This window comes from Propithecus coquereli, unplaced genomic scaffold (genome assembly GCF_000956105.1).
Source record: "Propithecus coquereli isolate 6110/MARCELLA unplaced genomic scaffold, Pcoq_1.0 Scaffold52, whole genome shotgun sequence".
Taxonomy (NCBI): Eukaryota; Metazoa; Chordata; class Mammalia; order Primates; family Indriidae; genus Propithecus; species Propithecus coquereli.
Window position 1 is genome coordinate 4,813,576 of NW_012151063.1, and position 72,089 is coordinate 4,885,664.

Genomic DNA, 72,089 nt, shown 5'->3' on the forward strand with positions numbered 1-72,089 from the left:
GGAACGATTTTCCTTTTCTCCTTGTTCAGTATTTTTTTAAAATACACTTTTCATTTTGGAATCATTTTCGAGTTACAGAAAAGTTATGAAGACAGCATAGAACCTTCTCATATATCTCAGTTTCCCCTACCGCTAACGTCTTCCACGACCAAGCACATTTGTCAAAACCACGGAACGGATATTGGCATATTACTATTAACTGCATTACAGACTACGTTAGGATTCTCCAATTTTTCCAATAATGAACTTTTTTCTATTCCAGGATTCAATCCAGGATATTGTTACAATTAGTCACCAGTACTCTCCTTTTCATTGTAAGTGTTTCTTGGAATTTCCTTCTTTTTTGTGACTTGATATTGCTGTGGTCTGAATGTGTCCCCCCTAAATTCACATGTTGAGACTTAGCCACAAGTGTGATGGTACTAGGAGGTGAGGCCTTTGGGAGATGATTGGGTCATGAGGGTAGAGCCCTTATGAAGGGGATTAATGATCTTATAAAACAGGTGCTACGGAGCTTTCCACCCCTTTTGCCCTTCTGCCATGAGAGGACACAGCTAGAAGCCACCATCTATGAACCAGGAAGCCTTCACTAGACACAGACTCTGCCACGCCGTGACCTTGGACCACCCAGCCTCCAGAACCATGAACAATACATTTCTGTTGATTCTAAATTACCCAGTTTCAGCTATTTTGTTACAGCAGCACAAATGGACTACGACAGATATTTTGTAGAATGTCCATCAGTCTGGGTTGGCCCATGCTTTTCTGATGTTTAAATCGGAGTTATGAGTTTTGGGGAAGAATATCTTGGAGGTGAGAAGCCCTTTTCATCACATCATATCAGGGGTCCTGATGTCCACAGGACCCATCACTGATGATCTTAACCACGATCACCCGGTAACAGCAGTGTCTTTCAAATTTCCCCACTGTTAGTTACTCCTTGTTTAGTTTTGACCAAGAGATTTTAAAAAATTAATAATTTTAAAAATACCTGATGTTGTATTTATTTCTTATTTCTATTGAGTTTCTTTTTTTTCTTGTTTTAAATTTGTTCCTAAATTCAATTTCATCTTTGTTGTTTTCTTTCTTCTAGAAAAGAAAATTCTTAAACATCACATTCCTCATAGAACTCTCCTGCTTAAACCTGGAGGCTGTTTAAGGTTAGGATGAAAGGAAACCCATATTTTGTACATCTCCAAAGTATGAAGAAATGTAATAAATATTTTATACACATTTCCTACTTACATTTCACGAGAAATGTAAGTTAAATATTAAGAGACTGCTTTTCTTTTATTTCTTTAAATAAGGAAACCAATTTCCGAAGACCATAGTGAAAGACAGGAAGTAACAAAACAGGTAGAATAAGAACACACATTGCATAGGTAGAGTTTCGAGATCAACCACAAACCTTTCAAATTTGATTCCTGGAGCTCTGCTATCGACCTACCCCCAGATGGACAAGTCGGTGCCCTGCAGCACGAACAGTCACTCCAGCAGCCCCCATTCTCCAAGTGGCTTCTCCAAATTCTACTCACCCTCCAGGCTGAGCTGAAGCCCACCTCCCTCAGCGAGCTTTTGTCGGTATCTACACCCCACGACAACTTTTCCTCTCGCACTGAATGCACCATTTCTAACATTCTTTGGCACTTGATGATATTCTGTGCTTTCCTGCTCTCAGTTTGTTCAACAGAGTAGCCCATCTGTGCACCGTGCCATGGAGGGAGTACAAGCTCAGGTTCTGAGTAATGGCACGGTCTAGGAGCCCCCCAGGCCAGCCCCTGGCATCCGAGCTTGGATCACACGCAGTGTCTTCTCAGCATGTCCCCACCCCTCCTGGCTCCCGGCCCTCCTGTGCCTGCCCCCTGCACTTGGCTACATGCCCGTTCAAGTCCGCCAACCGCAAAGTCAGAGGGAGCAGTCCTCAAGACTGACACCACTCTGCTAGGACCCATTCCGAGTTCAACTGGGCTCACAAAACCACCTGTAGTTTCAATAACTTGCTAGAAGGACTCGTGGAACTCACCAGAGGCTGCCACGCTCTCATTTAATCCTAGCAGACAGGGAAGAAGGGAGGACATGCGCAGACGCTGAGCTTCCCAGTGGGCTGTGCCCGTGGAGTTGCGGATGCTGCTGCTGTCCCAGCACTGACATGTGACTGTCTGCACAGAGTGTTTCCAACCAGAAAGGCCACCCAGGAATAGAGTCCAGAGTTTTGACTGGGCTCTGTCACCTAAGTGAGGTTGACCACGTGGCAGAGCTCAGTCTCCAGCCCTCAGGAGGTCGAGCGGATGCTGTGTGACCCACGGCCCCTGCCCTACGCCACGCCGTTAGACCCTCTGGCATGGCTGGCCCCCACCCTACATCACATTGCTAAACCAACGGGTGACCACGGCCACCAGGCAAATGAAGACAATCCTCCCAGGCACAACATTCCAAAGGCTTGGGGTCTCCTCTCAGGGCCAGACATCTTTCGAATAAGAATAAATTCTTCGCCGCACAATGCGGGACCTCTGACTAACTTGGGGACCGTCATCTGCTTTCGCCTTTCACCTCTTGGTACGCACTCTTAACATAAGCAGGATATGTGCGTGTCAGCAGACATCGAGACGTTTACCATGAGGTTTCCCTCAGTGCTGGCATCACGAAAAAATTTTTTTTCTCAGTTTCTCATTTGTACTATTCCATTACATCCATATGTTCTGTAAAAATTGTTGCTTTTTATAATTAGGATGGGAAAGCAGATTTTAATGAGGCTCTTTAAAAATATATTACGTAACCAGGTTTGCTCACTTTTAGCACCAGAATGTGTCCGCTCAGTGCATTATCTATAGAAAGTAATAATTGGAGGACTGTGTGCTTTTTCTCCCCAGAATGATGTGAAATATGACTTAAAAATATTAAGGATAATTCAAACTCCAACCATTAATTAGAGCCACATACAGTTTAAACTATAGTGATCTAAATATACACACCTAAACAATATAAACACATACAAAGTGTATACATATTTAATACATAAAAACAATTAGGTATATGCATATTCTGAGGATCATGTTACTCAGGACTGTAGAAGACTCTATAGCTCGTATGATAATGAGGACAGTCTCCTCTGTGTCTCATCTAAGTTCCGTTTCTGCCCATCCAAAGCCACTACAGCATGCCTTTTCAATGGGGGCAAAACTGCCCCCTAAGAGGCAAAAGTAGGTTCGTAGTGGGAAAAAAAATCATACAGTTTCTATCTATAGAGTACAGATAAGCACAGAGTACCCAGGCAGATATGCAATATATCTGTGGTATTAAAATTTCATGCGGAGGAGAGAGTGGGTGCATTTAGGGGAGAAACTGCCCAAAACATAGGGGGGAAGAGTTGAGAAATGCTAGGTGGAACTATCTGGGCTGGAGGTGGTGACCTTTCTTGCAGAAAGTTTTCAGCTTCTGTCTGCAACTGAGCAGTATTCATTTTCAGCATATTCTTTATAAATGTTTTTCCAGAGAGAAGCGTGGTTTGCTGCTATAGTATACAACATGCCTAAGGTTCATTACTTACTGACCAGGACTGGATTTTCTGCCTCTGACAATGGCCCAGCCTAGCTAGGTGCACCGCTCTGTTTGTACTGGAGTTTGCAACCAAAAGCCTCCATGGAAGGGGCTGATTCCATCCTCAATGGCAAGAGTCACTTCCTGGTGACTCTATGTAATACATATGTGTTATGTATTTTGTACAAGGAAATTCCTCCCAGATATTTTGGTGTTTGTAAAATCAGTTATGGAAGGAGTCAAAAAGACCAGGTGTCCCTTAAGAGGTTTCAGAGGTGGGGTCTGCCTTGAAAAGCCCCCTCCTGTCCACCACCTGGCGTCTTCCATGCACTATCACAGAATTTATTTCTGTATTTAAATACAGAATTTATAAGTAAAAGGGAAACAGAGCTTGAGGCTTGAAGGATTCTCAGCTGAGCCATGTGGTTGAGAATGAAAGAACATTTTCAAGAGCGGGAAGCCAAAGGCAATATATGTAACCTCAATGTTTGTACCCCCGTAATATCTTGAAATAAAAAAAAAATTAAATAAAAATAAACAGATTTTTAAAGAAAGCAGGAAACCAACGGCGTGGCCAAGTGACTCTCTAATAAGGAGATTAGTCTGGTCAGAACAAAGCCGGGGCTATTCATCAGGACTGGGGAGAAAGATCCAGAGGGCATTTGAGAGACAACCAGTGTTGCCCCTCCCATCTCAGGCCCAGAATGCCAAGGCCTGTGGAAGGCAGTGTGCCAAAAGAGAGGCCCAGGGCACCCAAGGGACTCAGTCTTCACAGGCTGGCACCACCTCGAGAGTCTGTGGCCCACATTCCAGCTCAGCACTGCCCAGGTGACCCGGCCGTGGCTCGGCGGGCCGAGGAGCAGCGAGCTGCTCGAGCCTGCTCCTGAGGTACAGCCATAAACCGTGGCAGCGTCCACGTGGCACTAGCTCTGCCAGTGTGCAGGAAGCAAGAGCTGTGCAAGCGTGGCGTCCTCCACCCGGATCTTACAGGACATCACAGACAGCCTGGGGGGCCAGGTAGAAACCCGCCATAGGGTGGAGCTGTGGCAGAGTCCCCACGAGGGCTGCCCCCAACACCCCAGAACTCTAGGGCTCCCAGAGTGCCATGCCAGCCTGCTGAGGTTGTGGGCAGCAGACTCCAACACACGAGAGCAGCCGTGTGGGCCGCGACCCGCAAAGCCATGGGACTGGGGAGCCCCAGAGCCTTGGAGGCCCAACCCCAACCTGGTGTGCCCAGGAGCTGGGGCGTGGAGTCAGGGAAGATTATTCTGGAGCCTTGAGACTTGAGGTTGTTTGCCCTATTGGGTTTTGACTTAGTTGGCACCAGTCACCCTCTATATCTCACCGATGTCTCCCGTTTGCAATGGGAACATCTCTCCTACGCCCGTCCCACCACTGCATTTTGGACGTAGGTAACCCGATTTGATTTCTCAGGCTCACGGCCAGAGGGGAACCTGCCCCAGGATGAACTGCGCCTTAAGTCTCACCCATATCTGACTTACGTGAGACTGTGGACTTTTGAGTTGATGCTGGAATGAGGTAAGACTTCTGGGGCAGTTGCAAGAGAATGAATGTATTGTGCACGTGAGAAGGACAGGATTTGGGGGGGCAGGGACAGACTGCTATCGTTTCAATGGGTTCCCCAAAGACCACGTGTTGGGAACTTAATCCCCAAGGCAACAGTGTTAAGAGGTGGGACCATTAAGAGGAGATTAGGCCGTGAGGGCTCCACCCTCCTGAACGTGTTCATGTTGCTACGGCTGGAGTGGGTACGCACACGAGGACGAGTTCAGCTGCTCTTGCTCTCTCTCACCCTCACTCTGCCCTTCCGCCTTCTGCCGTGGGATGATGCATAATGAATACGCTCACTGGATGCTGGCCTCCTGGTCTTGGACTTCCCAGCCTCCAGAATTGTGAGCCAATAAATTTCTGTTCATTATCAATAAACCAGTCTGTGGTATTTTGTTAGAGCAGCACACATTGGACCAAGACGAGATCTGATCAGATACACAGGAATCACACTAGCTATTTCAGCAGAGGAGATTTAATCTAGGGAATTGACTACACAGATATTAGATAGCAAAAAAAAAAAAAAAATACAAAAAGGAAACATTTAGGTAAAGTATGTTCAGAAATCAGTTGCCACCAGCAGAGTATAGAATGCAGGCTGGCAAACATTTTTTGTAATAGGCTGAATAGTAAATATTAAAGGCTTTGTGCACCACATGGTCCATGCATAGCTGCTCAAACGTTGCCACTGTAGAGCAAGAGCAGCCACAGGCAATGTAGAAAGAAATGTACATGGGTGCGTTGCAATAAAGTTTTATTTACGAAATCAGGATGTGGGCCGGATGTGGCCCATGGGCTGTAATTTTCCAACCGCTGATACACTTGTAGCTGTGAGTGTAGAACTTCTGGACGGGCAGAGAATTTTCTCCATGTACCTCTTTACAAAGGCCCAGTTCTGACATCATCCTCTGATGATCTGGTAGCAGCCCATCTTCAACATGGTCAGTTGGCAGAGCCAGCCTTCCCCTGCGTTCCACGGGACTCTTAGCCTGCTGTGATATTCGCTTTCCACATTGGGTAACAGACCATGGGTGGTAATGTATTCCCAACACTCTCCAGCAGCAGCAGCCTGAGTGTATGTCCTGTCTGAATTTTCTATGAATGCTGTTGTGCGGCCTTTGTAGATAAATCCCGTGGCTCTGACCAAATGCCTTGCCCTCTACAAAGCATGTAATGGACACGTAGTAGACACTCAAGCCTTTTTTTTTTTTTTTCCAAATTAATGACTTTGAACTTAGGCAGGTGTTTCAAGGCTTGACTTTTTGAAGATATTAATGAAAAGTGAGAGAAGGAAACAGTTTACTTTTATGGGCATTCTCAAGAGAAAAGGCACTCGCTGTCTATACTCTAGCCTGAATTACTTCTTAATATCTTGACATTCATCTAATGAGGGGGAGAGGATTCACACCACCCAGGTTTACACAGTGGTGCACTGAAGCACATCGGCTTAGATCCATAAGTGGGTTTGCCATGAATAAGAGCTAACATGATAGGACTGGAAAAGAGGCCCCCAGAGCGGCACAACCAGGGCTGAGAACTCATTAAGAATTGCAAGAAGGCCCCCAGAGGGAGGGAAGATTTTCCAGCAAAGAGAAGCATGCACTCCGCAAATGTTGATGTAAATGCTTCCTCTATGCTAGGAGAGGTCTGCGGTTGGGTTCCGGGATGCAAGAGTGACATGGGCCAGGAAGAGCTCAGCTTTTGAGGAGACCCCTTTAGCTTCTGGCCTTTGCTACTCACGAAGCCTTACTGGGGATGTGTGGCCAACACTCATTTTTCAGTACAGCTGCATCTCAAAAATACTGGCCAATTTTTATTTAATCAGTCATCTTGATTACAAAGTGCAGGTACTTGGTTTGGTACGCAGTGACCAGACACTCAGAACATTTCAGTGATCTTTTCCAGTAAAAGATGGATACTTAGCTCCACCATGCCTCACCCCCACCTATAAGAGAAAGACTTCGTTCCTTAGCATGTTCTGCACTTCTGCTCCCTGTCTACTGAACCGTCCATGTGTTCTGATTTTTTCCCAGCCAGAACCCTGGGTTCCAAACATTAAACATTTGTTTTATACCCTCCTTGTTTTTTCTTCTAATTACTGTTTTCTCTAATGAAATGCCACCTAGCAAACTCCTATTCATCCCTCAAGACCCAGCATGAGTAGCAACTGCTCTGTGAAGCCTTCCTGAAGCACTCTCTCTGAATCTTAAGTGAGAGCCATTTACTTTGTCACTCTCATCCTTTGAACTTACTACAGTCATAACCACAACAGTGTCTAATGATGACCATCCACATGTTGGTGTCTCCCCTCAAGCACGAAGCCCACCAAAGCTTGCTTGGATTTATCCCTATACTTGCAAGAAACCAGCATGGTTTCTAGTGCATGGGAGGTGCTAAATAGTTGTTTCATGAATAAATGAATGAACCAGAAAAGAAGCAAATCTTAACCATAAGAAAAACGCACAAGGATTAAGCATTTTCAAGAAGTCAAGAACCGCTTTGTTAATCTCCTTATCCCCCCCAGTAACAGGACGAGGGAGACACAGTGGTTATCACTTCCATTGTATAAATGAGGCCCAGAGACTTCACATCACATTGCCAAGTTTATGCAGCCAGAAAGTGCCTACTTACTGCGCTACTGCAGAACCCCACATCCGCGCGTGGTCGTTATCCCGAATCGCAGTACGGCTCTTGAGAGAAGTGTTCTTTATGTGAAGAACGAATAAACATACCCCTCATAAATAATACAAAACAAGTTAACTACTTCTACAGAGTGGAAATCTGCTTTCGAGCAGGCTGAAGTAGGGTAGGAATTAATAAAACATTTTAAGTGTATTGTACAATTTGAATATAAAAAGGGAAATCAATTAATGATTCCGAAAGAAATGACAAGTAGAAACAGTGACTGTAATTTTGCACGTATGGAGAATCTGTAACATTCTTGGCATGGCTGCGCTTACAAAATTCATCCCCTGTGCTCTGGAGGTGTAATTGTAACCGGTGGTAGAAACGTCAGTCACTGTTGTGGGATCACAGTTTTAATTTGGCAGGGTCGGCCTCTGAGAGGTTAAAAAAAAAAGTCAAATAAAGTAGCACACACATTCTCATTAAGTTGCCTAATTCCATCAGATTTGTTTGATTGAAATGGCCTACCCCAGTGTTTGAGTCTATAAGCACACTCACACGCAATACATTCAAGAAGCTCACAATTGCAGGTATTAATCTCTTACGTTTCTGCCTGGATTTCAATCAGCTCTTTCCTATAAAATAAAGGCAATTCCAGAAAGTCCCTTGTTTGCATTAGATTCTATTATTTCTGCAACACGAACTCATCTTCTGCATCACACAGACACTTTAGAGAGGCCTTATCTGGTTAAAGGCATCCCTGAGCATATGTCTAAGTAATTACAGTCCCTCGAAAATGCCAACTTTTATGCCAGGAAATGGAGTTACTGAAAAAGTTTCTTTTAATTTCTGCACATTCATGGCAAAGGAATGTTTTTATTATTTTATTTTTTGAGTTCCATACAATGCCAATGTATAGAGGGTTTAAAATTTGTTTCATGGGCCTATTTGTCGATCTCTTTGTTTACTCTCTAAAAACTACATGTCTGGCACCATTCCATGCAATTAAATCTAGAGTTCCAGCTATGACTGATGAGCAATGACTCCTCCCATCTCTCTTGATTCCAACAGTAGATGCTGGTTTAACAACGCATGGTTACAAAGCATTTTACAAGCCTCGTTTAAGTTATTGGGTGTACCAAAAGTCCCCATACAAAGAGAAAGTTTTGTGACATTTTGTAATGAATATTTTTTAAATAAAGGTACGTTTAGCTACAATTTCCCATTTTCCCCATGTATGGTGACTTTTGGGACACCCTGTATTTTTGGGAGGACACAGCTTGTTCTGCTGCCATTTTTTGCCAAGGCTTGAGCAAGGTGCGTGTGGAACCACGTCCCATGGAGGCTGTATTCCATTCCTTGTTTGCTCTCACCATCGAATCTGTGCCCGGAACGTCTTCTTCTCACTAAATGCAAGGATTTTGTTTTGCTTTGTTATGGCATTTTCTTGAAATACTGAGTGTTTATCAAGGTATATCTAGCCAGCTTGGGATAAGAAAAACGTACATTTGGTCTCTGTTCCCAGTTCCTGGCACAGAGTCCCTAAAATCCTGTAATTTCCTGAGCAATCAAAGTGCCAGTAGAATCTTTTGTTCTGATATTTGGTCTTTGAACCCGGGTCCCGAACAAGAACCCCCAAACCCCTGGAAATTCCCGGGGGCCAAGAACAAATTCCCCCAAAAAAAAAAAAATTTTCCTTTGGTCCAAAGAAGCCAACCCCAACCGCCGCCAAGGGAAGGCCGGCAACCGAAAAAACAAAAAAGAAGAAAAACCTGGAAACTGCAACCGGAACAAACCCCAACCCCCGGGGAAAAGAAAACCGCCGGAACGTGAAATAAAAAATGAACAAGAACAAAAGAATAACAAAAAAAAAACCCAAAAACAAGGAACCGAAGGAACCTCCGGGGTGCCCAAAAAAAAAAACCCCAAGCCCCAAAAAAAAAACGCAAAACCCAACCGGGGCCCCTCAACCGCAAGCCAAAACAAAACCCTTAATAACGGAAAAAAACGGTAAAAAAGAAGAAAGAACTCCCCAAACCCCGGGAACCCGCCCAACAAAATAAACAAAACCAAAAAAAAAGCCGGGGGAAACCCGAATTCCAACCGGGCAACAAGCAAAAACAGGGGGACCCTCCTCCTTGGGATTGGCATCTCAAGTCGGGGGTGGCCTTGTGGGACTGAGCCCTCAGGCTGTGGGCTCTGATGCTAACTGCAGGCAGACGGCTCAGACTGGAGTTGAACCGTAGGATGCCCAGTTGGGGCTCACTGCAGAATTGCTTGGTTTGGGGAAAAGACCCCTGGCACATGTGGTGTCAGGAGGGAGCAGTGACTGGTGTGGGAAAAGCAAACAGAGTTTGGTTTTGCATGCAACAAACATGCCAGCTGTGGCTGAGAGAGACAGCACGGCTCTGTTTGTGAACTTAGACCCTCTCTAAAGGGGGAACGAGGCGGCCTGAGGAGGAAGGATCGGAACCTCAATGCCGGGCACACGGTGGCAGAGGAGAAGTGATTTTCCACCACGGCCATCCTCCGTGTCACACACAGAAATGTCCCCCCACTCCCCACCCAGGAAGAGATTTGGGTCATGGGTTTTAACCCCTCGCATCCAACACTTTGTGGCTGTGTTAAAGAAACAGACGGGTTCTAAAGCCACCTCTCCAGTCTCCTGAAAACCGACTCCGTGAGAGGAACTGAGAATTCAGCGACTCTTTGCCACATTCTTCATTTCTCACATTTTTCCACCAAAAAAAAGAAAGAAAAGCAATTGTTCCAGTCACGCAGGGATAAGTGGCTGCAGTTAGAGTGCCTATTCCGGTACATTTTCAAGAACTGTTCTAGGAAGTGCCATGTGGGTCCGCATCTATATTATAGGCAACAGAGGGCTTTATTTGCAAAGTGCTTTAGACAAAGCCTTTTGCATAATACAAATGGCAAGTTATTATTTTCAAATGGCCATAATGCTCCTAGTCAAAAGCTCTTCCAATTGAAATGGCATTAGCGTAAGTCTTATTTTTCTGGAAGACGTATTGGAAGCTGTGAGAAACGCACACTCCATGTGCTTTCAGGAGAACTAAGCCACCGGACAACAAGGAAAACCAAGTAGGTATTAAGAGACCCTACGTGCAATGCTGGGGAGATGCGCCGACACGATTCCAGAAATAGGGATCGGGCACCTTTGTGTTTGTGGAACAAGGCACTGTTCCGACCGCCAGGGATAAAACCTTGAGTAAGATATGGTCCCTTCCCCCAAGAAATGTGTAATCTAGCTTTACAGGATTTCAGTCAAAACTCCCAATCATCATGCCAGATAATAACGCACTTCCGAGGTTTTTTTTTTTTTCCCTCTCCCTTAACACCATCCAAATTCAGTACCAGAACCAAGGAAACGGTGGTGTAGACTTAGGCCAGGATAACCATGCAAGGGATGGAGAGCTAAATCACTTCACCCTCTGTGTGATATCTGCTCGATTATTTTCGAAAAGCAGAAGTCAATGACTGTTTTTGCATGAAATAGTCACAAGCCAAGCCTCTTTTCTTTGATTTAAGGCTCTTTGGGGTCACTGAAGTGTCATTTGAAAAATTACTTCCTGATGCATAATATGAATGGTAATGATCCCCTGAAGCCCGGTGTAAATGCTCTGCCCTGAGAGCTGGAGATTTGTTTTCTTCCAAGTATTGTTTTAAAACAATAAGCAGCTGGAGGTCAGAAGAAAGGCTATGGGTTATGAAAATAGGCTTAATGCAGCCCTAGGGTTTTTTTTTTTTTTAACACATTTGAGAGGGGAAAGCTCATAAATGCACATTTAGAGAAAAAATTCAAGAGACACAGAAGAGGTACATTTCTCTTACACCTGAGCACGTGATTATAACCTACGTACATAATGATATAAATAAGGGGACATAACAGAAGGCTCTAGAATATCAGAGTTAAGTAAGGCTAGAGTCAGAGAGATTGGGATTTGAATCCCACCCATGCCACTCATTGATTATGCCCATTTGGTTTATAAATCAAAGCTTTTGAGCTCAATAACCTTGAGAATGCAAAACTTCCTGCCTCAGGATTGTGCGTGTTAAATCCAGGACTGCATACAAAGGCTAAAGAACCAAGGCTCGTACATAGTATATATTCAATAAACTGTACTGATGATTGCTAAGGTTATCGTTAAATAGGAATTATACTGGAAATAACTATGTGTACAGTGTACAAAAACCCAACCCCCCCTTCATTGATAGGATTATGTCGATCACATACCTAATATTATATCATTGGTTAAAGAATCATTTTTGCCAGTAGGTAAAATCAAAACCCAAACAGCTCTCAAAATAACCATGTTAAAGATTTTCATTAACTCATCATGAATGAGGAAACTGGTAAGATGTTACAACCAGTTCACAGTGGACTCCAAAGAACAGGCACGTTTAGAGATGAAGAGTGTTGACATGTCAGTGCATAAAACTACTTAATGTAAGTGCATAAAACTACTGTCCACAGTTCCAGAAGGAAATCAGTTGAAACCACAGGAGACAAGACAGAATTTGCATGTATATAAGCAGGAATTAGTTTGCATTCCATTCAGTTATCTATAACTTATTGAGTTGTAAATTTGGTCTCACAAAGTCAGAATCTGATAACCTGGAGGGTGTGCTCTAGGTAATGCATCATTTTCAACTAAAGCACACTTTTTCTGTGTAATTACAAATTATATATATGTTTTATATATAACATATAAAATAAAAATGTGTATCTTATGTAGATACGTTTGCACATAAGTATTTTTTTTTTTTTCAGACAGAGTCTTGCTTTGTTGCCCAGGCTAGAGTGAGTGCTGTGGCGTCAGCCTAGCTCACAGCAACCTCAAACTCCTGGGCTCCAGTGATCCTCTTGCCTCAGCCTCCCGAGTAGCTGGGACTACAGGCATGCGCCACCATGCCTGGCTGATTTTTTCTATATATTTTTATTTGTCCAGCTAATTTCTTTCTATTTTTAGTAGAGACGGGGTCTACTCTTGCTCAGGCTGGTCTTGAACTCCTGACCTTGAGTGATCCACCCGCCTCGGGCTCCCAGAGTGCTAGGATTACAGGCGTGAGCCACCACGCCCGGCCTGTACGTAAGTATTGTTCGATCTCATTTAGCATTTGATACATCTCATCTTTTCACGTAAACATGCACCCATAAAAGATTAGGTTTTCTATGATCGAATAAATCCTGGTTTTGTGTCTGCCATGGAGAGAACAAATAAATGACAGGGTGCATCAAGAATGGCACAATTCGAGTCAAAAAGGTGATTTCACCCTGCCATTTCTCTTAATCATTCCAACAACACTTTGTGTACTTTTTGAGTTAGAGGCAGTAACGTTCCAAATACTGAAGGTTTCACTTGTGCCTTTTAAACTGCCTCCAGATGTCTTGCTCATGGTTAGGAGGGGATGCTGGTTTTACCAAAGTTCCGCCTGACCTGTCTGTGGTGCCCACGGTGGGCTGAGGATGGATGTGGTTCCCAGCTGGGAGGAAGGCGAAGGGAAGACTGAGCCACGGGCTTCTCTCGGCACTACAACTCTGCCATGACCCTCCTCTTATCGGCATCGTCCCGCAGGACTCTTTCCCCGAGAGCCCAGCCCTGGCCCTCGCCCTGGGGCAGACCCACCGACCCTCTCCCGCATCGCCATGCCTGCCTGACTCCATGACCCTCCATGCCGCCCCTCACGCCTTGTCCCCTGTCCCCAGCACACTGTTCTTGTCTGAAGAAACGCTGCTACTTCTTTCTCCTCTCCTCCCTCCCACTCAGGCTGCATCCATGTGGGTCCTGGTCCTTGGAGCTCTGAGAAGATCCCCGAGAACACAGGGCTCTGTCCCCGATGTCTGCTGAGTGCCAGGCGCTCTCCTCCACCCAGACGTCCGCCCAGGTTGCGGCTCAGCTCCCACTCCCTGGAAAAGCCTCCATCATCATTAAAAAAGACCCAGAGCAGCCACCATGTTCCCCATCACCCTCACACGCATGTGCACACGTGTGCACACGCACACACACCTGTGCAGCGCACCGCGGAAAGAGATACGGTGGGATGCAGAGACAAAACTCCAAAATGCGGCAGTGGCTGGGGAGGTTCGTGTTTAACAAGGGCGTGTCTGTGCCTCTCCGAGTCTGATGACCCTGTGCGCCATCTGGGGATCTGCTGGACGTGAGGATTCTGACTGGTGTAGGTGTGTGAGCCCATCTGTGTGTGATAAAGGAAATACCTGGACAACGGTGCTGCCAACATTGCCTCCGGGCAGGCAGGTGTGGCGTCGCCCATCGACCCTTAAGGCTGGGCCGTGCCCGCTTGGCAGGGGGCACTGTCAAAAGTTGGGGGTCAGTAGTGATTAGGTTCCATGTTCATCATCTCTTATGCATGCAAGAGACTACCCCTCCCCATCACCGGTATCTTCCCTACACGTCTAGTGCCAGCCAACGCTGCTGACTCGGTTCCAGGATCCCCTGACACCTGTGCCCTCCCCACGTGCACTGAGTGCCTTTCTTACGCCTACAACGGGGCTCCCGCAGACCGTGGCCGTGCCTCTGTCCCTAAAGCATCTGCGAAAAGAAGGCAATAGAGCCCTTATAAGCAGAGTGGGTGTGGATGACTCTGAAACCACCCTAAGGCTGAGATGTCCTATGACAAAACTTGCTACCCACATCAATCCCCCCTACAAACGTCTCTCTAAATAGGCACGGGCACCGCATCGCATTGTCCCCGGACAGCAGGACGGCCTGGTGTTCCGCCTCCATCCAAGCCATATGCGTCCCGGTCTCTCGGCAGCTACATCGAGGCAGACTCCATCCCAGGGAGCAACCCAGGGGGCAGGATGTGAAGAAATGTTCCCATGTCAGGCCCCATTCTAGGAGTAAAGGCAGATCTCCTCCACTGCTGGGAACAGATCTCTTTGCACAAGCTAATCGTCCCCTAAACCCTAATAACTGCAGGACATGGTCTACTGTGTCTGACGACACTGAAGAGTTAATCACACTTTCTAAGCGCACAGTGCTTTCCTCTGTCTAAGCACATCTGAATGAAAAAGAAATCATTTGATGAATTTTCTACCAAATACCTGTAGCTTTAGACAATACACTTAGAATTAACACAAGTTAGCAACAGAGTTGACATTTATCAATCATTGAGCCATTTGTAAAATCAGTTTTTGGAAGGTACGCTCTTACCTAAAGCTAAAAGTTTATAGAATCATTACGTTGTGTTGTGAAACAGTGTACAATGCAATAACATACCTGCACAAGGCCCTTTAAATAAATTAAGCCTTTTGCCACACAAAGACAATTTCGTGGCCCTTCGTGGGTGGGGGAGTGGGGGGTTTGTGGTTGCTGGATGGATGATGGATTTGACCAAACCCAAGAGTAGCAGGACTCTATCCGGGGTGGGATGCAGCGGCATGCAGCAGAGACAGGACTCCCACTTGGCCACATGCATTCATACTCCTTGTTTTCATCCTCTAAAGTAAAACTGCCCCAGAGCATAATTATTCATCTCTTCAAAGAAGCGAGTGATGACTGCTCTCCAGGTGGCTCTAAACACACATTTTTCAGGATGTCCTTTAGACATACTAACTTAGCCAGCCATGCTTTTTATCCACAAAGTTAGATAAGAGGAGGGAAAGAGAGAAAAGCTCATATGACAGAAAAGCTCAACAGGTCTCAGAAAAACTTCTAGATCCGGTCCATGTGCTGCACCTGCAGGCCAAAGCTCCTGCTACCGACAACAAGACAGTCTGTTCATGGTGCCAGCCGCATCCATCCACTTACACAGACCGCTATGGGATGCCATCCCTAGGGCCGTGAACGGCAGCATCTGGAATAATCCTGGGCAACAACATGCTCACGGACACTTGAGAATATCCCTTTTAAGGCAGGGCTTAGCCTCATTATCCCAGCTCCTGCCTCAGAGAATTCTGAATGTGGGTTCCACAAAAGAACAACACAGCATCAAAGGGGCATCCTGCTCCTGCTCATTGGAGATTTCAACCTCACATTACACCCTGTGGCTGAAAATCAAAGCTTCTATTGTGCTGTTCTTGGAGCCAAAACCCGAGGTGGAATCTGTCCCCCCTGATTTTTTGAGCATGGAATGCAAACAAAATAATTAGTGACTCAAGAGGCATTTCAAACACTAACTAACATGTAGCCATGCAAAACAGGGAAGATTCCTATTTGTAAATGCCGGTCGCTACTCAGAAAGACTCCAAGGAGTTATATCCTAGGCAACAGAAAATTGCTCTGTAAAAGCAATCTTCCCACATGTTTTGCTAAATCTTCCATATTTGAGCTTGCATTTAAATAAATGAGGGGTTTCTTACCTCTCTATATCCAGTGGCCTTTCTGCAAATCAGTGCTCTTTCTCCAAGTAGCTCCATGAACGGACACGAAGAACCGGATCTCACCAGTGGACCACAGACTGCCCCGTCACCTAGGGGGAGCAGGCAATGTAGTATTAAGGACTCCTTCAGGATGTAGACACTAAGGTGCCTGCTGCAATCATCTAGGAGGAGAGAGTTTGAGCAAAACATCGTTGCCCTGCAGATATGAAAGATGACATCTTCAACATAGAATCGATAGTATAAACATTTGATGAATCTGTTCTCCGAAACAAAGACCATTTCTATGTTGACACATACCTCTTCTAGTTTAAAGACTAATCAATGGAAGAAATTTGAGATATCAGACTGTATTTTTGCAGCCATGGAACAAATTATTATTGTCTTCCATTGGGGTTTGAGTTTGTGAGTTTGGATACCTTGACTGGGAAAGGCAAGTGATATAAACCTAAAACCAAAGCTACTGAAGCCAGAACATCCCAGGGATCACTACCTGGGACCTCTGCTCAGGGCTCCATGTGTTAGTTCTACTTGGACAGTGACTCAGTGGACCAGAGGCAGGGACAAAGAGTCTCTACGAGCTAAAGCTACAATGCTGAGACCTGCATCTGGCCAGGCCACGAGAAGCTCCACCCTGGCACAGAAAGCCAGCACAACGAAGGAAGCAGGAGGCCCACGGTGAGAATCTGAGCCCATGTTCTCCATTTTGCAATATGGTGACCGTGGACTCGCTGGGAAGATGTTCAAGAATGTCATAAGAGCTCTGTGGGTTCCAGCCCTGGTGACCTCCTGTCCTGGACACGGGAGTTGGGGCTAGAGTCCCAGGCTGCTGTAAAGTGGTGCTTTGCACAGATAAGTCGCCTTGCAGTAGATGACAATTAAACAGTGCCTTAGACAATGCGTAGAATTCGAACAAATCTGTAAACTAAAAATAAAATCCTAAGCACCCCCCACCAACCAAATGGACCCCCTCTTGGCCAAGGGGACCCCAGAAAAATCCTAAAACTGAGTTCCTGGTCATGACCACAAAGGGAGGTCAGACGTATCTCATTATACCCCCTCCCTTTTGGAGTTTAGACACAAGAACTGACCAGCATTCCTGTTATTAATAAAATAAGGACCACAAGACTGACAGAACAGACTTTGTGGCAATAAGATACCCAATTATAAACAAGACCTGAGGCCATGCCAGGCAACGGTTAAATCACATTTACAATCCATAAAATCTAGCTTAATAGCTCCTTTTTTTGCTGGTATGGTATCACATGTCAGGTAACAGATTCCATCATTTAACTTAGGCATTCCTTCCGACTGATTCAAAATGTTTAGACAAAGCTCAACTCTCTAAACCAACTGGCAATTAAAGAATGTCTAACTCTACCTATGACGTGTGAACACCCACTTCAAGATGCCCTACCTTTTCAGGCCAAACCAATGTATACTTTCCATGTATGGATTTATGTCTTTGCCTGTAACTCCTGCCTTCCTGAAATGCATAAAACCAACCTGTAATCCCACTGCCTTGGTACCCCTTACTCAAGGCTTCTTAGGTTTGTGTATCACTCATTGGCTCAGAATAAACCTCTTTAAATTATTTTACAGCGTTTGTATTTTTTCTGTTAACAAATCCCATGGCTATGGATTCAAGAAGATTCTAATAAGATGGAAACTTACTATAAACTCCATCTGCCTTCTTTACTTTCCCAATCCCATTTGGTAGAGCACGCTGGAGAACTGTGCTCTACGCATCTTTGGAGACCTTTCGATACTTTAATGATCTCTTTGACGGAATCCACGATGGTCTTTATGTGAAATTCCATCCTCAGTAGGCAATACCATGTGAAGTTCTTTCTAAAAGAAAAGAGAGAACAACTTGAGTCCACAATGAAGATGCAATTTGTATTCTTTCTTTCCCTGTGTTGTTAACATTATTGGAATAAAGTAGGTATTAGTTTAATTTTAGTTTGTTTTTAATAAATTTGCATCATTGTCCAGACTGTACTCACCATTAAGGAATGCTGACCCAATTAATCGGTAAGCATTAAGTATTAATTGACTCAATTTAGGTCAAATGTTGGTAATACTGTTTAATAAAAGATTATTAACAAAGAATGAATGACAATCATTTCAGGGTTGTTTTTTTTTTTTTTAAACCACAAAAAAGGCATGACAAGACAAAGTAAAAAGAAAAAAATCTTCCAAGAATCAATTCTGGGCATCCTAGCCAATGAATATTTTTACAGCTTGGAATGGTCAGTTATCACAGTATTACGAAGATACCAAAGGCAAGAAGAGAAGACTTTTGGCACAGCAGAAAGCGTGAATAGTATCCTACAGTCTTGCTTTCTTGTGTCTTGTAAAACCGCCCTCATTTTCCATTCCCGACTCCATCCACCAACCTCACAACCTCTGAACTTCCCTTCAGACGTCCAGGTGTGGACCTCAAAGCAGCTGCAGGGCTCGCTTGTTAAGGAACTCGAGCAGCTCAAAGCTGACACTTTATACCCACGGATCAAGGAGCAGAGGATAAAGCAAGAAACAGGACTGGCAGCTAAGGTTTGCTTCTAGATTAAAATGACGTTACTTAATATCTAATGCTATATAATGTTGTCACACACTGTTATCATGTATAAAATGCAATGTTATAATAACCTGTGTTATATCACAGTATCCAAAGTGTGCCCCTTGCAGCTAAATTGGAGGCATTTGACAGCACAAGTTAACATATTATGATGGAAATATTTCAAAATAAATACCATGCAGGATCTTGGAAAGTGCCTTCTTTTATTTTGTTTAGTTCTTCTAATCACAGGTGGTCACTATCTGCTCCCCCTCCCCCACATCTGGATAACACTCAAAAAGATGCTCCCTGTGATTCAGCCCTTCTCAGACATATTGGTGGAGAAAATTGAGTGAAATTGCAAATTATAGTGTTCCAGATCCCCGGTAAGGTTGTTCCACAAAATCCTGGTAGATAAAAATTAAATTGATATATAAGCTGCTACCACTCTGGAAGTAAAGACAGTAGCATACAATCATAACGGATCGTTGCTCTGTAGCATAAAAGGCATATTTAAGGAATGGGATATGGGGGGAAATAGGTATTAATGAAAAACGAGGCTGCTGAATTAGTCACTGGTGAGGTACGCTCCTGCTTTAAACAAATGTTTGTACAGTGATGATCCTGCCTGTGCTGCCTCTATGTGATTGCTTACAGTGTGTTTGAAAGTGCACGTGCTCTTAGAATCCTTTTATTGGAAAATGAAACAGGGCACCTGGTTCCTATTCTTCAGCCTTCTTCAGAGACAGACTCAAGCACTTCCAGGTGAGGGATATGATTAAGCCCGTGGGTCTGAGGTCAGTGGTGGAAATGGATGCCAGGTCCCTGCAGAAAACCAATAGGGCATCGCCAACGCGCAAGGGCCAAGCACAGGCTGGCTCCTAGCAGCTCAGGCTGGCCCTCGCCAGCGGTTTTGGGGTGAAAGGCATTCTCTAACGCTGGAGTCCCTGTTATTGTAAGCTGGGGCAGGCTTTGTTCTCATTCATATCTTTCAATGTATCAGTATGCATATATAATAAAGCTGTGGGCGAGCTCCTTTTTTTACAGAAAAATGCTGCTATTTAAAACAATTCTTATTGATACAAATATTTGTACATATTATAGGGTACACGTGGATATCCTGTTTCACGCACAGACTGTGTAAGGATCAAGTCAGGGTATCTGGCGGGTCCATCCCCTAAGTATTTATCACATCTATGTGTTGGGAACACTTCAAGTGCTCTGTTCTCTGTTCTAGCTGTTTTGAAATATACAATACATTGTTGTTAACTATGTTCACCTTATTCTGCTATGGAAAAAATCCTGCTGCTTTTATTTCTAAAATTTATATTCTGATGGAGTGATTGGCAACTCTATGGCCCCAGAAAATTGATAAGAAAAAAGCTGGGATTAGAGATGTAATAACAGAGACAGGAAAGTGCAGTCCCTCAAACACCCCGAGATTGGTGGCATTTGCCCAGCACACTAACTGCCATGTGAGTTGTATGTAACTCACGCTAGTTTTGAGCCCGGGCCCTCGTGAAGCGTACGTAACTCACAGGTCTCTTCACCCTGGGAGCCGCGTGAACTACTTTTCAAGTTGCATATAACTCGCACATAGAAAACAATACAAAATCACAAATTTTTCATTACATTAGAAAGGATTGTTTCATTTTCAAAGTTTTTATTTTATTTTCGTAATAAAACACTATGGCCCCGAGGAAAAAAAAATTTTTTCCTAGTGTGGAAGTCAACGTGCCAGTAAGTGTCTCCAAAGCATCTGAGTGTCCCAGCCCCTTACCTGCCTCCGAGAGCCTCCAACGCAGCGCACACGACAGGTCTCCGCCTTCCCTCAACACTAGGGTGAAACCACCCCTGGTACGTGAAGGGCTTTTCCAGACAGGATGAGTTGGTATCCTCAGGAACAGCAAGAGGTAAAGTGGCTGAAACACAGGTTCTAGGCTTCATGCAGCTCACACGCACCGAAGAACACCACAGCCCACGATACTCTGAGAGGCGAGGTAGAATGGAAGTTTTTACAGGGTTTTTATAGCAGAAGGAAGGGGCGTGTGCCTAGAGCAGGCCGAGGTTGCAGATTTACCAGAATGCTGTGCACCTGTGCTTGGAACACTCGGTTGCCGATCGCTCCGGTTTTTCATGCCTCTTGCTCTGCGTGTTTGGAGCAATCTCACGCCTGCAGATGTCGGAATGGTCCTTGAGAACTGTTTTTAAAAAGCCTTGTAGTTTGTCCAAGGTTCAGGAAAAAGGGGAAGATCACAGAGAAGATGAGGGGAGGGGAGAGGAAATTTAGAAAACAAAGTAAAGGAGCAAGCGTTTGGTTTGACTTCTTTGACGGTATTAACTTCTCCCTTTGCTGTTGACCGTAGCACCTGAAGTAGCCGCTGTATTACTGTTGTATTATGAGTCTTGTAGCACTCAGTGTGCATCACAGCTGGCGCTCAGTATCCGTGGGTGCTGCACCCCAGGATTCAACCAACTGTGCACAAAAAGTGTTTATAAAAAAGGCGGTCGTGTCTGTACTCAATATGTACAGACTTTTTTTCCATGTTATTGTTCTCTAAATAACACAGTGTAACAACTATTGACACAGCATTAACACTGTAGCAGGTATCCAAGTAACCTAGAGATGATTTAAAATATACAGGAGGATGTGTGTAGATTATACGCAAATTCTGCACCATTTTGTATCAGGGACGTGAGCATCTGTGCATTTTCTTATCCGTGGGGATCCTGGAACCAACGCCCCAGGGATACCAAGGGAGGGCGGTGTTCCCTCCCTCACATGGGTCTACATGTCCCACCAGAGAAAGTCTGGAAAGCAGAAGCCAGGTGATGCTCATGTTCACATTCCCACAGCGTGAAGCACGTAAAAGCTCAAGGCTCCATAAATTGATGTTTAATTGGATTGAGGGTGAGCTTCAACATAAACCAAATTCAGATCTTAACCAAGCCCACAAGTTGCAGAAATCTCGATGGATAGGATGATGTGATGTCTGGGAGTCACTCCAAAATAACCCAGTTAGTGGGCAGTGGGTCATTGCCACAGGCTGGCCAGCACGTGGGAATCGTTGGAGCTGAGTTACTAGTACGAGGTGCTCATGGCCATTATTTCCTCTGTGTTGTAGGTTTTGGGCTTTTTCATCAGAAAAGATTAGAACAAAAAAACTCTAATGTTTTAAAATCGGCATGTGTGAAATAAAACCTTCTCTATACACGTATTGCTATTGCTTACCTGCTAAGAACTGCTTCTTACTCTGGTTATTCCCATATTCTTAAATTACCAGCAGGCATAGCATCTTTAGTGTCATTGTTAGCAAAGAAAATATATAAAAACTTTTTAGAAATATTAGCCAGGTGTGGTGGGATACACCCGCAGTCCCAGCTACTCAGGAGGCTGAAGTGGGAGGATTGCTTGAGCCCAGGAGTTTGAGGTTACAGTGAGCTATGATGATGCCACTGCACTCCTGCCTGGGTGACAGAATGAGATCCTGTCTGAAAAAAAAAAATCTATATACATACACATATATATATGTGTTTATAAAAGATACACACACACACACACACACACACACACACACACACATAAAGTTTCATCGGAGAGACTTGCTTGAAAAATACTTCCTGTTCCCAGAGCTAGAAATAATTACAAAGCCTTTCTTGTAACCCATGAATCCCAAATCCTATCAAAAATTATTGTTCATTTTCCCCTACCTTTTATGGGAAAACTATTCCTAGCCCCACCTCTTCATATATTTGGTTCCTGAGCTATCTCAGAAACCCTCCAGTCCAGGCCAAAGTTTTAGAGATGTGAACACTGAGGTTAGTGAATATTTTTGCCTTTCTCCAAATTGTAGAGTCAATCAGAAGAAAGCCAAGGGTTGGACACAGACCTTCAGATGAGGTTTTCTCATTCATGTATTCATTCTAGAAACATTTCCTTGTGCATTACACGAGGCAGTACCAACGATGCAGCCAGATGCCAGCCTCCGCTCTAGTGGAGGGTCTGAGATAGCGGGAAGGGGTTGAACCACAGGACTCAGAAATTCCATTCCTAGGTGCGCGCCCAAGAGAAAGGAAAACTCACGGAGACTCACATACTCACACCCACGTGCACAAAAGTTGTACATGTTTGTTCTAAGCAGTATTATTCACAACAGCCAAGGGGTGGAAACAACAAAAAATGTCCAGTGTCTGATGAACAGATAAAGGAGATATGGTCCATCCATATGATGCAATATGATTCAGCCACAGAAAGGACTGAAGTTCTGATACGTCTCCAACTCCATGAACCGTGAAAACACGAGGCTCAGTGAAAGGAGCCAGACACGAAAGTCGCATATTGCATGATTCCGTTTATTTGAAATGTCCAGGATGAGCAAATCTATGGAGACATAAATTAGACCCACGGCTGCGAGGGGCTGGAGCAGGGGAAGGAAAATTGGGAGCTAAGGAGAGTGGGGTTTCTTTTGGGGGCCGATGAAAATGATCTAAGTGGCTGTGGTGAGGGTGCCCAGCCCTGTGGATGTGCTCACAGCCATTCAACTGTACACCTGAAATGGGTGAATTATATTTCAACACAACTGCTACATTTTTTTAAAGAAATGTAAAATATAGGGTGTCATAAGTGCTGTACAGAAAAACTAAATGGAAAAGGATGAAAGAGTGCCAGTGGGGTTACATTTCAGTTCCGTGTCTTTCCAGCATTCCCTAAATTCCTGTAAACAAGTAAACCATAAAAGATTCCCTGAACCAAGGAGCCAACGCATGCCATATGCAGATCTAACCATCACCTTCCTGCGACATTAGCGACATTGTGTCACTGAAGGTTTAAGGAACCTCCAAATGCTTTGTGCACCTAGGAAATTTGGGGTGTATCCAATACTGCCTCTATATCCATGGAAAATCCTGCTTCCAGGGTCAGAATTTTATGTAAGGACTCACTGGGTTTCATACTGTTTGCACACCCAGGGGCTCAGTTTTCCAGGTATAATCCCAGAAACACCTGAACAAAAATTGGGTGATTTAGCACCAACTGGCTTACCAAATCCACAGAGTCAAAAAGTCAGTGCCTAACCCATTACAGGGCCAGTGTTTTTTAAAAATGAATGTGTTTGGCATTTTTGCAAGTTCTGTTATGGAAGCGCACTTTTGAGTTTGTCAAGAGCCTTCAGAAAGCGCTCCCCAGGCCGGCTACTCTGGGGCAGCCTCTTGCCCCAGAAGGATTCACTGAATGCCTGCCTTCCTGGAGGGGTGACTTGGTGGCTCTGTGAGCCAGCCTGGGCTGGCCTTTCCACATCCACTGAGATCCTCCACCCAGAGCACACCCATTGCCTCCGACTCTGGACAGCCCAGGTATGGCCAGGCATCCGGCACACGCCCTCCCAGTTACACTGTCGTTACAGCCGTTTACACTCACCCCCTGGGGCCAGAGAAGCCAGAAAGAGGAGGTATTTTAATAGAGATGTCATAAATTGTACCCAGAAAAAGGGACACATTTGAAAGCATTCTAAAGGCTGAACTTGACCACGAAGTAGAAAACTCAGGAAGTGGCCGAGGGCTCCGTTCTGACATTAACCTTCACTTTCTGCTATTTCTGTGGTTGCATTTGACTCTGAATTTAAAGTCTGCTGTCTCCCAGGCCTCCAGCGATTCGTGTGTGGAGGGCCGCCAGCTCTAGGCGTCCACACAGGCGACTGCTCAGAGACTGTGATAAAGACCAACAAGGATGAAATACAGATTTAGAGGTGTCAGAAGGGAATAAATTGGGTTCACGTTGTATTTTCTTCTGCATCCAAATGTCCCCAAAGCAGAATTTCATTGCCAGTCTCTGACCTGAGGCAGATACAGCTTCCTCAGCTGCTACGTGCAAATAACAAAAGTTTGCACACAATCTTCCCTCTGGCTATTACCAAGACTCTCCTTTCATCTGTTGTCCAAGAAAAATAAAATTAAGAGCTGAGAAGCCTGCTCTGGGGCAGTAACCACTTATGCGGAAAACTTGAAAAACTAGAAATCACCAACCAAGAGTAATAAAAGGTGTGCACATCATGCAGGTGGGAGGTGAGGGATTTGGACAGAACAGAGGAGAGAAACCCCAGGAAACAAGCACTAAAAAAGCCTGGGAAGAAAAATGCGAAATCTGGCATTCGTAGAGGTGGCCTGAGGAAAGAGTTTAGACTACAAGTATCTGCTCCATAAATATAGACATCTATTCTCCTCAAAGACCAGCGGCATCATCCAGGGGCACTAAGCACCTGGTTGGGAAGGAAACGCCATAAGGAAATCAGCTCTGGGTCGGGAAAATTGAAGACTTGGGGCTTGATTTCCCAGTAAGTGTTAAGCATGTGAATTTAAGTGGATTTCTCAACATCACTGGGCCTTTTAGTTGTAAAAAGAGAGGCGGTAATACCTACCTCTCAGGAACGTTGGATTGTTATGTTATATGTCTGAGAGCAACCAAGACAAACTGCTGAATAGCATCAACTGGATATCACAACTCACAGAAAATGTTCTAAATGGGGGTTGGCAAACTATGCCCGTGGGCCAAATGTGGCCCACTGCTTATGTTTGTAAATAAAGTTTTATTGAAACATGGTCATGCCCATTCATGAAGTATTGTCTGTAGGTGCTTTTCTGCTACAGCTCAAAATTGACCAGTTGAGTCAAATACCCAAAAAGCAGGATATATTTACTGTCCAGCCCTTTTCCGAAAAAATTTGCTGATTTCTGCTCTAGAAAATGAGTTTATCATCACTCATATGGGGACATCAGTAAGCTTCTACCAGTTGACCACCTGTTAAGTCTGGTCCTACACGATGTCATTGGATCTTATGAGATGGGTATGTATGATCTCCATTTTAAGTTGAGGACGGCGTTCGCCTTGAGGGGCTACTTCTTCAGGAGCCCCTCCCTAACCCCAGATTGCACCAAACGCTCAACCCTGAGCTCTCTGTGCACCCTGCTGTTTGTCATTTAACATCCCTACATTGAGCACCATCTGTCTATGTGCCCATATGTCACAATGACCTGGGGCACATCAAAGACAAGGACCGTGTCTTTTCTCAGCATGAGATGCCCAGAGCAGTCTCTAGTTCAGAATAATTCACTTATCTGAACCAACTTTCCCAGTTTCTACTCAAAGAACAGAAAGTTCTAAAAAAAGAGGAATCAACACAAAATTAAGTTCCTGTTTACTCATCGATCTCTCCTGTCCCAAAGGCACTCTTTTGGGCTGAACTCTTCCCCAATCTCCTTCCAACTGCCTTGCACACCTCCAGCCTACAAGAGAGGGGCTGTCCAGGCTGCAGAGAGGGGTGGCAGGCACAGGATCTCTCCCGGGCAGCTGGGGAGGGGGCAGGCAGAGGGGGAATACAACCCGCTGGCAATGCCAGCATCACACAGGCAGGGAACTGCAGAGGGACCTTTCTCTGCTGAAGGCACGAAGCCAGCACACTGGGAATTGGCACACCCCCACCCCTAAATGGAGAGAACTATCAAGTGGGAACAAGGGGGTGTGAGGCTGCGCCAGGCTGCTGGACGCTGAATCCAAAAGGTGTCAGAATATAAATCTCCTGTATCTGTTACTAAATGCTGGTTTGGGCAACTCCATATGGAAAGTGACAGGCTCCTTGTCACTTTGCGCCAGTAACGGCAGTGCTGGTGGTTGCTCCTGTCTCTTGTTTCACTCACACAGGAACAGGCCTGTACTTACCCTGTCAGATTTTCCCCAATACTTAGCTTGCCTGTGTTCTTGTCCCCAGAGAAACTCTTCTCTGCTGACTCCCATGGATGGGGTTGTTGGCGCCTTTGCTGCTGCTGCCCAGTGGACCACTCAACACACACCACCTGCGTTGGAGTCGGCCTTTAGGAATTGTTTTCTTGCCCACCCTGCAGGCAAGTACCTTGTGTGTGATCACCAAAATCAACTGTGTAGATAACCTGCTAAGGTCCATTACTTTGTCCATTTGATATATTGTTATATTTTTTATTTTATTCTATTATTATTATTTTGAGACAGAGTCTCACTCTATAGCCCTAGGTAGAGTACAGTGGTATCGTCACAGCACAGAGCAACCTCAAATTCTTGGGCTCAAGCAATCCTCCTGCCTCAGCGTCCCGAGTGGCTGGGACTATAGGCGCGCACCACCATGCCCGGCTAATTTTTCTATTTTTAGTAGAGACGGGGTCTCGCTATTGCTCAGGCTGGGTTTTTTTTTTTTTTTTTTTTTTTCTTGGACAGAGTATCACTCTATCTCCCAGGCTAGAGTGCTGTGGTGCCAGCTTAGCTCACAGCAACCTCAAACTCGTGGGCTCAAGCGATCCTCCTGCCTCAGCCTCCCAAGTAGCTGGGACTACAGGCATGCGCCATGTCATCATGTAAAGTACTGATGAGTGGGAAGGAACGCTAAGAGACAACAAAATAATGGTTTAGGGGGTCCAATGTATGTATAAGTGGTACTCTTATAAAAAGAAGGGGAAAATACAAAAAGGAAAAATCAAAATATGGAAAAGAAGAGGATTTGACAAGAAATGACAGGAAGAGCACATAAACTGGGAAGGAATCTGAAATCTTTGCATGGAATTGCAAAAATGTTGTGAGGAAATCTCAGTTTCAGAGAGAGGCATGGCTTTCTTCCAAAAAAAAAAAAAAAAAAACTTAACATAAGAAGTCTCTGGCCAGGCGCTGTGGCTTACACCTGTAATCCCAGCACTTTGGGAGGCTGAAGTGGGAGGACTACTTGAGGCCAGAAGTTTGAGACGAGCCTGGAGAATAGTGAGACACCATCTCTACAAACAGCAAAAGAAAAATTATCCAGGCATAGTAGTGCACACCTGCCATCCCAGCTACTCAGGAGGCTGAGGAAAGAGGATCGCTCGAGTCTGGAAGTTTGAGGTTGCAGTGAGCTATGATCACGCCACTGCATTCCAGCCTGGGCAAGAGTGAGACCCTGCCTCTACAAAAAATTTTAAAAAATAAAAAAGTTAGCAGGGTGTCATGGAGCACGCCTGTAGTCCCAGCTACTTGGGAGGCTGAGGATTGCTTGGGCCAAGGAGTTGGAGGCTGCAGTGAGCTATGATCATGCCACTGCACTCCAGCCTGGGTGACAGAGTGAGACCCTGTCTCAAAAACAACAACAACAACAACAACAACAAAGAAATTATGATGAACACAAAGAAGCCCTCTAAATGAATGCAAATAGCACACTGTACCACATAGGAAAGGAAGGACATAGCCCACCAAGGAATATAAAGTCTTTGCAGAAATTTATAGGAAGTCTTAAGGCCAGAATAAGGTAAGGCATCTAAAAATATGAAAGGCATCAAAAGGGGTTTTGAGTTAATATCACAGCCAGAAGAACAGGAGAGAAGACCTCATCACAGTCCCCATGCAGAGGATCTAACTACCTCTCCTCTGCATTGGAGCAGTCACATCTCCCCACCTTCTGCAGATAGTCATCTCTCTTAGGGGAAAGCTGACACTGTCTTTAATCCTTTTATGCAACAGAGAGTGAGGGATATGGATTTTACTGATTCTTTCCTTCAAAAAGACCACTAATCCCAGGGTAGAACAATAGGTAGGAACTAGTTCTACTCAGGTAAACAGCTTGTCTCAAGTAGTTGGACATTTTTAGGGCCCTCCCAACTTCCCGACACCCCACTTAGCAGGAGCCCTGTGTACTACCAAGGTTTCTTTGGATCCTTGCTTCCAAAGTTGTGTGACAGCCATGGTCTTTTCACAACTGGCTCAAATTAACTCGAATAATAAAGTAATGTCAATTTCAAATTTTTCTTCTAGTAATTCTTTTACCTAATTGTTTGGAATCCTCTGCCTTCTCTGGTTTTTAAGTACTAGCAATCAATCAATCAATCAGCAACAATTATTAGCAGAAAATCCCAGAATCAGATGAGTTGAATAACATGTGTTGGGGCAGGGGTGGGCTATGCATTTGTTTATGGCTATAAGTTTATATGTTATATAGAGTACTTGTCATACACGATAACTTTGGCTAGCCAAATTGATCATAAAATGAAAATAGCTATCAATAATCCTAGTCTTTCACTATATCAAGGTGTTCTGTAGGGAGTACCATAAATTATAGATGTTCCACCACCTAAAATATGATAAAAATTATTCACTAGTCCTTCTACAGCAAGATAAGCATATCTCCTGGACTTTTGTTCTGCTTCCTCTTCTCTGTCCTTGAGAATAACCCACAGAGAGGCAACTGTGAAGTTAAAATGTAGAAGAACATTAAAATCCTTAGACTGTGAAGAGGTTATGAGAAGAACCAGATCTTCTAGCCTCGGTAAGCTGGCTTCTCAAATTTTTGAAAAGCTTGCAGATCATCTGGACTAATCATTATTGGTAATGTTGAGAAATCATTTATGAAACAGTGGAGATTTCCATCCAGAAAATTGAAAATGAACAAATGTCCCGACTTTCTAAAGATGAAAAGAAGATGAGTCTCCCAAGCATGAGTAAGGAAGAGGGGTGGAGGGCAGTGTCCACCACCACGGAGAGGCCGGGCAGAGGGAGCTGAGACGTGCACCTGGCCTTGGAGATCGGAGGTCACTTGAGATTGCTGAGAAAGCAATTTGGCTTTGGGAGAGCATGCGCTTAACGTCCTCCTTGAGGACACTTTGGAAATGGATTGTTTGAAAGGATGGTTGGTGAGTCCTTAAATCAGAGGGTGGAGGTCACTGTGAGTCAGGATGGGCTCACTGGGAATAAGTCCTGCCAGACTAAACTCATTTCTCTGGACTGATAAGTACTAGAAATATAGCAGATGAGAAGGACAGCATCTCCATTTGAGCAAAAAAAAAAAAAGTTGACAAGATTTTTCATCACAGACTTGTGGACTGTGTGACGACACAGTTAAGATCAGCTTAACATTATTCTAACTGGTGATCATGAGAGGGAGGTTAACACGGAGGAGTGTTTCTTATGGCCCCTTCCTGCTCTCTCCTGTTGGCCATTTTAACTAACGACTGGGATGAGGAGAAGGGTGGTCCGGGAATCGGGCTGGCGATTCGGGAAAGCTGGGATGATGCGATAATGCCTCCTATGACACAAGTGAGACCAAACGGAACCAGGAAGGAAAAGAAAAGTGAAGAAACAAGCTCCAAAGGTGATCTGCTGGGCCAGATCAATGGCCTGCATCTAAGGAGATGGGGAAAGACAGCAGCGGAATTCTATCCTCGTCAAACACACCAGCTGCACAAGGACCAAGACAGGGAAAAGGGCTGTATGATAAAAACAACCGTGCATTCCAATTGACTGTCAGGGCAATGTTAGTCTTCAGTGTAAGTACTCTAATTAAAAAACAAAACATAGTTTAATAAACTACAAAGTCAAAAACCTCATGTAGCCTCCAACAATTGCAATAGAAAATGTGAGTGTTGAGCACAGTGAAAGTAACCTCAGTTTGGGCCTCACTTTGGGTAATTGTTTTCATTAGAACAACAGAGAGAGCATGCTGATGACTTCAACATATTTTTTGATAATTTATTCATACAAATTCACAATTAAGAACAAAAGTCACCTAGCCACGTAACTTCGGGATGGGAAAAGTGAATTTACACAGCGTGAGTGGCATCAAAGTCTCTCATGAGACCCACCCACAGAAGTGTGGGGTTTTGTCCTGGGCGCCCAGGATTATGTTTTCAGAGGAAGATGACTATGGTGATGAGAAACCAAAAAGCAGACAGAGGGATGAGTGGAAGAGAAGGAAAGGAAAGAAGAGGGCCTGGGACAACCAGTTTCTGGGTGTGACTAATGATAACCACCATGCTATAGCCATAGCACCTGCTCTCAGGCAGCCTCCCTCATCGCACACTGTAGCATTTAGCACAACGATAACTAACCATGTGAGTAGGTCTCTCTCTCCCTGTAGACGCTAAGGTAAGTCCATGGGAGCAAGGACTGTGTTGGTTGCTTTCATCATTCTATTCTTAATGCCTGGTATACAGCCACATATAAGCATATACAAAACATAAAAACATATTCGAATGCATTTTTGAACATTGCTCAGCAGTTGAATAACTTGCTTATGTGGTGGAAATTTAAAAATAGAAAATAGAATGAAAAGAAACAATATATTTCAAGTTAGTATCAGAACACTGCAGCCTGTGAAGAAAAAATATGTTATTTCAATAAAATACAATACATGAAACATTAATGAAAATTGGCCACTTATTAGCTCATAAAGCATATCATCAATAAATTTCATCAGATTGGTATTATATAAGTCACATTTTCTCCCCATAATGCATTAAGTTAAAAATCAAGAAAGAACACATGAATAGAAAACCCTCACAGAAAAATTCTAAAACGCAGACATTAAAAACTCAAGGTTCAAAAAAGAAATCATAATGGAAAGAGAAAGTATATGTAAGCAATAATAACAATAAATGTTACCCGAAAAAGGATACCAATAGAGCGATACATAGAGGAAAATTTAAAGCCTTAAATGTGGATATTAGAAGTGAAAATACAGTGGAAATCAGTAAATTTAGTATTCAACACAGGGGGCTAGGGAAAGAACAACAGATTACATTTCTGTAAATTGGAAAGAATAAAATATTACGGCAGAAAAACCTCCAGCAAGATTGAACAGGAAAGAGAGAGGGAGAGAGAACGAATATACACTATTAGAATTTTTAAAACTCGTAAGTATAGATGCTATGGAGATAACAAAATGATAGCATTAACAAGTTTACAGGCCGGGCGCAGTGGCTCACGCCTGTAATCCTAGCACTCTGGGAGGCCGAGGTGGGCGGATTGTTTGAGCTCAGGAGTTCGAGACCAGCCTGAGCAAGAGCGAGACCCCGTCTCTACCAAAAATAGAAAGAAATTAATTGGGCAGCTAAAAATATATAGAAAAAAATTAGCCGGGCATGGTGGCGCATACCTGTAGTCCCAGCTACTTGGGAGGCTGAGGCAGAAGGATTGCTTGAGCCCAGAAGTCTGAGGTTGCTGTGAGCTAGGCTGACGCCATGGCACTCACTCTAGCCAGGGCAACAAAGTGAGACTCTGTCTCAAAAAAAAAAAAAAAAAACAAGTTTACAGCAATAAATCTGAAAACAAATTAACCATTGAAAATCCTAGAAAAATATAACTGACTCAAGAAGAAACAGATAAACTAAAACTAAAACAAAAGCAAACAAGCAAAAAGAACCTGAATCAGTAGTTTAAAAATCTTACTGTAAAGAAAGGTCTAGGTTTCATATGTTAGTTCTCACAAATAATCCACAAATAATACCAAACCAATATAATTCCTCTGGAGAGTAGAAAAATGAGAAATTTACCCCAACTCATTTTATGAGACTAGCTAACTTTAATAACCAAAGCATCCAAGGAAAGAAAATTTTGTTAGTATAGGAATGACATCTTAAACACAGTATCAACAAAACAATTCAGCAATGTATAAAGAATAATACATAATCACATGATGAACAAATTGGGCTTATCCTAGAAATACAAAGCCGGATTAATATTACAAAGATCAATTCATTAATAACCAGAGAAAAACCTACATGATCATTTTAATAAATGAAGAAAAAGTATTTGATAAAATCACTATCTATTCCTGATTTTTATAGATTCTTAGCATCTTAGAAATCCCTTACTCTGATAAATAATATTTATTTTAAAACATTTATTTTTACAAGCCTAATGGAAATATTATATTTAATGGTGAAAAGGAAAATTTTTCCCATTTAAGATTGGGAGTAAGATTATATTATGTAACACATAATATTAAATAATAATATTCAGCTTTGAACTGAATATTATTACTAAAGTAAAGCTCAATGAAACAAGAAAACAATAAATATATCAATATTTCAAAGAAAGAGGCTGTTATTCATCACTTATTCATTCTACCTAAAAAATCTCAAACCTCTAAGAATATTTAGGTAAATTATTAGAATTTATGTGGGTCTCTCAAGGTTGCTGGATCCAACATAAATACTCATAATCACTTGTATATCTATATACTAGCAATGTTAAAACATAAATTTTTAGAAGATAGCTTTCACAAAATCCACAATAATATAAAGAATTAGTAATGAATAGAATAAAATTGGTAAAAAGAACCCCACTTTATTAGGAAATTATAAAAATGTACTGAAAAATAATAAAGAAGATAAATATAAATGAAGAGTTATAATCTTGAAAAGGGAGACACAAAATTTCAAGTCTTTACTATTCTATTTAGTCTATAGCTTTAGTGTAGTTTCGGTCAAAATGCAACAGGATTTTAGGGGAAATTTACAAGTTGATTCTAAAAATGTATGTGGAAGAACAAAGGGCCATGAATAACCAAGATGGTTCTGAGAAAAAGAAGATGGAAAAACTCATTCTCTTCAGAATTAGTATAAAGGTATTGTGCTTAAACCCATGGTGCCCAAGGCTAGAACAGACACACTGGCCAATCAAAGAATAAAGAGTCATTTGGGGTAAAAACAGACATATTGCCCAATAAAATGAACGAAGATCAGAGAAATAGACTTAAGTACATGGAATTTTCATATATAGCAGAAAGAGCTTTACTGATGTGTGGGAAAATATGGAAGAAATGTTACTAGGACAAGTAGTTATTTATACACACGTAAAAAAAATAGAACTGAAACTCCACCTCACACTCTACACAAAAATCAAATCCAGATGGTTGAAAATTTTAAATGCCAAAGAAAAGCTGTAACACTTTAGAAGACAATTTAGGAGACTATATGATGTCCTCTGAATAGAAAAGGATTTCTTAAACTGAACAACAAAACGATCACAAGTCATAAAGGAAAAGAAACACAAACTTGACTATGTTCAACAAATTTGTTGGTCAAAAGATACCATGGAGAGAAAAAATTAAGTCATAAATAAAAGATATTTGTAACATATAACTCACAATGGCTTAGCATCTACAGTGCATACGTAACTCCTACAAGTCAATATATATAAAAAAAATAAACCAGCCAATAGAAAAAAAATTACAAAAATACATATACCAGAATTTCATAGAAGAGCAAACACAACATCATATGAAAAGATGCTTAAACTCCTTATTATAGTTATCAGGAAAATGAGATATAGGTGTGGTTTTACAACCATCAGATTGGCAGAAACTTAAAAATCTAGAGATACCAGCTGAGGTACCCATATCAGCTACCAAGGTGAGTACGGGGCAAAGCTGCATATGGTGGGTTTTCACAGGAAATGCTGAGAATTTACTGGAGGATTCTACAATCCGCTTGGAGACTGTCAAATGTTTTCACCTACTTTGAGAATATGAAAACTAGGTCAAATCTGAGATTCGTGGGGAGTTTTCTTGGATAAATTTGTTGCCATGCTGTGAGTAACCCTACCTTTGGAGGGCACAGTGGGTTATTACCAATCCCAAGCCTAATGAGTGAGCTTCAAGGGGATTCCTACAGTGCTATGAAATGTTCCTTGCAGCTGGAAGACATGGAGGAGGGGAAAATTAAATTGGATGGTGGCCTGGTTCTGACTCTCATGTGGGGAGTGTAGTGGACAGAGAGGGTAGAGCTAGAAGGGGATGCAGTCTTGGGATCAACCTACGTTTCCTATATTAGAGGAGTCCACCACAGGGAGGCTGGTGTGGAGCAGCTTCGGGGTCCTGGACATTCTAGAGACAGGACAGAACCACAGGCACCCACCCAGAATAGAGACTCTCCCTCATGCTCTGTCTCAGCTGAAAATGACCAAAGAGCCCTGGAAAGCACCCATGAAAATAAGAGGCAGCCCCAGCCCTCTGCTGATCATCTACAGACACAGCGGGACCTATTTGTACACATACTCCACTCACTGTGGTTCAGGTGGGGAGATGAGAAGATGTCATGTCAATCCAGTGTGGGAGTTTTGGCTATTACATGGGACCAGGCATTCCAATTCCTGAAAAGAAACAGTTTTATGACCAAAACTGATGGGAGGATATTTTATTTGTTTTAGGGTGATGTGTCTGTCCAAGTGTTTAAAAATGATGGTCAGAGACTAAAATAAAGTCATATGCTTATTCAACATTTTAGCTCTATGTTGTTTTCATAGTGGGTGAAAGTATAAAGAAAAGCCAGGATAACACAAACAAAATTTGGGCAGACTGTTTATGGTGGTGAGGGGAGCAAGTATCATCTTATCAGGCCAGTCTGGCTCAACTTTTATGTAACACAGTTGTGAGATGTTTTTCAGTTGCCATAGACCCCCAGGTTGAAGGTCACGTGACCAGAGCATGCACAGATGAACCAAGCGTGCAAGCATGGGTGGAACCTATGTGCTTGGACCAAGGAGCAGGGACTAAATTAAGAAGCAGACACCAAATGGCAGCACCCAGAATCCTATCAGATGGAGCCCTGGTGTCACCCCATTGCAGGATCTAGTCAGATCACGCCTTCCAGCACCACCTCATTGCAAGTTTCAGTCATTACCCTACACTTACAAAACCCAACCCAGCCCCCAACTCGGGGAGACAGATTTGAGCATTTTCTCATCTCCTTGCCTGTAGACTTGTAATAAAGCCTTTCTTTTCTCAAAAGCCAGTGCCATAGTATTGGATTCTATGTGCATCAGGCCGCAAGACCATCGATTGCTCTGTAACACACGCAGGATGGAATTCAGGAGGGGGCACCTCAGAGCCATGGAGGTGCTGGAAACATTCTGTGATGCGAGGTGTTAAGTGTGGCTTCCAGTGTATTGTGATTCTTGATTTCTTGATCATCTTTTGCAAGTATTCAATATTTAGTGTAAAACAACCCTTAAAGGGAAACCATAAAAAAACTAGAAGACAACATAGGTGCCTATTTGACCAAGCAATTCTTTTCTTTCTTCCTATTGTCAATTCCCTTTTACACCATCAACAGCCCAGCTCCCTGATGCTTTTAGACTTTTGAAAAGCAAAGGCAGGAATTTTTTTCTCTGCATACCATTCTCTTACACCTCTCTGCCCCTGGCAATGAGCACATATCTGCTGGGCTTTCTGAAAGGGGTACAGGGGTGTGGGTGGGGAAGAGAGGATTTATGGGGAGGCTGAAAACATCAGTAAGATTTCAAAAATGCCCTTGATGTTGATAGTGATTACCTCCAGATGGTTGAATTATGGGGGATTTATATTTTTTATGATATCCTATGGGTTCCAAGCTTCTTAAAGAGAACAAACTACTTATGTGATAAAAAATAAATAAACAGAAGTTATTTGCTTTGTATGTCTCACTTCTCATGTAGATTTAGATTGTCCAGAGTCAGGAGCTAAACCTCACATTTTGTGTCTTAGCCCAGTTTATAGTACATTGAAGGTGCCCTAAAAATAAGAATTCAATAGGGTTAGCTAACTTCAAACCCCACTCTTCCATTCATTTAAAAGTGTGAAATTGTAATAGCAATACACAATCTCTCTATACGACAATGCTTCTTTGCATTGCAAATCCTAAGAGCAAAGATTCTTAGAGCCAAAGAACCCAATACTAAGAGCAAATGACAATTCTAAGAGCAAAGATATCACTAAAACAATCCTTCCTTGCTCAAGCTTATGCAGATAAGGATATATTATTTATTAAGTATAAGTAATAACTGCCTATTTCTCGTTTATTAAATGCTTATGTGTGAGACTCTATCAATTTTACAAGAAGGCTATGATAGAGGATCTCAAGGTTAATTATTGTCCCCCTTTACAGATGGGGAAAATGTAAAAAGAGTGATTTGCCCGTGATGAGGTAAGTGATGGGGAAGTTATCATATTTTTAACTGTTTTAACTCTATCTATGTATCTATCTACCTTACAGTTGACCCTTGAATAACACAGGTTTGAACTGCTCGAGGCCAATTATACATCATTTTGTTTGAAGAAAAGTTACACCAAGTGTACCTGCCTCTCCTTTCTCCCCTTCCAGCTCCATCTCTTCTGCCTCTGCCACCCCTGAAACAGCAAGACCAACCCCTCCTCCTCCTCCTCCTCCTCCTCCTCAGTCTCCTCAACATGAAGACACTAAGGATGAAGAGCTTTCTAATGATCCACTTCCACTTACTGAACAGTAACTGTATTTTCTCTTCCTTACACTTTTCTCAATAACATTTTTTTCTCTAGCTTACTTCATTGTAAGAATGCAGTCTATAATACACAGAACATACAAAATATGTTGTAATCAACTGTTTATATTATTGGTTAGGCTTCCAGTCAACAGTAGGCCAATAGTAGCTAAGTTTCTAGAGAATTAAAAGTTAGAAATTTTGTACTGTATGGGGGTGTGCCCCCACCCCCATGTTGTTCAGGGGTCAAATGTGGGGTATGTGTGTGTGTACGTATATATGTGTGTGTGAATATATATACACACACACATATATATAATTTTATATATATATAAATTTATGTATATAAATTTCTGAAATCCCCCTTAAAGCATATCAAGCCATTATTATTAATCCACTCTGGAGGAATTGCACTACAAGCTATCATGCTGACATAAATAGTTTTTGACTTAAATGACTGCAGTAGCCTCCTAATGCGCCTTGCTGCCATTGATCCCAGTCCTCCCCACCCTGTCTTCAACAGAGGTCCAGGCTGGGTCCTCCTAAAATGCCCGATTGTCCCGATCTGGGCCATGTTCACGTTGTTCTCCAATGCCCAGGTCCTCTGGGCAGCTTCCACTAACCCTGGACGAGCTTCCTTGGGCTGGTATAGCAAATCCCCACAAACCGTGACTTAAAATAACACATATTAATTATCTTATCATCCTGGAGGCCGGAAGTCCAACTCGGGTCTCACTGGGCTAAGATCAAGGTGTCAGCAGGGCTGTGTTCCTTCTGGAGGTTCTCAGGGACAATCCCTTCCTTGCCTTTTCCAGGTTCTAGAGGTGGCCCTCATTCCTTGGTGTGTGGCCTCATCATTCAAACCTCTGCCCTACTGTCACTTCTCCTCCTGTGATTTTCCTGCCTCCCTCTGGTAAGGACCCTTGTGATGACATTGGCCCCACCCAGATAATCCAGTGTAATCTCATCTTGCAAAATCCCCCTTGCCACACAAGATAATATATTTATAGGTTCCAGGATTAGGATGTGGACATCTTTTTGGGGAGGGGAAGGCATCATTATGCTGCCTATTCTAAGTCCCCAACATCGCCACCTCCTTTTGGGTTAATGCCCTTCTGTTGTGTGCCTGTAGCCTACTGCAGGAGTCCCCAACCTATGGCGAGTTGTATAATTATTTCATTGCACATTACAATGTAATAATAATAGAAATAAAGTGCACAATAAATGTAATACGCTTGAATCATCCTGAAACAATCCCCCCCGCCCACCCCTGGTCTGTTGAAAAACTGTCTTCCATGAAGATGGTCCCTGGTGCCAAAACGTCTGGGGACCACTGCACATCTGCATCATGAACCTCATCACAGGATATTGGAACTGCCAGCTTATCTTTCTCCCTCTTTAGACTGGGGACTCATAGAAGACAGGGATGATGTGGCATGTGTATAGTATGAGTGAATAAATGCATGATGACCCAGTGAGTACTGGGCTATTCTTGCATTGATTCTTGCATTTTTCCACAGATGAAAGTTGGTTTCAATGAACTTTGCAGGATATGAAGAGCTAACCAAGATTTTTATTTTCAAGCAGCTGTTCTGGAATCTCTATAGAGACAAAGCCATTACAGTCAAAATCGGTAGCTTCTCTTCCCCTGAGACTTTATGACTTACTTCAGTTAGAATATCCAGAAGTTGGCCTCGGGGAGCCTCTGTGGGGCATAGCCACGGTAACTATTAATAATATATGCACCGATTTTCCAGGAAGCTAACTGGTTGATCCCTGCTGCCCTGCTAATTAGTAATAACACCTCCTTTCTCTCTCTGCCAGTCCTGTGTTGAGGATAAATGATCATCATGCTACAGATATTAATATTTTCAACATCAAGTACATCAATCTATTGGGGGAAAGAAAGGGAAGGGTGTAAACCAATAGTGTATCTGTAACCAACATTAACTTCACATATGTGTTCCTTCCTCAAAGTGTTGAAGGATCACCGTAATTCCTGGAAAAGTTAAGGACAAGAAGAAAATGATTATTAACTCTCCTTTAAGAGGTGACAGGGTTTCAAGCCAGCTTTCAGTTCAGTATGTCCACACACATGCACTGAGCTTCTTACACTCTTGTTTGCCAAAGACTGTGGGGACGGGAGCTCAGCCCCAACAATGGGCTGCAAAGCTTTTTCTATACCCTGAGAAGTGTAGGAAGTGTTAGCCTTGGGCAGGATCCAGCTGGGAAGACAATGTAGATGCAGAAGGTCAGAGCTCACAGAAAAATCACTGCACGCTTGAGGGGAAAGACAGAAGTGGAAGAAAGCCAGTGGTGAGGCTTAGAAAGAGACCGCATCTGCAAATGAGCCAAATTAGCAGTTAACATTGCATCTCGGAACCAGGGCTAGACAATGCAGTGCTAAGGACTGAGAGGGAACTAAATTGAAATAACAGGTTCAAATAGGAGCTTGGGCACGGCAGGTCTGTGCGGAAAGACGTTCCTTGAATCAATTTGAAAATGAGAAAATGCAGTTTAAAATAGTAGAAAACAGTTAGGGGGAAGTGTAAGAAACTTATGATAGTCTAATTTGGAGAACTGGATCAATTTTCTTAAAAAATAAAAAGTGAAAATAAAGTAGGAGAGAAGAACTGTCCAACCATTCTAAAATCACTTATTTAATACCAACAAACAGAACAATACATATTTATGATGAGCCAGATCTTCCAAATTGGAGCCAGTAAAATTACTGAAAAGGTGACCTCTGACTGACTCCTTAACAATCCAGCAGCTCATAAACAAAGACTGGTATGAAATGGTTGGTGCATCCCAGACATTTTGGTCATTTTCCACAACTGTCTACACAACCTATAGAACTTACCATAACATAAATAAAAGTTTGCCTTTTATTTCCTTTAAAAGACCCTAGGTTTAGATCTGGCCTACTGACAGAGCTTTGACTCTCCATTAAACCTAATAATATTTGAAAAATAGTGATTTTGTATTTAGCTGATACTCAGATTGTCTGCTATATATATGGAAAATGGAATTTTTGCTAGAAACATCATTTAAAGATTAGGGCACGAAAGAAGTATTAAGAGGTCAGAAGGTTCTCTCTTTACGAAAGAGCTTATCTCCATTCATTCAAAGAGCTTCAAGCCAGTGTGAGGTCTTTCTGCAAAATTTAAATTGCTAAATGAACGACCATATGTGTCCCCACGCTGAAAAAAATGCGAAATCTCGTAAGCGCTGGAGACAGCTCCAATATCTTCTCCAAAGTTCAGACAAAAAGAAAAAATGGAAAATAGCTGTCCAATTATTCACCTTGAATACTTATTATGTGTAAGACACTCTGCAGATACAGAGGGAAGGAAAATGTGACTTCTACCCCTAGGGAGCTTACTTACAGTCTTGTGGGGGCCAGTAAGGGGTGGTCAGCATGGCCCACCCAGACCAGTGCTAAGAACCCACGGACTTATGAACCATCAAAGGCTCTATATTTTCAAAACCTAAATAAACTATGACAGCCTTTCTCAGAGGCGGCAGAGTTCCACTCAACAGTTTGCAAGGACTGTTTCATGGAGGAGGCCACGCTTGAACTAGACCTTTAGGATTTTAAAAGGAAGGGCCTAAAAGAAGGAAGGGAGGGTAAGAAGGTGCAGAGACACAGGAGTGACACATGGGACAAGCACTTTTTATTTTTTAATTGCAGTAAAATATACATATCACTATTTACCATCTTAGCCATTTTTAAGCGCACAGTTCAGAAGTCGTGAGTACATTTCACGTTGTTGTGCAGCTGTTACCACCACCCATCTTGACAGAAATCTTTTCACCTCGTAAACTAAAACTCTGTCCTCATTAAACACTAACTCCTCATTTCTCCTCCCCCAGCCCTGGAAACCACCATGCCACTGCCTGTCTCTTTGAATTTGACTCCTCTAGGGACCTCATGTGAGCGGAATCACACGGTATTTGTCATTTTGTGGCTGGTTTATTGCACTTAGCATAGTGTCCCCAAGATTCATCCATGTTGTGGAACGTGTCAGAACTTCCTTCCTTTTCCAGGCTGAGTAAAATCCCACTGGATGGATGAACCACATTTTGTTCATCCATTCATCTGTCCGTGGACACTTGAGTTGCTTCCGCCTGTAGTCTATTGTGAATAACGCTGCTGTGAACGCTGACATACAAATCTCTGTTCAAGATCCTGCTTTCAATTATTTTGCGTGTATACCCAGAAATGGAATTGCCAGGTCACATGGCAGGTCTATTTTTAGTTTCTTGAGCAGCCACCAGATTGTTTTCCTTAGAGGCTGCACCATTTTAATTCTTACCAACGGTGCACTACCAATTTTTCTACAGTCTCATCCACATTTGTTTTTTCTGGGCTTTTTGCTTTCTTTTTGATAGAAATCATCCTAATGGGTGTCAGATGGAATCTCATTGTGGTTTGGATTTTCATTTCTCCAATGATAGTGACATTGAGCACTATGTCATACGGTTGCTGGCCACTTGTATATCTCCTTTGGAGACATGTCCATTCAAGTCCTTTGCCTATTTTCTAATCAGTTTGTTTGTTGTTGTTGTTGTTCAGGTGAGATGGGGGCAATCTTTGACTACTAGTGACGTTTCACTAAGGCTGGGCCATTGATTCCACGAGCAGCCGCATCAGGCATTAAATCTGGGAATGTGCATTCGACTCAGATCATGGAGGGGTTTGAATGCCTTGTCCAAAATGCAGTGTGGATTTCTTCAGAAGCCAAGGAAGGTCCTGGGTGAGAATGTGGCCTGACTGTTCCCTGCTTGGGAATTTCAGTCTAGTGACGGTGCGAAGGCTCTGTGGGAGTTGGACACAGGAGCAGGCTGAAAAAGGAGCCTTTCCACTGGGAAAAGGTGGTGCTAACGTGCAGTGGTCACTCTCGAGGAGCAGGCCAGCAGAAAGTGGAGAATGGCACAGCGGCCAAGTGGGAAGACTCCAGACCCAGAATCGCAGGTTTAAATCCTGACTGTGTCGGATAATAACAAGCCTCAGTTTCCCTACAGTTGTTACTGTGAGGGTTAAACGATGCAATATATGGAAGACACCAGCAGTGCCCACCACACACACAGTGTATGATGCACATGGTGTGCTGGGGTCCATGGTCCTCGGGAACCCCCTCTCTCTACTCCGTTATGTTCATAGGGATGAGACCTCTCTGAGGATACAGCTTTGTACCCTTCCCATTAATTTCCACTGATCCAGCCATATGAGCACAGTCAGTGGGGTCTCGGCTTAAATCATTCCTCATGTTTTCCTTGCAGGCAAATTGTCTGGCACAAAAACAGGAGCCTAGATCCAAGTCCCGATGCCAGCTCCGCAACTAACTTTGCAGACAGACTTCAGGATTAGTCCTTTAATCTCCGTCCTCTATTAAATGAAGGTCACCACACTGCCACCCAATGTAAAAGGATTGTGGGCATTTTCATCATTAATGAACGATTATCTCACTCTTTGAAACCCCAAGAAAACCACATAAATTCCAAAGTCTAATAGGTACCCAAGAGCTAGATGATGTATGATGAAGTTTTAAAGTATGCTAACTAAAAAAATGTATTTTTTTAAAAAAGCACTCTCTTTCCAGTATAATGCCAAGGTGGATGAATCATCCCTGAGCCAGGTATTTCCTGTCTTTTCTGATGTTATCTTAATATTGTCACAACTTAAATTTTGTTCAACTATCGTTTGCAAGACACAGAAACCCTCAGGAGTAGGTGGTCCTCTGTGCTCAACACCACGGTGGCTACTGCCAGGGCACGCACGTTCTTTCTCTCCACCCCAGGTGATTAGCATTCAAAGAATTTTCAATCTCTGATTTTTCACTGGAGGTTTAAAAAAATGCTTCCCTGACCACTTTAATTGTAAGGGTTTTTCTTGTAAATTCTGTACCCAAAGTAACTAAAAGGGGCATAGACATAAACATCATTAAAATTATGTTCTCTCTTCTCCATAACACATGTTTTAAAATGAAATAGCACAAACCCCTGCCTTAAGATGACAATCAAGAAATAAATCCTGCCTACAGAAAAGTCCTGCATCCAAAGGTTTTTGTCAAAATAATCTCACATTGTGTTCAAGAAACATTGAAAATAACACTTGGGGCAGTAGGTATAAATAATTTAAAGGGAATAAAACCAATTGAATTTTTGATGGGATGTTTACAATCTAGCTGAACACCAGTTGAGTAAAAATAAAAATTGTTACTTAATTATTTACATTTTCTAATGTGTGATTCTATGGAATTGTTGAGATAGAAATCCAAGAACTTGAAAATAATGAGACGAAGATTTTTATAAAGACACAACTAATCTAATTAAGAAAAACAGAATCTCTATCCCATGAAATAAACACCTTTAGAAAGATGCAATGTTGAAGAAAACACTTAGAATATTCAACCAATATCTACTACAGGTTGAAGTAAAAATATTTATGTTATGTAAATGTGGGGCATCAAGTGTCTCTGAAGTTGGCAATGGGGAAACTTTCTTTAGCTGAAGGACTTGCAATATTGGGATAATCTTCCTGTGATTCAAACTGTTATGATCCTTAGCCATGAAGAACATAAGATAATGTTAACCAATTTTAGAAAGAAAGGAAGAGGTCAAGGGAAGGATGAAGGGTGGAAAGACACTTAGGATAGTGAGATTTTTTTTTATTCACTCTGTAAAAGAAAAGCAAAGATAATTTGAAGAAAACGTATATCATCTCCCAGTTAAAGGGGGTACAAGTAAGGGGGTGTTATTTTAACTGTCCAGAACAGATCAATGAATTCTGTGGCCACACAGATAGAGTGGAGAGATTACATATAACAGACTCTGAGGAATATGAATTAATCTATCAAGTAGCTGTTCGATGAAGGACCAAGCTGGAGCACAGAATGTACTATTTCGTTGTTAGAAATATCAATGCTTTGGTGATGTTACACAGTTTGGGGTGGAGCCAGACATAAGTGAGCTCCAACTCTTTTGAAATTCATTTGGGGTGAATAGTGAAAATAATATGCAAATAAAAAGAAAACATTCTAGGTGTGTTGAATTCAAGCTTAGAAGTATTGTGCCGCTTGATATCCCAAGGTCAATATTAATATGCCATTGGATGGAGGTTCCAATATTTGGAATAATGAAGAAAAAAAGCATATTGAATTGTGTCTTTCCTTTTGTCCCTCCCCAGTGTCTACAAAAACAAGGCAGGTAAAGGTTCGCCCAAGTCATGGTAATGCTTACAATGTCATAGCCACAATTCATCCCAGCAATCTTTCCTGAAACAGTCATTAAAGACATACTTGGTGAGGACCCACTGGAACTTGAGATCAATCAGAAAACACCTCAAATTGCTCATATCCGGTGTAGGAGAAGGCTGAATCAATCCCTGTTTTAAGGGGCATCATTTCAAAGTCCCAGGACAATTGTTCCACCCAAATCTTCTGTCCGCAAAGGCTAACGCTCCCTGTCTCTTCATCCATCCTTCACAGAGCTTGATCTTGGCCAAGACTCTCCACCAGTTTGGCCACGTGTCACATTGTGAGTCCACAGCCCCTCGGTATGGACTCTGCACCATGGGTTTTGAATCCAGGCACTGATTGTAATGAACAATCCCATTAAAATCCTTAAATTTGACACACTGCTCTGTGAACAGATATGCAGAGACTCACATTGTCATAGAATACTCATTGTGGTTGTTGACGCACGTGATTCAACAGCCTTACGTCTTCATCTGAAAGACACCGATAGAAACAACAGAGCTAAGTCCTCATGATAGTGATACTGGAACCTGGCCACACTTGAGAACTGCCTGGGGAGCTTTAAACTATACCCATGCTGGCTTCCACCCACTGAGATTCTGATTTAATGCCATGGGGTGAGACCTGCACATCAGGATGAGTTTTGAAGCTGCCCAGGCTAGTCTAACGTGCAACCCAGCCTGAAGCCCACTGTCCCGGGCCACTGCCCAGCCTCTGCTCCCTGACACCGCCCCCCCAGACACAGGATGATGACTGCTGTGGCTGCTAACCCTAATACTTTCCTTTATTCAATACAGCACAGCATGATCGAAGAGGGTGGGCACTGTTATTACAAAAAACCTGGAATTTGATCTGATTAAATGCTTTAAATGAATGCAGTGCCAAACCTTAGCCATTCAACTATTAATTGGTAGTTTCAAACTGGGTTATAAAGACTCTTCATTAGAAACCTCTCAGGTTGATAATGATCTGAGCAAATGTGCCCTTTGAATGTGGTCTCTGGCATAATTAGTAATTAACCTGATGGCACAGATACCAAGGGCATCTCTCCCTCGTTTGTAGGCGCCCCATTAGGAACCAGGCAGACGCAGACACTGTGGGTATCCTCACAGTAGTGAGATGAATGGCAGAGTTCTCTTCCAGAATCTTTACTTGCCTCCAGTTTTATTGTCTGCGAGGCAAAAGAATCTTCTCTCCGTGAAATGATGGGCATCAGCTAGGACGTAGCCCATTAGGTTTGGGATTTAGTTTGGGGTTTCAAGATCTTGATTGAGGGCAGATGATGACAAACAGCTTTCATGCCACTGTGTCTGGCAGTGGAAAACACGCAATGGTGCATGGTATTCTGACGCTGCTATTGCTTTTGGATAAGCCGTGCCTAGCTACTCTGTTGTCTGGCCAACCTTTCCTCCCTTCCTCCCTCCCTCCCTTCCTCCCTTCCTCACTTCCTTCGTTCCTTCCCTTCCTTCCCTCCTTCCTTCGTTCCTTCCCTCCTTCCTTCCTTTCACTAACACAAGTGAATGCACGGCTCCTTTACTGTTCTTTCTCTGCCAGCGTAGACTTCTACTCATGCACATCACCATTCTCTCTACTGCACCAGGGGGCTCTATCCGCACGGAGACATGGAGATGCCCGGGGTGTGGGGGGTGAGGGTGAGTGGGCAAGCAGCACCCCCAGCTGCCCTGCAGCATTGTGGGGTGTCTTTCCCTCCTCAGAGTCTATCTGCAGCTTTCCTCATACAAGCAGTTTCTCTCTTACTCCCTAGAGCAATTCTCTGGATCCTTCAAAGGCTCAAGAACTAAATAGGCAATTTCAACAGAAACTGAGTAGGGCCCTACATACTGGGAACAACACCCACAGAAAAGACTTGATTGCTAAGGTCTGGTTTATGAATCTGTGACTTATATCAAGGCTAGTGCTTGGACTGACATTTAGGCGTTTTCATCCAAATCATTTTGTTTTGAAATGATTACTGCAAGATCAAGGAGCTGTACTGGCTGCAGAGTAGAAGTGTGTGTGTGTGTGTGTGTGTGTGTGTGTGTGTGTGTGTGTGTGTGTTTGTGTGTGTGATTTATGTGTACAAATACACACATCAAAGCACTTATTTATTTCAGAAAGCTGTATAATGTAACACCATCAGAGTATAAATTGAGTGATTCTCTTCTATTTTTGACACTTCCTCTAATGTGTCCTATATCCCTCTGGGCAAAACCACTTAAACCTTTTATCTTGGTTTCCTTTGTGGGAAAGTGGGGATAACAGACACCCCTTAGCCATTTTAGAGAAATGTTTTGATGCCAACCAGTTATATGATTATATGAGAAAAAAGCTTTGAGCTTCTGGCAGTTAGATGCTACATAAATACTATTAGCGAGCTCCTGAGATTTTTATCTTTGGAAACTAACAAGCATTTCTCTTCTAAAACCTCCTATCTTTAGCCCCTGGACACATGTTCCTGATAGTGCTCTCTTCACAAAGATCCAGTTGGCTTCCCGAGAAGAGCTGCAGCTCGGAGAGCCGCTACCCAGCGCCAGGATGAAAGGCATTCCACGTGGTGGAGTTGCCCAGCAAGGCAAGCCAGTGATTAGGGAGAAGATGAGGGAAAAAAGTGTTTCCTCTTGCTGAGGAGATGTTAAAGCTGCAGGAAAACACCGGGGGAAAGGACAGAACCAGTGTGCAGAGTGGACGGAGAGCGCGTTACAGGGTGAAGGAGGCAGATGGCAGCCACTCGGACCCTAATGGACCCTGGAGCTCTCTTGAGGATTCCTCTGTATGAATGAACGGGCTGCTCCTGGATGTACAGGTTATTCTACAGAAGGAGCCTGCTCCTAACTCATCAAAATGCATTGCCCTTTCTTGATCGTGAAGGCATTTTCTTCTGCTAAAAGTGTTATCCTTTCAGCAATGTGCAGAGAGATCATTTGTGAAAATAGAAAAGTCTAAGAAAGAGAGAGGGAGAGGATGAGAGAGAGGGAAGGAGAGAGAGGGAGGGAGGAAGGGAGGGAGAGAAAGGGAGAGAGAGGGAGGGGGGAGAGAGGGGGCAGAGATGGGGAGAGAGAAGGAGAGAGGGAGGGAAGCAGGGAGGGGGAATTTCCTCTGTAGGTGAGTACTATTCAGTTCACTCCATTTTTCTCTTTATTTCTGTAAATGGAGACTAACTTATCAAGAGGACATAAAATTAAATGATTAATGTAATTAAATGCTTAAAGAATGAAAGAAAAGTAGAATTCAAAAGACTTATTCCTGATTAGCTTTCAAGATATGCCTAGGCACAGGGAAGTTGAAAAAAAAAAAACCCTATTGACCCAATGATAACAAAAGTGTCCTCTGCTGAGTGAGAACTGGCTTAGGAAATCACATGTCATGCAGCAGCCCTGAAAAATGGTGACTGAGATTTGGACTGATTTTCCAAACAATAAAATGGACTGACTCTTAAAGATTTTTACTCCTAGAATGTGGGATCCAGTCAATTCAATATAAACTTCAAGGGGATAGGCCAGTGGCCAGAAATAAAATTAGAGGAAAAAGGGTAGCAAGAGTGAGCTGTTTGTCCATGCTATGATTTTGCAGCAAAGGTGGTGATTTGGGAATTCTGATTTGAGGAATTTCTCGTCAGGGGACCAAGTTGTGTTTCCCCAGCTTTGCGCGGTGTTGCCAGCAAGCTGAGCTGGGTAGACATAGTGCCGGCTGTGGTCCCTTCCAGGGTACTGCAGTTCTAATCCACGCTCCATACCTGCTACCGGCCCTTTCATGAATGTGTGGCCACAACGTGAACCAGGAATTTGAAAGCTGGAACGCAGGAAGGAGTCGGCGCCAGCCTGCTGGAGTGTCCATTCAAACCATCTAATTGGGTAATGAGTCAGCATTAGAATCTTTTGGTGGGGGCAGACTTGGAGAATCTCAAAATTTAGAAAGATTTTTAAATTAATTGAATACGCTTTCTATGTCAGTGCAATTATTTCCACTGCCCCTCGGTTGCTCATTAATTATTCTTTCAGTAACTCAATGTACTCAAAATTGTGTTACATGCTCAAGTACAAAGATGAGTAAGGCATAACTAATCTCTGTCCCTAAAAAGGATGACAACTAGTGAGGAAGATAGCCAAAAAATAAAAATAAATCTTATCTAGAACACTCTAGAAACAGAGTGAAGCACCAAGGAGAAGCATTTAAGGCAACCTTGGGGTATTTAGCCCAACCTGGAGTATCCAGGGGGGTGAGAATATGTCCAGGGATGGCAAGTCAAGATTTAACAAACGGTAACATTCACTAATAACTGACATCACTTTTTAAATAGTGTTTTCTAATATTAAATCAAAATTGAAATTAAATGAAGCATTCCAAATTCTTGTCTGTGTAGGGGCCAAGGAAAACCTTCCCCTTCTCCCGCTGAAGGTTTGCTAAAAATCAACTGACAACAGACAGATTAACAGGAGAAAAGGCATACCAATTTATGTACTGTGTACGCACAGGAGCCTTCAGGACGGAGACCCAACGATACAGGGGAAACTGTCCATTTTTATGCTCAGGTTCAACATAGCGTGGACAGCCGTGTAGAAATATGATAGGACGAAAGGGCATGATCTGATGCCGACAGACTGAGTGGGAACCCAGCAAGGCCTGTCTGTCTAGATTCTTCTTGGCCTCTCTGAGCAGCATCCTTCCTTCTAGGTGTGGGGCAGGACCCTCTCTGGAATGGGGGTCTCATGACCTACAGTCAAACAAGGTCGTCAGAGAATTTCCTTCTGGCCAGTTTTTATGTAGAATAATTTTAGGTTTTATGGCTGGCTTTGGGGAAAAGGTGTTCTGGTTTCTTTGACCCATCTTGGAGAAGAGGGATTCTGGTCTCCATGGCTACCTGGGGGGAGGAGGGGACAGAGACAGGAAGGCAGGAGAAGGTCAGAAGGGACTTTTGCTTTTGAGGCTGCTCCTGAGGCCTTCATTTTAGGGTATCATTTCCTGAGCCCCAGAACCTGGAATCAATATTGAGGCCACTGAGGGAGCCTGTATTGGAATCTCTTTATTTCTTTACTTATGTGTTTAATTTTTTAAATTGACAATAATAACTGTACATATTTACAGAGTACACGGTGATGATTTGATATGTACAATATATAGTGATCAGATCAGGGTAATTAGCATGTCCATCATCTCAAATATTTATCATTTCTTTGTGTTGGGAATGTTCAGAATCCTCCTTCCGGCTATCTGAAACTATGTAGTCTATTGTTGTTAACTACAGTCGCCCTACAGTGCTGTCGACACTAGAACTTGTTCCTCCTCTCTAGCTGTAATTATGTATCTTTTAACAAATTTATCTCTGTTATTTTTTATTTTTATTTTTTTTTGAGACAGAGTCTCACTGTGTTGCCTGGGGTAGAGTGCTGTGGCGTCATCCTAGCTCACAGCAACCTCAAACTCCTGGGCTCAAGCGATCCTCCTGCCTCAGCCTCCCGAGTAGCTGGGACTACAGGCATGCGCCACCATGCCCGGCCAGTTTTTTTTTTTTATATATATTTTTAGTTGTCCAATTAATTTCTTTCTATTTTTAGTAGAGACGGGGTCTCACTCTTGCTCAGGCTGATTTCGAACTCCTGAGCTCAAACAATCCGCCCGCCTCGGCCTCCCAGAGAGCTAGGATTACAGGCGTGAGCCACCGCGCCCGGCCTGTTATTTTTTAACTGTAAAACTCCTGCACCCTGCAGAGGCTCGGGTGTCTCCCAAGCCCACCGGTAGCGGGCACTCTCACCCGCAAGCCCGTCATACGTGTCTGGGAGACAGGGACCCAAGAAGAGACTGAGAAGCAGAACGTAAAAGTCCCCCCTCACCCTCATCAACAATCAGACCCACATTTATCTGACATCCATCTGTGGCCCTTCCTGAACTTCACAACTGATGGTGTGTCACAGAGAGCGGTTCCATCACCATCCATAACCTCCTGCCCAAGGAGGTCCAAGGAGGACCAAGTGGCAAAGTTGAGAGCAGAAGGAAACTGGAAACAGCACTGGGAATGATTCTCACGCAAGTGAATACTCGGCTCTTGGCTGCCACAACCCTGATCCTTGGGACTCCACGGGAGTCTGGGATACCGCTCTAAGCACAAAATATACATGCACCTGCCACCACCTGCAGTGGTACAGCTCTGGTCCCATCTGCCGTCACCTCTGGCTTCGAGTTCTGCAGTGACCCCCTAATGAACAACCCAGCTACCAAGTCACCTTCATGGCCATCAGCGCTTCTGAATTGTAGTCGGAGGGCTTTGCACTCCTGCCCCAAACCCTCCAATATTAGCCCGCGCTGCACGCGGAGTCAAAGCCGAAGGCACTGCTCTATCACACATGTTCATTTTATATTATTGTGTATGTGTTATTAATTGCTGAGTAGCCGGGAGAGCATTTTTCCTGAAATTAAACTCGTTGGAGGCACCACATTCTTTAGGTCCCCTTAAAGGCTTCTACTCACTCTATTTCTGGAAGAATGAGGGGAACAGTTAATAACCAGAGGTCCTTGCCCTGAAGGCTGTTATGACCCTAAAGTTGGTGTATTTCACAGTCCACGACAGAAGCACCCTGAGATGCTATTTATTGCCCGAGCTGCCTTCGCAGGCCGCACGTCCCACTGCAGTGGGGACCGGGCCCGAGCCAGTCACAAGTCCTCGGTTCTATGTTCCCGTTGCAATCATACTTTTACTTTGCCGGCCGTTAAAACACACAGCCTTTGCTGGCAGGACTGCAGGGAGTGAGAATAGATTTCATTTTACCTGCTGTGCGACTGCAGAAAAAGCAAGTCTTTATTTTCTCTTGGTGGCTGAGATTTCTTAAGAGTTCCTCCTAAAATTGGATGTTATAGTTGATCTATTTTACACACGCCCACCTGTGTGCACGCCAAAGCCCGATGAACTCCCAGGGTACAAACCCACCCAATGGTTTTCCCCCAAACAAGAGTGACGTGAGCATGTGTGGGACATTCATTTAACCTTTTGGTCATCATTAAACACACACTATTATAAATAAGGAAAATATTAATAATACACACTTGTCACTTTACTCACAATGCCACACGTCTCTCGGGACAAGCACACACCTGGTGTATTGGGTCTCAATGTCTTTCAGAGAGAAATTGGAGGAACTGAATGAATGGTTTTTCAATATCTTAGGGCATTTTGGAGAAAACTAGCTCCTCCAGAAAAGTTAAAGAGAACAAAAACGCATCTTTTACAGACCAGGCCACACGCTTTTCACTTCTGCAATGTGGATGGGGTGGGTTCCCATGGAACACAATGAGACTGTGGTCTTCTCCTCTGAAATTGTATTTATTTTTAAAAAGCAAAAATGTTAACGAATGCTAACTTGCTAGTTCTCCAGAGCCTGCCCTCCCACTTTTCCAATAAGGGTGCTGTATCCACTTGGTCACTTTTGGGGGCAGCTGTTATGTTTACCAGGATGAGGGAAATCAAAATATTTTGCCCCAAAATCTATCTCTTTGACATCTTTTGAGATGGTTGTTCAGGGCGCCTGCAAACAGAAGGCCCTCTGCAAAGCTGTCTTTTGAGGGGGAGATTTGCATCCGTAGGGAAAATGTGCATTGATGCAGCCAGGTTTCCTCTGAGGCCCTCCTCAGATTCCATCTAGGAAAGGTGAAGCCGGACTGTGACACCTTTAAAGGTCTGCAAGAAACATTCACCAGCTCTTCCCTCTGAGGACTGCTACCTGCTCCATCCACACCTCTGCTAGCCGAGCCTCCTCTTCTCTCCCTCCCGTAACAACTCTTACCACCTTAACCTGTTTCTGGCCATGCTCTGAGCCCTCATTCTTTCTGTAACTTCAAGCTGGTACATTGGCTTCTGCACCCCAGTGGAGGTTTGGGGTAATCACTCTGAGTCCTCCCTTGTATGTGCGTTAATAAATGTGCACGCCTTTGTGCCAACTTATCTGCCTTTTGTGAGTTGATTTTTCAGCGAAACTTCAGAGGGTGAAGGGGATGTTTTCCCTCGGCCCCTACCAGGATAATGAATACAGATGCAACATGAAAAATTCCTGAAAGATTGAGAGGACTTACATTTTTAAAGGTCCAGGAATTACTCTTAGGAAGGAAAACTGCCAGGGTGGGGGTTGGGGGAGGGAGAGAGAGAGAGACAGTTGGGAAGGAGAGGTGGAAGGAGGGTTTGTGCACACCTGACATGCTGGAGAGACTATTGAGAGGACAAATTAGGAGAATATAAGTTTAAGTGGTTCTGGTATGCACCTATCTGAGAAATAAAGTATTTCTCAAAAAAATTATTTTTTAGAGCTTCTCTGGGTGTAGGAGATGGTTTCCATTTGAACAGGATGCCACCACACTGAGCTAGGAAATAAGGCTTCCCAGCTTTGCATTGAAGGAGCTTAACAGTTCATCAGCCTTTTCCAAAACATCGCCACTCAGGTGACGCGTGCTGAGTCCACATTCACCTAGAACCTTAGGTCTTTCTCTCCCAAATCGCAATTATTTGTCCGTGAGTCAGAGCTGTACTCAGCGCCTCACCCCCGTCCCCTGACTCCCATTTCAGACAGTTTGACTGCTTAAACTCCCTTTTATCACGATGCCGAAAGGCGACGGACATCTCCTGGGTTCAGCAACAACAGCAACAACCTGCAAGACCCACTGCGATGTTAACAGCATCCTGTAACACACACACAAGCACACACAGCACCACCTCTGTGAAGGCTTCAGATGAAGCCTTCGTTTTCCCTGCCATTCCCAGACGAAGCTGCTTTGTCAGCGGGGGAAGGCCCCAGTTCCTTCCCCAAAGTGACATGGAGGAGACGCTCCAACAAAAAATGAAATGCAATTAGGGACCTGCTGGTCCTGTTTGATGCGGAGCATCGCCCTCATGGCTGGCGCTGGCCATCCCCAGATGCTGGCCAATGCAGCGCAGTGAGCGGGCAAGCCCAGTTGCCACAAATCCAGCCCAGATTTGGCCAGCTCCTGCCCCCTATGTTTTAGCAATTGGACCTGGAACTGTAGCACCACCTTGGGCTGGCCAGGGAAAATGGCCTGGAGCCATTCCAGGAGGCTGCCTGATGGATTTAGAGAAAGTGCACAGCCAACCCACACACGCCTGCTGGGATCGCCAGAGCAGGGGCTTTCTGGCTCCTTTCCTGACCTCTGGCATATGGTGAGAGGTCGTGAGGACAGAGGGGTGCTTGATGGGGCTCTGAGGGTATTTTCCACGCACCGTGGCCAGGATCTCATCTTTCCTAGCTGCAAATGGCATTCCTGCTCAAATAAGTGTCCTTTTATTATAAAAGCAATGCATTGCCTTTTTATTGAAATGGAAATTGTGTGGGAAAGTGATTTTTGCTTTGGGACAAACTCATAAGGAAGAAAAGTCAACCCAGTGGGTCTCCCTGACCTGGATCTATCTCCTTTGCAACTTGGAAATAATTGATGAAAAGGGTTGTGCTATAGACTAAAGACCCTCAGGGACCAAAACCACATGTAATGTTCCCCCTACAAATGCCATTAACCTACCCCTATCCCTCATTTCCTATCATATTGCCATCCCAATTACTCAACACTGCCAGGGAAGATGTGTCCTGTTTAACTGTCATGAACCATTAGTTAACCCTTTATGCTTTGAAATGTCAAAGGCAAATGGTTTTTGTTGCAAATTTGCTTAAAATTATGCACCTGCAAACTTTTGTGGGTGGGACTCCCAGATTCATCATTAATCATGTCTTAATGATTTATTATTATCGATATCAACTTCATACTCACATTGCCAAAATCCTAGCTATAAATGCAGATATGTATATTTATTGGCTTTTAGACTGGAACTAGCCATGGCTGGTATTATTTTGGGGACATTCATTGGAATATTGCATTCACAAGATGCCTGTGAAGCTACCTCACTTTTTGAGACTTGCTGCAAATCCATAAAAGCAAGTGAAGGATTTGCTACTACCCAATTTGCAGGACAATATAAGATGGCTGATTTTATGCAAAATTAATCACAACATTAAAGACGGAACCATTCTTTGCCCAAGTGGTTTTCTCATCCACCTGCAAGATCATCACCTCCCTTATCATTGTGATTATCTGTTGCCTTAGTATCATCATTCAAAACACTTCATCCACATCATTAACAAGCTGGATTGTGGGCACCATGTTGATAATGTGTGTACTTCCCTCTACCTTCCTTCTGCTGGTGCTGAGACACCGGAGTCCCTTCTGCTGTTTTGAGAATCCATGTTGGAAGAAGGGCATAGTCCAAAGCCTGCATGCAACTCTTTCATCCACAGTAAGAGAAGTCCTGAGTGCAATGGTGAAACAGCACCTGATTACTTCACAACTCTTACATACGCTTTCGAGATGTCTTCACTTCTCGGTGTTTCATGAAGCACCTCCTGTATCTCAGACTCTGGGTTCATGAAATGGAGCTCTGGAAATGACTAAAATTTGATTTGTGTAGGCACCTGTTCAATTAAAATTAGGAATCTACCATGGTTAAGATTTCCTGTGGTAGGTGCATGAGGGACTTAATGTATTCTCTGGTCTCTTCTGCGGAGGCTGGTCCCATTCTGAACCACATGGTGGTCATGGTCCAATCAACAAGGCAACGGGAGCAGTCAAGACATAAGAGTGTTAGGACGTGAAAATTACCCTGGAGCAAGTGTACAAGATTCTGGCCTCTGTCACCAGACTCCCTGGTTTCAAATGTTGGCCCTGCCAGGGACTAGTCATTTGACAAGTTATATCACTGCCCTGTGCTTCCGTTCCCTACTCTCTGAAATGAGGGTGTTCACAGCACACTATTGTTTCTGGAGGATTACACAGGAGTAAAGGAGGGACTTCCACTTCTGGCCAAGAAGGAATAACAAGGCCTGGATCAACTCTCCCACCTGAAACAACCAGAAAAGCAAACAAAACATAAGAAACAGTGGTTTTCACAACCCTGGAAATAGGGCAATGGACAGTGATCCCAGAGAGATATGAACGAACAAGGTAAGCACTATGTTTACGGCCATGAGAGAGTTTTCAGGATGTGATGCAGAGAGGAGGAAATGAGGCAGAGCTGGGCAGTCTCTCTGGGTAGAGGAGACAAAGCTGAAAAGTCTGGGGAGACCAAGCTGGCAAGAGTCAGCAGGACAGAGTACTGGGGAGGAGAGAGCTTCCCAAAGATCATCTGAGAGTCCCCTTGAGCAGTCAGCAGAGTTCTGATCAGTGCGTAAGTGTAAAAAAGCTGCATGAAGATGAGGAAAGAACCATCTGATATAAATAGACAAGATGGCGCTTGGTGCTCACACAGGGATGGAAAGAGTGCCTGTTTCCACCAGCCAGATGGAAAAAAAAATCTTATAATTCATGAGCCATTTGGCTAGACTCGTCAGAAAGGTCTTGCTTGAGCAGTGGGGAATAATTAGCTCTAGACGGAGTACTGCTCTGAACCTGCCTAACCCCTCACACTAAAGCAAGATTCCAAAGTTGCAAATCGTGTCCAAGTAACTTAGCTAAAACCCAGAAGACATTTCAAGAATATTTATAGGGATACAAAAATATCCAACATCCTACAAAGCAAAATTCACAATGTCTGGCATCTAATCAAAAATTTCTAGGCAAGTAAAGAAGCAGGAAAAAATGACTCATAATTAGAAAAAGTAATCATCTGAAACTGACCCAGAAGTGATGCATATGTTAGATCATGCTTTTAGGCCTCAAGAGTTTGCCCTATGTTTGCTTCTAGGGGGATTGTGGTTTTAGGTTTCACATGCAGGCCTATGGTCTACTTTGAGTTAATATTAGTGTGTATGTATGTTTGTTTGTGTGTATTATTTGTAAGCATGGGTCAAAGTTCATTTATTTGCATATGGATATTCAGTTGTTCCAGCACCATTTGTAGAAAAGAGTATGCTTTCTTCACTGAATTGCCTTTGTATCTTTGCCAAAATCAGCTGTCCATATATGTGTGAGTCTACCCTGTTCCACTGATCTACTTGTCTATCTCTATACCAATACCACACTCTCTTGGTTACTGCAGCTTTATAACACAGCTTGAAATCAAGTAGTGTTAGTCTTTAAACTTTGTGCCTTTTTTTTTCAAAGTTTTGATTATCCTGGGCCTTTTAAATTTCTCAATGCATTTTATAATCAGCTTGCTCATTTTTAGGGAAGAAAAGCCTATTAGGATTTTGATTGGGATTGTTTTGAATCTGTAGATCATTTTGGGGAGAATTAACATCTTAACATTATTAAGTCTATCAACCTATGAACAATGTATATCTCTCCACTTATTTAGGTCTTCTTTTATTTCTCTAAAGAATGTTTTGTAGTTTTCAGTATATAGGTCTTACACATATTTTTTTTCAAATTTATCACTATTTCATATTTTTGATGCTTTTGGAAATGATATTGACTAATTTAACTTTTTGATTGTTCACTGCTAGCATATAGAAATAGTACTTGATTTTCTGAGTGTTGGACTTGTGTCTTGTAACTTTGCTAAATAATTAATAATAGTTCTAGTAGCTTTTAGCTACTAGATTTTGGGATATTTGATTATGTTGTCTATGCATAAAGACAGTTTTACCTCCTTTCTAATTTGGATGGCTTTTATTTATTTTTATTTTCTTACTGCACTGGTTCAACTCTCTAGCACGATGTCGAATAGAATGGGGAGAGAGGCTATCTTTACTTTGTACCTGAAGTTAAAGGGAAAGTCTTCAGTTTCACCATTAATGAGGATGTCAAGTTTAGGTTGTTAGTGGATGCCCTTTATCAGGTTGAGGAAGTTCCTTTCTACTCCTAGTTTATTGCAGGGTTTTAATCATGGATGGATGTGGGATTTTTTAAAATGCTTTTTCTACATCTATTGAGATGATGCTATCATTTTTCTTTTGTAGTTCCATAATGTGGATTACATTGATTGATTTTCAAATGTTTTGAAATGATATTATGTCATAGCTTACTTCTGCAGCATAACCTAGCCTTATCCAGCTATGTGTGGATTATTACACAGATCACACTATCACATTCTACAACGGCCCACATGACCGCAATATAGTCCTGTACTAGCAGAGTAGCATCGAATCTGAGCAATGTCTTCGCAGGCAGTTGAACTGAAGGAGTAAATCTGCCCAGGCATGAAGGGCTCCCTCACATAATTGTGTTATTCCAGTTTGTGTCCTAGAGTGTTATTACCAGGACGATTTCTTCAGGGTCTCCTCTACGGAGGAATACGGTCCTTCCCACTGCTCAGCCAACTACCGTGGTTGTTCTTCTTCTTCTTTTTTATTTTATTATTATTACTTTTTTAACTTAGAGCCTTGGTCCGCCTGTTAGAGCACATCGTCTTCTTTTGGGTATACTGAAAGTTCATTTCCTCAGCGGTGCATTCCCCCTGCGAGATGTTAGTCTTTCGCAGTCTGCTGTGTATATTAACCCCATTCATGGAACTTCCAGTTCCCGAAATTCCATTTCCGTCTTGAAGTCTTCTCTAAGTAGGGCGTCTCTCTACACATTTCGTGCACCCTTCAGTGATTGTAAAGATACTCCAGGGTTCTGCCATGATATTGGGCCCAACGGCACAAAATTCTGATGTGGCAAAAGTGATCGCGGAAGGCAGCGAAGGGTTATCCTTGAAGGGATGCAGTGAAAACTCCCAGGTGTGAAGCCCAGCACACGTCACTTCACAGATCCAAGTCTGACTTTTCTGAACCTAAATCGCTTGGTGAACAGGGTACCTTGTGGTTGGAATGACCCCTGAGCTCTCAGAACAACTCCCACTTCAAAATGCTCTATTCTAAGAGAAAACTATATTTGTTAACCCCAGGGGAGACGAGCTTGTCACTGCAGCCTTCCCCTTATTTAAAAAGGTAATTTGTGCTGATCCTCCAGTGCATAGCACTTAAGTCAATTCATCATAGAAAGACCATTAGGCACAAAGTGATAAATTACACTATGTCAACTTTGAAAATTTATTTAGCACTTTTTTCTGTAAAAACTTTAGATTTCTTAGGTAAGCAAACAGAGGCTTTTGCTTAATTATTTTACATCATCAGATATCAGTCTACATGCTGGGGGACACAACATTTAGTGACACGTGAAAGGGGAGTTAGACCAGGCACATCGCACTCGGCAGAAATTTCCGCTGAAGTTCTGAATTAGTGTAAGTCTAAGAGTCTCCAGCTCTTGGAGAACAGAGACTGTTTATTCTTATATTACATCGGAGGAGAGGTTCTGTATGCAATATATAGAACTATCATCGTGTATTACTCCTCTCTGTCCAGATGTTCTAAGGGCTCCAGCAGCTTGCCCATGGCCTGTAGCCCTTGAGTCAATTGTGGCATGGTAGGGATGGGAGGACAATCTGCAGCCTCGAGGCCCTTAGTTCATGGGGAATGGTGGTTAGTCCCGTAGAAGAGCAGACCCATTGTGTGAGGCCCACCAAGTCATGTCACAGTGCCCCTTCCCTGCTCTCCCCTAGTCCTGGGATGACGAAGAGATGGCAGATATGCCACCACTCCCTGCTACTTCACTCTGGCCAGGCACCATTAATGGGTCACTCGATTCTCTCCCGCTGAAACCTGGCCTCAAATCCTTCTCACACGCAGCATCACCTAGGTTTTGGGGAGTGGCCCACAGCACCCACCTGGCTTGCCGTCCTTGGTGCTGTTCGTGGTGCTGAGATTCTGCATGACCCCCGTTCCATGGCTGTAACTCAGTGGGTCTCCTTCCAGGGTGATGTCCACCCCGGTACCACACGAGGACATCTGGGGTATCTAGAGACAGGTTAGGTTTCAACAATCAGGTGTGGTGCAAACTGGCATCGAGTGGGTAGAGGCCAGAGATGCTGCTAAACACTCAACAGTGGGTGCATAGACCGATTCCTCAACAAAGATTGACCTTGTCTGAATGTCAATAGTTCCCAGGTTGGGGAACCCGGGTTTGTCTGACAAGGAAATCTGGGATTCTCTCTCCTCTGGGATTGGTACTGTCCTTTGATGCTGTCTACATGACTGGGATTTTGATATCTAAATCTTTCCTTAAGAAAGAAATATTTCCTGAGGAAACTTAATTATCCTGACAGTGGTCACCAGCTGGAGTTTGACTTCATATTTTTATTGGTTTCCTGGAAACCTCTTACTGCACTCCCTTGGCATTCATGATGCCCAAAATCATGCACAAATGTGACACCCCGTGTTTAGACCGCACAGTGTCTCATGCCAGAACCATCCCCGACAGACTGTTTCAGCTCATCCTCCCCTCCCAGCCAACCAGGTATCCCACGTACCCTGCCTCCCACCTGAGCCTGCTTCACCAGGATCAAACTGTGGCCGGGAACCAACCTCAGACACAGCCACCTTCAAGAGGCAGCTGGCCTGCTGCATGCCATCAACTGAATAAATAAAGCTCTGCTGCAGAACCAACCATGCACGCTGGTGCTATCTAATATTTTTGCTGATTTTTCTGAGCCTATCCTAAGAGAACTTTTTCATGCTTCATTTGCAAAGCAGGAAGTCTCTCTCTCTAAAAAAGGAAGCTATATAGCTCATTTTTTTTTTTTTTTTGAAAGACAGAGTCTTGCTCTTTCACCTGGGGTAGAGTGCAGTGGTGTCATCATAGCTCACTACAACCTCAAACTCCTGGGTTCAAGCTATCCTCCTGCCCCAGCCCTCTAGTAGCTGGGACTACAGACATGTGCCACCACACCAGCTGATTTTTCTACTTTTAGTAGAGACAGGGTCTTGATCTTGCTCAAGCTGGTCTCGAACTCCTGACCTCAAGTAATCCTCCTGCCTTGGCCTCCCAGAGTGCTAGGATTACAGGTGTGAGCCACTATGCCCGACCTATAGCTCACTTTTTATCCAAGGTGAAACTCATAAACACATATTACTGAGAAAAGGTATCTCAACGGAAACAAGAAAACTCAAATCATTGGCAGGGTACCACGTAGAATTGTAACAAAACATCTGGCTGTCTGGCCTCCTAGCAAATCCTTCTGACTGATCACAGACAGGCTGAGGCACGGGAGCCCCACAGGCTGGAGTGAGAGGCCCCAGTGCACCCAGGGGCAGGACAGAGTCAGGAGAGGCGATGCCAGAGCAGGGGGAATAGGCAGAGATGTTGTGGGGAAAGGACGGGTCAGCCAGGAAGACAGACAAGGTGGTGCTGGAGAAATAAGCTTGACTGGAGAGACAGCAACGGAGGAGTCAATGGTGCTTGGTGCTACAGTCACAGGAACTGCCCCGCACTCAGCGAGACCAGGCATCAAATGGAACGTGTGAGAAGCGTCACGTGAGACATGCAAACCGCCATGACTGGGGAGGTTCCATCAGCACCTGTCTGCAGGAGTGTCCAGGGATGTTGTGACAAAGCAGTACAGCCTGGGTGGCCTAAACAACAGACATTTATTCCCTGACGTCCTGGAGGCTGGAAGTCCCAGATCAAGGTGTCTCAGGCTGGTTCTTCCTGAGGCCTCTCTCCTGGGCGTGTAGATGCCATCTTCTCCCTGTGTCCTCACGTGGTTGTCCCTCTGTGCGTGTCTGTGTCCTCATCTCCTCTGCTTATAAGGACATAAGTCCTGTTGGATCAGGGCCCACCCTAGTGACCTCACTTTACCTTAATCACCTCTGTACAGGCCATCTCCAAATACAGCCACAGTCTGAGGTACCAGCGGTCAGGACTTCAACCTGTAGATTTGGGAGGGACACAGTTCAGCCCACGGTGGCATACGTACTCCTAGAGGTGGTTCTACAGTTTATTTTGAGGCAAGGGGCCACCTAAACCATGGCATATGCAAAAGATGCAATGGAAGTAGCAAGAGTCCTCGAGTCCTCCCAGGGCAGAGGGGACCTCCCAGGAACACCACCAGCAAGGCCAAGGAGCGAACCCATGAAGGACATTCAGTATTGACTCCACCAAGGACACTCACTGCGCACAGGGTGATGGGAGACCAATGCTCATTTATGAGTGCCGATCTCAATCTCATGGTGGATTTTCATTTAGCATGTTGTAAACGAAAATGTCCCTCCAGACACTCACACTTGTGGGATTACCTTGGTGGGGAGAAATTCCCTTATTTATTTGAGGAATCCAATGAAGCATTTCGCTGGCCACTTTCTGGGGATAACCTAGTGGCTGCCACCAGGTAAATCAATAGCCTTCATTTAGACTCTTAATTGGCAATTTGATCTCATTCACTTTACCCAACACCCCTTGGCTGGAGAGATGATGGGGGGTGGGAACAGGCTCCTTCCTCAAAAGCGTTTTGAAAATGTTATTTGAACAGAGATTAATTTGGGGCATTTAGAGTTTCAGAAAGGTTCACTTTTTTTTTTTTTTTCTGAAGCTCTTCTAAGCCAATCTTAAATGAATACTGTGAGGACTATTTGTGTGTGTGTTGTGCTTGCTACCTCCCCATTCTCCTACCCCAGCTGGCTGCAGGATCCAGAGTGCAGAATCAGGGACATATACCCTGATTTCTATCTTTCCCTCTTGTTTTACTCAACTATTGGAATCTCAGTAAATCATCTTTGGGAACACTGAGACTTTCCAGGGCTTTTGGATGTGTCATGGTTACCAGCACAACCTATGTTGATATTCCCTATACATGTTTGCTGTCTAGATGACAAGACTGATGGACACAGAGAACTAACAAGACCTGCCCCATGGTGTGTCCGAGCACACCTCTCAGGTGTGTCCTGAAGCAAGTTAAGGCAAGCTGCTTGATAACAGGGTTCCACGGGGAAATGAGATAGGAACAAGTGAGTTAGACAAAATCAAACAGTTTTCTCAGAGGCTTCTGGAATCTTCATGGTACTGATGCTATGCAGGGGGAGTTTCCAGAAAGGCACAGGACTCTGCATCCACCAGAAGTGTGTGGCCACATGAACAGCCCTGTTGAGGCCACCTGGTGGGGCACATGGTGTGCAGAACACATTCTGGGGAAACGCAGAAGTGAGGTGAGGGCACTCCCTAGCTTGGGTGTGGGCCTGAATCTGGCACACACCTGAGGAGGTGACAGTGGGTGATTCATGTAGTCTCTCTGTAAACTGCCTGTCCTCATATGCAAGAGGTCACTGGAAACTGGACTCACAGGTGCCATCCAGCTTAATGTTTCGGTTTTTTTTTTTTTATTTTCCAAAAAAAATAATTACGGGGGATGTGGAAGTTAATACCCACACACTGGCTTCTGGACCAATATAGTCTGAAACAGAATTAATGGACATTTATTTATCTCCGGGTATAAAGAAAGCCACCAGATTTCCCTCTCAAACTTCATGATAAGCTTCCTTAAAGCTTGTTCCACTCTCTGCTTGAAAGCTACAAGGCCGACCAGCTAGGATCCTGCATTGGGTTGGCACTGGCCTCATTTAAAGGCTCAATTATATTAAAAAGCAAAAAAATAAAAATAAAACCAAAATTGCCTTATACTTATATAGTGCACTGATTTTAAACAAAGCTGGCAAGGCAGTTCAATGGGAAAAGAATAGTTGTTTTTAATGATTGGAATTGGAAAAACTGGATATCCGAATGGATAAAAATAAAATTTGACTTCCTACCCCATACTCTATACAAACATTAAATTAAGATTAATTAAGATCTGACCAAAATGTAAAATCTAAAACTATGAAGCTTCTAGAATAAAATAAATATACACAAAGCTTCCTTAGAGAAATACGTAGCACAAAACATGAAAAATGCATAAACTGTATTTCATCAAAAAGAAATCTGGTATTCAAGATAAATGAAGAGGAAATTCATAGATTTTGAGATCAAAGTATTTGTGTCCAGAGTATGTAAAGAGATCCTAAAATTCAGCATAAAAAAGACAAAAAAAAAGGCCAGGCGTGGTGGCTCACGCCTGTAATCCTAGCACTCTGGGAGGCCGAGGTGGGCGGATTGTTTGAGCTCAGGAGTTCAAAACCAGCCTGAGCAAGATCGAGACCCCGTCTCTACTAAAAATAGAAAGAAATTAATCAGACAACTAAAAATATATAGAAAAAATTCGCCGGGCATGGTGGCGCATGCCTGTAATCCCAGCTACTCGGGAGGCTGAAGCAGAAGGATCACTTGAGCTCAGGAGTTTGAGGTTGCTGTGAGCTAGGCTGATACCACGTCACTCACTCTAGCCCGGGCAAAAGAGTGAGACTCTGTCTCAAAAAAAAAAAAAAAAAAAAAGCCGAAAAAACAACAAAAATATCGAAAATGAGTAAAATAATTGGGTAGAAAATTCACAAAAGAAGATATATAATAGCTAGCAATCACAGGAAAAGATGTGCAACATTATTAGTAATCAAGGAAATAAAAAAAAAAGTAAAGCCATGAGATACCCACCTCATACCCACTAGAATGGCTACAGGTAAAATGACTGACAGTACTAAGTGTTGATGGGGATGTAGAGCAACTGGAACTCCACGTATTGAGATGAGAATGCAAATGGTACAACTACTTTAGACAACCACCCTGTGGTCCAGAAACTCTACTTGTAAATATATGCCCAAGAGAAATGAAAACATATATCCATTCACACAAAGACCTGTACACAGATATTCATTATAGCATTAGTCATAATAGCTCCAAACTGAAAAGAACTCAAATGTACATCAATAGATGAATGGATAAACACACTGCTACATATTCGTACAATGACATACTACTCAGAAATAAAAAAGAAACAACTATTGTTACATGCAAAAAAAAAATCTCAGAAACTGCTATATTGTTAAATAAGCTAGATACAAAAGAGAATATATTGTGTGATTCCATTTATACACAGTTCTAAAAGATGCAAAACTAAGCCATGGTGATAGGAAGTGGAACATCGGTTGCCTTCAGTTTTAGGGGTTGGTGTCATGAGGAAATTTTCTGGTGTGTTGGAAATATTCTATAATATTATTAGGATGACGTTTTTATAGGTGAATATATTTGTGAAAACTCATCAGAATATATAAAAAGATGCTACAACTCAAAGAAAAGCAACACAAAAAAGTTATGCATATTTTTATTATGTGTAAATTATACCTCAATTAAAATGAAACACCTTCTTAACTCCCAAAAACAGAGTTTCTGTCTGCAACTTGAAAATAAGTCTGAAGTTTACATTTAATAATGCATTTGTAAAAGACAGGAAAATGGCTTTTGGCATTAATTTATTCAACAAACATCTGTTGGGCACGTCCTCTGTGGCAGGGGTTAAGTGCTGGGTGTGGAGGGGGTGACTATGAGGGAACAGTCCCTGCTCCTCTGGAGTTCATGGTCCAGGGGTTTGAGAGAATTGGGGCCTCTGAAATTGGGGTTTTGGAGGAGGTGCAGAAGGTGGTGATGAAGGGTTTAGGAAAGAATCTTAGGAGTGGAGGGAGGTTAGGACTAGTGACATACAGGTATGGGGGGTTCATCAACATAGATGCTGAATTGAGTCACTGTGTTGCTAAGAGTGAGGTGAAATGGACCTGCAGGACCCTGGAGCACAAATTGTCAATGATTATTGGGGTGTGACCAGTGGACTAACAAAGGACAGCAAAGAGAAAGGGGGAGATGCTGAGACAGTAGAATAGCATGAGTTGTAAAGAGACAGGGGCTTTTGGAGGAGAACGGAAGGGAGATGGTCCCAAAGCAGTGGTAAAATCTATGACCCACCCAGCCCTAAGGGATGACAGACAGGGTGGGTCACAGTCCTCAGGACAGCCTACTTTTAAAAGGCAAGAAGTTGACAAGAATGTCTTGAGGAACATTTGAGGATACATGACAGTTTGCTTTCTGTGGGGTAGGGTAGGGTGGGATAGAGAAATTTGCAATGGTGGATGTGGACGGAGCCAGACAAAACAGGACGCCAGCCCTACCATTCCCTAACTGGAGGAATCCAGGTCTGTACTGTTCCAGCCAATGTGAGTCAGGTGTTGGTATCTGAAGTTGAACTATCCCAACAGACACAACTGGGCATACTGACCCAGTAAGCAACACAAGTATGTTTTCTGAGCTCACTCACGTACATTTTTTGCATGAAAAGTTCAAACTTCTATTCGAGATTTTTTTCAACAATATCCTACAAAGATTATAATCATGCAACTGTTGATATGAAAGGTATTCAAAAGAGAAGAGAATGCCACTTCTAGCCCAGAATGTCAAGAACACACATCTCTTAGAGATTTGGGTCTCATTATTAGTGTTGGGTCTTGTGGATATTTCTTATAGTTTCAATTTTTGCACACACAAGAAAATCTGTCCATCCATCCGTCCATCTAGGTATGTATGTATGTATATATGTATGTATGTATCTATCAATCTAATCATCCATCCATCCATCCAATCATCCAACTATCTATCTAATCATCCATCCATCCATCCAATCATCCAACTATCTAATCATCCATCCATCCATCCAATCATCCAACTATCTAATCATCCATCCATCCATCCATCTATCCCATCATCTATCTAAATCATCCATCCATCCATCTTTTATCATCTATCATTTATCCATCTAATTATCTATCTATCTACCTACCTACCCACCTATCCAGAACTGCAAAAATTACAGTACTGGCCCATGCCCCTCTCTCACACTTTTTCTAATTTTCAAAATCAAATTTACAGACACAGGACTGTGAAATACAAAATGAAACAGCTCGTGTCCAATGGGCCAGCAGTCTGTTGCTCATGAAAACCTGCAACATCCCACTGAGCTTTTCATTTTTTACATCAGCAGGTCTAGCTCTCTATCATCATAGAGGGGCATTTTAATTTTATTAGAGAATAAATCCTTTTTTATAAGAAAGTTATTAGATATCAAAATATAATGGTCTCTTTATGGATTCAAATAGATTATGTATATGAGCACAAGTATTTTCAGCTTAAGGATTATAATGTTTCTGTTCCTTGCACATTATTTTGAAAGTTTGGATTAAGGGATATAAACTTCCTTAAGACAACATACACTCACAGTTGGAAACTACTCACCCTTCGCATAGACGTTGCCTAATTGATATCGGGGCTTTTTATTGTACTGAAACAAAATCTACTAAAACTTTGTATAGGATATATATTTGCTTGAAAATAAGTAAAATAATAGTCTTATTTTGAGTTAATACACATAGTCTGCAAAAATTAGGTTTCCTGGTCTCATTAGCCACTTATGCAATCATTTGTATGAACTGAGTAAGTTTTGCTGTACATGCAGTTTTGCTTGATAGGAGTTTAAAAACAGTATCTATTGAAAGCTTGGAACTAAAAATGAGAAAATCAGTGTCCACTCAATCTCACTTTCACTTCCAACTGCACCTGCTGCTTTTTTTTAATTGGTTACATTATTATCTCTATATCGTCATGGTTGATGGTATTTATTTTCTTCTCTATAATTTCCACGGGTCTAACTATAATGCATCTTTTAAGTTTACGATGAATCTTTTAGACACAACTCCTCTCAGTTACGGAGAATCCAACCTTCATTTGTTTGTTTTCTTCATGAACATACTAATATATTTCCTGCATAGTATGTTTAGACATAGCTATTTGTATCCTTTCAAATTTATGGACAATTTTGGCTGCAATCTTGGGACATACTTTCTTTCCTTGAGGACTGGTTTGTACTCTTTGTCCCCTCCCAAGCTCATGTTGAAATTGATCCCCAATGTCGGCGATGGAGCCTAACGGGAAGTGTGTTAAGTCATGGGGTCAGATCCCTGGAGAATATATGAATGCCCTCCCTTGGGAGGTGAGTGGGTTCTTACTCTATTAGGTCTCCTGAGAGTAAGTTGCCATGAAGAGCCTGGCACCTCCCCACTCTCTCTCTCGTCTCCTTCTCTCTCCATGTGATCTCTGCACACACCAGCTCCCTTCACCTTCCACGAGGAGTGGAAGCAACCTGAGGCCCTCACCAGAGGCAGCTGCCCAATCTTGAACTTTCCAGCCATCAGAAACATCAGACAAATACACCTTTTTTTCTTTGTAAATTACCCAGTGTCAGGTATTCCTTATTCCAATGCAAAATGGACTAAGAGAAGGACTTTTTATATCTTGCTCCACTGTCTTCCAGCATTTCATGTTTGGCATAAAGAAATCTTAGCTTCCTAAGTTTTTTCTGACTATCCATAGAATTCTGTCCATAACTTCAAATATCAGTAGTTTATTAGAATGATCTCTTTGTTATTTGATCAATATAAACACAGCCTTGGTGTTCACCATGCTATTGCTGTCTGCAGATACAAATTTCCCTGTAGTGCAGTAATTTCACCTTGACTTATCTCTTCGAATACTTTTTTTCCTGTTTCATTCATTTTCTAACTTCTGCATGGCACCAGCATTATAGATGTTGTGTTTCTTCCCTACCACCCTCTTCTGTCTGTCTCTCCCTCTGTCTTCCGTATCTACTACTTTCCTCCCAATTCTTTTTACTTTTCGTTCATTTCCATTTCACATGTTCGATTTTTCACAAAACTGTCCTTCACATTCCTTTAGTGGTGTCTTGTCCCCTCGTACCACTTCCAGCATGACCTTTGATCTGTCTCTGTCTCTCTCTCTCTGGGACTCAGAGGCTCCGCCTATTGACTTCTCATTCTCATTTATTTCTTAATTATTTCTGAGGCTCTACCTACTCACCTTTCACTTCCATCTAACATAATGTATTACTGGTTCTTCCTTAAAGCCTTATATCGCTTCTTTGAATTCTCATTTCAGAGAAACAATATTTTGTGAATTGATTTCTTGGAGATCTCTTTGCTCATGGTTTCTGGCTGCTTTGTGGTGTCATCTTTCTGGTTATTGTCTTCATTAATCAATCACATTCTGTTCTTTTCTTCTTGTTTTTTTTTTTTATCTTTTTAAAGGTCCTCTGGCTGGCTCCCTCCTTTTTAAACGGTATCATTTCTCATCTTTTTTTGATCAGGTATTTGAGCAAAATGTGGGGGAAGAGGGGCAGAGGAAACTGATGGGTAGACTGAGTTTCCAGCTGTTATTTCTGGGAGTTTTCTCAGCGGGACTTGGCCTGTGGGTAACCCTGTTCCAGGACCGCAGGGCATCTCCCAGGCTCACAGTGCGGCTGTGCCATTGATAGAATGTTCTGATGTGGTTGCTTTACCTTGACTTATCTTCACCAGGCAGCTTCGGGCAAAGATGGCTGGGTGGTTTTTCCTTATTGACTGAAGCACGATTTCACAAGGCTTCCAAGACAAGCCCATGAGCCTTCACCTTCCTCTTCTAAGCACGGGATCAGTGCTTTTCCTTTCAGTGTGTGCCACACATTTGGGATAATGGTGAGCTGGGCCCCTCTGCCTGAGTCACATAAAAAGACACCTTCTCTTGGTGTCCCCAAGACCTCCATCTGATTTGCATACACTTGGCCATCTTCCTGCACACACTGTGATGAAGGGCTACAGGGAATCCCTAATTGCATTCAAATACATTTGCATGTTTCTTATGCTCTTGTTTTGGACTGGTTTCATAAAGGAAAGGAGGCAAAAATATGTTTATGCTACCACTGAAATGGAAAGAGAAATTCCTTCCTTTAAATCCATTTCTCTTTTTTCTCCTCAATGAATCTAGTGGGGGTGGAGATGGGGCAGAGAGAGAGAGAGAGAGAGAGAGAGGAAGGAAGAGAGGGAGGGAGGGAGGGAGAGAGAAGAGAAGAGAGAGAGGAGATTGGATACAATGTCTAATATACTTATATTCACAGATATAGGGCACAGAAAACTCTACAAAAATAAGGTGGCATTTTTAACAGTATATAAGGACAGGCTATGTAAAAATGTTATTTAATATTAATGAGGATGAAGAGGTACAGGAACAAACCTGATGGGAAATTTTAATTCTTTCTATCTGAGGGATGGTATATAGCCATAGTAAAATTTTTTCTTTAATCCACAACAATTAGATTGCTTATATAGATGGTCACATTCAATTCTAAGTTATTTAATTGAAATGTACCAGATGATGGAGACAAATATATAACTATTTTTCTCTCTTTTTACCTTAGTTTCTATTTTCTTCCTTCCTTCCAATTTTATCTATACTGTAGAATGCATTTTCCCGTTTGAGTTCGACATACTGTTGTGCTGAAAGTCTGTTGGTTCAGATGAGCACAGTCGATATTTACATGAAATAGTAGGGAAGGAGCCATCAGGTTACGTGACTTATGTTGGCCATACAAGAAAGAGGATTCCGATTTGTTATATAAATCATCCTCAGAGACCCCAAGAGTGAACACACATGGGATTTTTATTTTCATGGTGTTTAAGATTATCTTTTAAAATATTTAAAATTAGGTGAAGTCTGTGGAGTTTTGAGAGGAGATTAGAGAAAGATGTGAGTTTTGATACCTCTTACTTATAGCACTTGACTTACATAAACCAGATAAAATATTTAAAAACAGGCGGGGTTCTTCCCACTGCTATTGCTCAATGCGTAGGGGGAAAATGTTCAAAATTGAAAAATAAACCAATATTATTCTTAAAACCCATTGTGGTTGGGAGGAAATGAATGCATATTATTTGGTAAGTTCATGTTACCACGGACTTATATTAAAGGAATAAAGTGAGACAATTATAGGAAAAAGTCACACATTTAAAAGAGGGGAAAAACATCTTGGGTTTAGCTCAGAGGTCAAGATCCCACCGGGATAAATGTTGTTCTTTCCTTTGTCCCTTTGTTTCTGACAGAGGAAGGTCTTCCTCTGGACCTTTCACAACAGATGAGAGGAGGGCAGGTTTGAGGCAACCATCAACAAAATTTACGCAAAAATTAACTTGATGTTTATAAGTGCATTTTATAACAGGATTGTCATGGGTTGACTTATGTCCCCGCCAATTCACAGGTTGAAGCCCTGATGCCCAGGACCTCAGCATGTGACCATATTTGGAGATGGGTGTATAAAGAGGTGATTAAGGTAAAATGAGCTCACTAGGGTGGGCCCTGATCCAGCAGGACTGGTGTCCTTATAAGCAGAGGTTAGGACACAGACAGGCACAGAGAGATGACCACGTGAGGACACAGGGAGAAGACGGCATCTACATGCAAGGAGAGAGGCCGCAGGAGGAAGCAGCCTTGAGACACCTCGATCTCGGACTTCTAGACTCCAGGATGTGAGAGAATACATTTCTGCTGCTGAAATTTCATAGTCTGTGGTGTTTTGTTATGGCGGCCCCAGCAGACTCACACGAGTACAAGGACTTTCTCAACATAATGCCTAACAACGTTAGTTTGGAAATGACTATCCTGTGATGAGTTCAAAAACTGTATGGGTGCTGTGTGGGTAAGTGTATAATTTTGAGATATAATATTGACATCCTTTTGGGAAAATTCTAAGTCCAGTCAGTAAAGAAAATGGCACAGAATGATGTTTGTTTTAAAAATGTCTTGCACACCATCCCATGATTTGGGTTATGAAAAGGAATACCTGTCATTCCAATCCTAAAAAGTGAAATTTAGGGACACAGGGTGTACATAGGTTTCTTTCTGTGGGTTCGCCCCCTCTGAACCTCACAGCAAAGACACCACGCAGACATCCTCCATTTTAATATTCTCTTCTATCCAAGCAAAGGCTGAAATGCAAGACAGAGGAAATCTCAGGGCACCAAAGGTCTGCTGCATCCCCACCCATGGGCGTTAGTCTGGGGGCCCAGTTTTTCATGGACTTGGGTGCCGGCTCTACTTCCCCAGGAGAGCTGGCCCCAGACAGTGTCACCCTCACCTGCAGACCCCCAGGCGTGGGCATCTGTGCCTCCCTAGAGCATGGGGGCTGCTCTAGCAGCCGGTTCTGGACAAGACACTCCCACCCAATCTGCACCCACCACGGAGAAGAGCCAGGTCCACGTCTGCTACTGCAGGGCTGCTCCTGCTTGGAAAAGTTGCCCCGGCAAAGCGTCCCCAGGAAAGGGCTGCGAAAATAACTACCAAACAAAAACAAAACACACAAACAAACAAAAATAAGCGTCCTAGTGAATTGCCTCTGGACACCCCTTCCTGGAGAGAGCAGGGGATGCTTCTCGCCAAACCGGATCTTGCTGCGTTTGTGCCGTGTGCACCGTGGGAGCTTTGCTGAGTTTTCAAAGACAGCCTCAAATTGTTTAAGAAAATCAAGCGCTTGAATCATGGAGCATGCACGCACTGTTACGCTATCAATAATGTTATGGGGCTCTTCTGATGTTCAACAAAGGTCCCTGACAGCTCAGATGCAAGTTTTCTAATCCGGTGCTTCCCCAGGTACCTTTACCCCTCCACCCAAGAATTAAATCACAGATGCGAGCACTTGGAGGGATTGCTGCCTCCAAAGATCCTCCCCACCTCTGAGCGCCCCTTTCTAGCCTACTCCACTCAGCCTCTCCAGTGTCCTGAGAAGTACCCACTCAAAACTGCTTTCCCTCCTCCTGTGCCTCTTATGCAGAAGAGCTTTGCTTTTAATCCCCTCTTCTTCCCCTGCCCTCTTCCCTCATTCCCTGTTAGAAGCACCTCTCAGCTCAAAAGGAGGAGGAAGCGATCTGATTAAACAGGCGATGAGGGGAGTCACGTTCTTAGGGGGATTTGCATTTTTAAGAGGAGATTAACGAATGCAGCTGACAATGTGACCCTGGAATTTTACACAGTCACAGGAGAGCGGGGGTGACCTCTGTTCAGTGCAGGAGGCTTGGATCCCAAGTGTTTCCAGGCGCTTAGGTCGTAGGAGCAGGTGGCTGCTTCCCTGGCACGGCTGTAAACAAACACCTCTTCTCATAGATGGGGTCTATGGAGCCAGAGGGATGGGTCGTCCAGGCGCTCTGTAGTTATCTAGCTTGTTAGACTTGCAGGATTAAATAAGCTTCAATGAAAAAATGCTTTTCCTCCACCCAGCCGACCTCTTAGCCTCTCTCCTTCCCATTCCTTCTGAAGCCTCATTTTTTGAAAGACAAATTGAAACTCTGTCAACCTCTGATGGGTTCCCTTTTCCTTTGGGAGAAAGTTAGATCATTCTGCAAGATTCTTCACCATCTGGAACTTAGAAGTGTCCCCTCTTCTGTCCATGCTCTCTGAATCTCTCGTTCCTCACCAAACTCTAACAGAGGCAAATGTTTTTGTAACATCCTGCCCTGGAAGGACAGCCCAGTGTCTTGGCTTCCCTGATCAGCAAAGCTTCTCGGGAGTCTTCGACATTCACGACCTCTGCTTCTCCACTTTCACCTTCTCCAGCTTGTCTTTGCT